At 36.7% G+C, this 72089-nt stretch overlaps 1 pseudogene; it reads right to left on the bottom strand.

The window, feature by feature from the left end:
* Positions 1–11489: 11489 nt before the first annotated feature.
* Positions 11490–42365, bottom strand: LOC118835054 (annotated as a pseudogene).
* Positions 42366–72089: the final 29724 nt, after the last annotated feature.

The following is a 72089-nucleotide window of genomic DNA, read 5'->3' on the forward strand; positions in this document are numbered from 1 at the left end:
AAACCTAGAGTGCAGAAAAGTGGCCATAGAAGCAGCAGCTTCAGGAGCTCTCAGCCCAGAAATGGTAAGGGCATTGGACAACTGGTCAGAAAGGGATTACAGAGGACTTTGCTGGTACTGGATACAGCTGGCACTGGTTGGCAATTCTATTGCCCATATTCAGTACTAGGTCCCAGTTCCAGGGCAGAGAAGAATACTAGTGGGGGCAGTCACAAGGAACAAGGTTCCTGGCTGTAGCTCCAAGGCAGAGTGCAAGCACTTGTGGTTGTAGGGGACCAGGGGTTCCTGGATAAACACCAGAGCACATACCAGGAGAGCAGTGATCATACCTCTCCCAGGATCACACAACCTTTGAAGCACCAAAATCTTGAATACCTCAAGAACTAGCTATGAAAACAAGTGCACAAAAAAGTCTAAAGCTTAGGACATTGCCTCCCTACCTGCAGAGCAGAGTCTAACTTTAACATAATGTTTAAAATTGAGAAATATGCTGGAATAATGAGCAAACAACAAAAATAGAATCTGATCATAAAAGCTAATATAGTGTCAGGGAAAACCAAGACATATTCTCAGAAGAAGACAATAATGTGAAAAGAGCTACAAAGATGCCTCAGAGAAAAGTGCTAACTGGGCCCAAGCAGAACAAGAATTCCCAGAAGAATTAAAGAAAAGTGATAGAGGAAAAATTGGGAAAAGAAATGAGAGTGATTCAAGAAAGTTATGAAAAGAGAATTAACAACATGCTTAAAAAGGCACAAAAAGTATTGTAGGAAAAATAAAATAGAGTTTCCCTAATGATAAAAGACGCATAAAAATCTACTGAAGAGAACTCATTAAAAAGCAGAATTTACTAATGATAAAGGAGGTACAAAAATTCACTGAAGAAAAAAAAAAACTAGGTCTGTATACAAAGGAAATCAAAGGAAAAGGACCTATATGTAATATGCAATAGTAAATAATAGAAATATGTGATATAATATATTGTAATGCATAGTTATATTAATATGTAATACTAATAGTAATATGTAATATAATATACAAAATAATATAATGTAAAATATTTGTAGCTGCTCTATTTGTGGCGACAAAGAATTGGAAATCAAGGGAATGCTAATCAATTGGGGAATGGCTGAACAAGTTGTGATATATGATTGTGTTGGAAGACTATCATGCTATAAGGACTGATAAGGGGGGTGGTTTCAGAAAAAAAAAATGGCAAGACCTATATGAACTGATGTGAAGTGAAGTGAGCAGAACCAAGAGATCATTGTGCAAATTAACAACCGTGCTGTGGTGATGACCAACTGTGAAAGACTTGGCTACTCTGATCAATACTATGATCCAAGACAATTCCAAAGGACTCACCGTGATAAAAATGCTATCCACCATTAGAAAGAGAACTGATGGACTCTGAATGCAAACTGAAGTATGACTTTCTCACTTTATTTTTCTTACTATATTTTTCAAAATATGGTTAACATGGAAATATGTTTTACATGATTTTACATGTACAATTGATATAATATTGCTTGTCTTCCCAGCCAGTCAGGTAGATGGTGGGAGGGAGAGAGAGCATTTGGAACATAAAATTTAAAAAGGAAATACTATCAAAATAAATGAATAATAAATTAAAATGTATTTATTTTTAATATGTAGGGTGCAAGCAGATAAATCAGTAGGAGAGATAGTAAAACAAAAAGGGTAGTAGCCAGGAAGACATCCAAATAAGTCAAAATATTTCTAAATGAATATTACAAGACAAAAGAAAATGAACCAATGCCTTATGAGGCAGAGAATCCTATGGGTTGCAGCAAAAGAATGAAACCACAGAAAGATATTCCCAAATTATTCAATGAATAAATAAGAATCATAAAAGCAGAATAGAAAGAAAATTGACAGAATAGTATATAAATATTAATTTAAAATGACTATTCTCTCCAACAAAACAAAAGAAATAAAATCTTATTGGAATTCAAACATGTGGGAAAAAAAGCATCAGGAAGAAGGGAATCAAAAAACAATACTGTTAAAACAAAACAATTTCTAAACATGAAAAACATATTTATCTCAAAGAAGAATATATAGAAATAAATAAAAAATCACAGGTCTCCCAGAAGAACAAGAAAAACCAAAAAATGTGAAAATAATAAGCTTCAGTGTCTTTCTATCACTTCCAAGATCAAATATAAAATCCTGTTTGACTTTTAAAGTCCTCTGAAAACTAGTCTCTTGACCAGGGGGGAAAAAACTTTCACATATAAAGAAAGGGGAAATTTTAATAACACAAAGCTAATCTGCATCCTAAGGAAAACTTGGAAGGGAATGGAATAATGTTTTATAAAGAACAAAAGAATTCAAGATACAATCCAAGCAGGGTACGCTCGTGCACAACGTACTTTTAGGTTTTTTATTTTAAGTTCTAACATTTTCTTATGCTTTAACTTCTAGACAGTCAGCCCTGTTGTGCTATAAATCAAGCCCTGATTTTTAGTGTTTGCTTATTTCTGAGGCATAAATATACACAATGAAAATTTGACAATTGGATTGCCAAAGCCAGTAAAAGCTTCTTTAGTGTTCTTTTGACAAGGTAACATACTTTGCAAACCTAAGTCTAATCATCAAGGAAAAAATAGGAACATTCAAAAAACCAAAAGGGAGACATTTAAAATATTCCTACAAAAAAGGTTAGTGGATTATTAGATTTACAAATACCCTAGAAAACAGAAATATATAAAAGTCAGATATATGCAGCAACCAAAGAAATAACAAGTAATAAAATAAAATATCTCATCTCTACAGACTATTACAATGGAAAAAAAGAACTCTAAAAAGAGAAAGACACTCATGTGGTTAATGATCACCACCACCACCAAATAATCGTTCTCCTGTTTCACAAAAGAAACAAGATGGCAGACCAGACATTTTCTCTGATCCCCACGACCTTGAAGACCTCTTCAAAACAGAAACTATGCACCAAAGGTAAAGCAACATCAGCTGTTTTTATGGTCTAGGACACTCAGAATCAGAAGGTTAAAAAAAAACAACACACCCAGGAACTGATGCTCACTGACCCTGAGCTCTCTGTAATGCTGCCCCAATTCCTAATAGCAGCAAGGCTGTACTAGTAAACCCAAGGATACAACATAGGCTTACGGACAAACAAACAAAAAAACAACCCTTGCACTCTGTTCCCCTCTTCCTCTTTCCAGTGCTATAGAAACACTGACTCCAGGCCGTGACAATTTGTTCATGCCATGACATCCAGCTTGGCCTTAGCCCTTCATAATGTCCGGGACTGCAACCCAGAAGCACCAGAACTGCAAAGCTCTGAACTGCTGATGCCAGAGAAAATAGATGTTGAACTACTGGTGCAGGACCAGAGAACCAAGGACCTCAGGGAGTGGGACAAGTCGCCAGGACAGGATCACTTGTATGAAGTGGGCTGTGCAGTACTCTACTAAGCCTTAAGGAAAGAGCACAGCATTCAGCTGAGGCCATTTCTGACCAACTGAAAGTCAGTTGAGACAGAGACCTATCCTGGTGAACCATGAATTGCTCAGGGTGGAAGGAGAGACACTTTGAGATCCAGCTCCCAAGAAAACTACAGTCAGAGAAAAGTAGTCAGAAAACAAGTGATAAGGAATATAAGGAAGGAAGGGAGACTGAGTAATACAAATTTCATAATGTGGAAATCTCAAAGACCTTCAGTATAAGCAGATAAATTAAAAGTAAAAAAAAAAGTAACAGAAGGAAATATGGCCTTCAGATCTAGTAAATGAATGTAGGAATCTATGAATAAATATTGTAAATGAAAGAAAATTATCCAACACTTGAGAAGATAGAAGACCTTTTGGAATTTGAAGAGAACATGGATCTACAACATGCTGCTCCTGAGTGGCTTAAAAGAGAAATTAGAATTATGAGAGAAGAATTTTGAGCAAAATGCACAGAAAAAATAATTAGCAGAATAGAAAATCTTAAATCTGCAATGGCAAGTCTCACCAAAGAAACAAACAAAAAAAGAACAATAGATTGGGAATGCAAACACATAGAAGTGAAGGACATCCTAGAAGAAAAACAAAAAGCAAAAACATTAAAAGAAATTATACTTCCTATGCAAGAGAAACATATGAGTCTTGAAGATAGGCTTGATGGATACAGAAAACCTAAGGATCAGGTCTCCTAGGAGAGCATGAAAAGATGAAAAACCTTAACACCATAATTGAAGGAAATAATAAAAAAGAACTTTCCAGAGCTTATGAACATAGAAAATGAAATCCCAATTCAAATAATTCACAAATAACCTCCAGAAAAAAATCCCAAGGTTACAAACTCAGACATGTAGTTGTTAAATTTAACAACTCAATTCAGAAATAAAGTTCTGTAAGCCATCAGGAGAAAGACAATCAAACACAAAGGAAAGGACATTTGAATAACAGAAGACAATTCCACAACCACCAGAAAATGGAGGAAGAAGAGGAATAATGTGTCCTAAAAAGCTTTGGAGTACAAGATGCAGCATAAGGTGACTTATTGTGCAAATCAGAACTTAACCGTATAGGGCAAAGAATGGATGTTCAATAATTTAGATGAGCTTGAAAGTTTTAGAAGGAAAATCTTAAGTGAAGAGATTATTTGCTTCTTGAACACTCTAAATAACAATTGTAGAAGGGAATAAATGTGGATAGCAACAGTAACAGAGTGAAAACAGAAAGATGAGTAAGAGATTTCTTTCTAAATGTACACAAGGAGATGGGGTAAAGGCAAATATTTGGTAGAGGTAACAGTGAAGGGGCAGAAGGGACATTATGGAAGGAATCTGCGGACATTGTGCCTACAGGTTAATGCTTCTTTTGTGGGACTACATTACAACATGAGAGGGGACATGGAAAGGGGGAAGGGGAGCAGGGGGATAGAGAATAGTGATGCACTGGGATCAAATCAAATGCTAGCAATGAGGGGAAGATGATTTCTGTGGTCTAATAAAGAAAAAGAACTTAGAGGGGAGTTGGTAATGAGGAGGAGAAAAGACGAAAAGGGTGGAGAAAAGGGGAAAAAGGCCTTACTTTGGAGGTGGAATCATTTATTCCACTGATGAATGCTATAAAGAGAGATGATAACCTTACATAGACAAAGCCTGGGAGGGAAAAATATGCTTATCCTGGGAAGGGGAGAGGTGGAACCCCTGGGGGCAACAGAATGGGAGAGCATGGATACAAGGAGAGTTCCAGATAAATGTAGAAATAAAAGATCCAATAAAAGAGGCTATAGGTGTGTGTGTGTGTGCACTCGTGTGTGTGTGTGTGCGCGCGCGCGCGCGCGTGCATGCCAAGTGCCTAAGAGTTCTTTGAGGGAAACTATCACATCTTAACAATTCTTTTGTATTCTTTACAGCATCTAGCTTTTCATTCTTTACAGGATCTAGATTTGTGCTGGTCACAGCATAAGCACTTGATAAATATTTGTTGATCGACCTCATAATTGAAGTGACAAGTAGATGTTAGGTTCAAATTTATTCTCTCCATCTCTCAGTCTCCGTCTCTCCCTCTCCCCTTCATTCTCAATCCTTCTGGTCTTGCCTTTACTATTTAACAGCTTAGAATCTATTTGTATAGTGGAGTAGATTAAACCATGAATAGCCTCCAAAGCAAACAGTCCACTCATGGATTAATTGTAATAACCTGACACACATCTTGTCATTTTTTTTTCTTTCTGTGTGTTCACTTGCAATGGTATTTTTCTTTAAACTCAAATTTTCTAGGGAAATTAATAATTTTGAACATATTCAATTTCATCTGAATTATTCAACAGAGTATTAGGTACGAGTGGGTTTTTTTTTTAAATACAAAGACAATACATTTCAACTCTTTGTGTTTAGAAGTATTCATTTATTCCCCAGGAATAAGATAAGAGTGTCTTGCCATGCCCCTCCTTTGGTATCTTGTGTTTTGAGATGTAAGGTCTTTCTCCTAAGAGTTCTGCCACCTCAGCTAAAGACAAAAACAAAACAAAACAAAAACTTGACTTAGATATGAAAATTTTAGTCACTTTATTTGTATAACTCCAAATTGCTTTTCATAATGGTTGTAAAAATTCACAGCTCTACCAGTGATGCAGAAGCTTTTAAATTTTGTGCCATTAAAGTCACATTATACTTACCAAAAAATCTCTTCTATCTTCTGGTTAAATAAGAGTTCATACCCTTCCCAAAGCTTTGAAAGTTATATGATCTGATTCTTTTCTAATTGTTTTATGGTATTGTTGACGTTGATTCCTGGTCAGGGAACAAAAATGTTGAGGACTAGAGATGCTAGGAACCCCAGAATTGGAGGGTAAATGACATGGATCATTCCTTGAATGAATTCAACCCAAGCCATCTTTCAATCAGAGACAAGGTTGGGGTGAGAGAGATTTTAAGAATTCACATTATTGGCCAGATTTCAAAAATCTGAGCATGTATTGCTAATGCAAGCAAGCCAGATCTTAAGGAATCTGAGCATTGGTCAAACTTAAGGAAACTGTGCATTTGCGATGCTTCTATGGACAAGTGGGACAGATTGAATCTGAGCCCTTTAATGGAGGCAAGATGGGAAGATCTGGATGTGATCTAGGAGTGGTCAACTAGTATGGGAACAGAGAAGGGGTCTAGATGGAGTTAAGGAGTGGTGGTCTAGGGTGGGGTCAGGTGCAGACTATGGGGGCCACAACAAAAGTACTAATTGGGAAGGGCCAGATACTCTAGGCAAACAGCAGGGACCTGGGCCACATGGGAAAGTCCAAGGCCTTTTAGAGGTCCATCATTAGAGCCACATTAGTATGATCTTTAATTTTTAGGTTGTGGATACATTTTGAATTTATTGTGGAATGTTATATGTAATATTGGCCTAAAATAAATTTCTGCCAGACTACTTTATCATTTTCTCAGTAGTTCTTATCAAATAGGGAATTAATCCCTATTTTATTTATGCTTTTTGGGGTTTATTGAATGAATTGAGAAGTTCAATTATAGTTGATTTTTCCTTATCTAGTGTGGTACATTGATCTAACTTTGTATTTTTAACTAGTCTCCATTGGTTTTTAGGATTGCTGCATTATGATATTTTGAAGACTGTTATTCCCCTTTAATTGCTGTATTTTAAAAAAACGTTCTGTTCCTTGATTAGATGTTGTTGTTATTTTCATCCAATCCTATAAAGTATTTCTTTAGTAATTTGATTGGGATAACATATTTATAAATTAACTTTGGATGTATTGTCATTTTCATTATATTGAACATGGCCCAGCCCTCTCTAATAATTATTCCTCCAATAATTTAAAAACTGCTCTTCATTTTAAGAGAAACATTTTAAAAATTGAATATATATATATATTGGGTGTGTTTTAGCAGATTCCCAAATATTTTGTGAATTTTATAGTTATTTTCAGTGTAACTTCCTTTTTTATTATTGCTTCCTGGATTTTGTTATATACATTTGTAGACGTATATGTATATGTATGCATATGGATGTGTGCATATACAATTAGGTACGCATGCATATTTATGTCCATAAATCTATATAATCTTGCTCAACATCTATGTCTGTTTATATGACTCCGTGTGTATGTTTATTTATTTTGTAGTCTCAAACAACTCGAATTGTTAATTTTTTCAAATACTTTTTTTACTGATTCTCTACATTTTTTAAACAAAGCATCAAGTTATCAGAAAATAGGCATAGTTTATGGCTCTTGTTTGCCTGTCTTTATGCCTTAATTTCTTTCTCTTCCTTTACCACTCTGGCTAACTTTTCTAGTACTGTATCAAATAATAGTAGGGAATAGGGACACTCTTTGTTTTCTATGGTTTTTATTGAGAAAGTTTCTAAGCTATCATATTTATAACATAAATGAGGTTTGTACATTGTGAAAGGTTTTTTTTTCCTGTATCTATAGAGATACTCATGTATTTTGGATGGTTTTGTTTTAAATATGATTAAGTATGTTGAATATTTTCCCAAGGTTGAATAATCCTTACATCCCTGGAATAAATCTAACTTTGTCACAGTAAACAATATCTCAGACTAATTAATGTAATCTTTTGGCTAGGATTTTATTTAAATTTTTTTATTGCAACCCATTAATAACATTAATTTATCATTTTCTTTGCTCTATCCTTCTTTGCTTTAGTTATTAGAACCATATTTATCTCAGAAAAGGAGTTTAATAAAGGCCTTGCTCAATTTTTTGAATACTTTGTGTAATATAGATATTTATTCTTCCAGAAAAGTTGGATAGAATTCTCTTGTAGCCAGGTGTTTCCCTTCCTTCTTTTTGGTAGTTTGTTTATAGTTAGTTCTATTTCCTTTGCTGAGATTTAATTATTTAATATCTCTATTTGGTGGTTGGATTTTGCTGGTTGCATATTTTATGTTGTTGAAGGGATGCCCCTATCTCTTTCATGTTTTCAGTTTTGGGGAAACATAAAGCTTTGCCCAGTAGATTTTGAGAATTCTTATTTCTTTTGATTCTGGAATTATTTCGTTTAGTTCATTTTACAAGTAATGATTTGATTTTCTGCTCTTTTTAATCAGTTTGGTTAAAGGTTTATAAATTTTGTTAGCTTTTTCAATGACAGCTTTTAGTTTTATCAGTTTATAGCCTTTTTGGTTTTTGATTTTTGTTTATTTCTCCTCGATTTTTAAAGATTTATTCATTTCTGATTATCTTGGATTTATGTTATATTTCTAATTTCTGGTGATTATTTCATTCATCTCTTTTTTTTTGTTTTGTTTACATATTTTAGGGACATAATTTTTCCTTTAAAGATATTTTTTGCTTCATAGCATAAATTTTGCTTTATCTATTTTGATGTAACCCTATTCCAATACTCTTTCTTCCCCAGAAGATTTTTTATTGTGTTCTAAATTACCTTTTACAAAGTATGCATTTAATAAATATTTGTTGAATTAATTTAAATTAATTCCTTACTGAGAAGCCATATTTACTGTCAAATGCTGACTTTAACAGGTCAATTCCTTTACTCAAACTAATCACCTCTTTGATTTGATGATGGTAGACATGAAATCATAGCATATTTAATTTTAATGCTGATTCACATATGTATATTTTCTTATGTGTACATTGATAGGAGCTCTTACTCTTAAAATGTAATATAGTATTATAAGTATGAAGTAAAAGATTTCTCTTTTGATTTTCCTTTACTTCAGTCAGATTTTTTTCTACTTGCCAAAACAGGATTCAAGATCCAAATTAATATGGATTTCTCTTTCTCATCCCATGTTTATTTGCAAAATATGATAACTATAATTTATTGGCAGCTACCTCAAATGTGTATCATCATAACAGAATATATATTTTCATAACTTAGATCTTTGTTATTTTGAGCAAAGATCAGTTTAATCTCTATTTCTTAAAATAAAAAAAAGATGATTAAAATAAATAAAGGTTATATTTACATTGACAGATATTTGATCCAATTCAGTAACTATAAACTATCTACCATGAATAAGGCACTATACTAAGTGCTAGAGATAAAAAAAAAAGTTGTCACTCCCTTCAAGGAGCTTACATTCTATTATAATATATGTCACACAATGGTGTCAGTCATTACATTTTGATTTTGAAGAATAATTTCTCTTATGGAGAAGGGAAAGAGAATAAACATTTATATAACACCTACTCTATGCTAGGCATGGTGCTAAGTGCTTTACAAATATTAACTCATTTGACATTGACTAAATAAACTTCTCTATAATCTTTGTACATAGAGAATATTCTTTGTCAGTGCCAATCTTTGTAATCAGGCATTATAAATGGGTAATTTCAATTTTATAGAGTATAAATAAAATTATAAGTCAATTTAATTTACACAATATATGTTCTTTAAAAATACTCAGGTGTTCTGATTATCTTGACTGTCAAGTATACATAAATATAATCCATATTTATTACAAAAGAGCTTTCACAAAATTGATGCATTTTGTCCGCTACCAAATGTGACTGATTTTAAGGGAAAGAAAAATATAAAATGGCCCCAAGAGAACCCACAGCACATCAGTTTTCTCTCATTCTGAAGTGTCATTACTGACAGTTTAGCAATCAACATGGTGCCCTGGTTCAATCACTAGCCAACCACTGAAATTTCCTGGTATTAATCTCATCTGCATGGAGACATTATCCGCAGTTCAATACAATGCTGGATAATTCTCATAGAATAATCTTGAGTATTTTTCCCAATATAAAACCCAAATATTAGAACTCTCATCACTTGCATAGTGAGATTAGGCCAAAAAATAGGCCATAGAAATTTTAACATGGGGAACAATTCTCTGCCAGCTCAAGGAAATTTCTTAATGGTATAGTACTAATGTGGAAATACGTCATAATATTTAGCCTGGCTTCTTTTTTGACCTTTATCCTATCGCTCCTAGAAGCTTATTCAAGATTGCCACCTCTCTTTGGAGCAGAGACTCTTTAAAAGTTTCCATGATGGCCTGTTATAACCAGAATGGCCTTTGTTTTCTTTGGGTGGATCAGTTTACCTCACTGGGTCTTGCTGGGTCTGCTGCTCCTCTTCTGGGACAGGAAGCCCAGACACCATGCCAGGAAGCAGAGAACTTCCTGTGTGATGAGTCATGGGGCTGGCTGAGGGAAGGTGCTAACTCCAGAGCCATGCCCTGTTGGGTGTTAATCTAGTCTACGCTAGGGGGAGGGGCCAACTCAAGAACCAATCAGCCTTGGTCATTCAGGCGGTGCTTGATGATGTCAAAAACTCTATAAGAGGGGAGAGGACAGCTTGAAGAGCTCTCTTTCCTTTTCCGGTTGGCGTGGGAGCAGTGGGGAGTGTGACTCTGGGCCAGCCCTTGCTCTCGGGCTGAGCCCAGATGTTGGTAACTATGAATTGTATTGGATCTGTCTGTTGATATTTGTAATTTGTTTGTATTTAGTTCTGAAGTTCGGGATGGTTTTGTTTTCCCCCAAACTAAATGGGTGTTCTGAACTTCAGGATGCTGGCTGTTTGTTCCCCTGAACTAGCTGAGTGTGATCTGTATTTGGCCTGTCTGTTGATGCTTGTCTCTTTGCTCCCCTGAACTAACTGAATGCTAACTGAATGCTGGCGTTTTCCCCTGAACTAAATGAATATTGTCTGTATGCGAACTGAATGCTGGATTAAAGTAAGCTGGTCAACCCCTTCACCGTGCTTTCCTTGTTTAAGCAGATATAAAGAACCTGTGCTTTCCTGGCAGCCTCTTGGGTGCTGGCAGCCTCCTGGCAACCCGGCAGCTTCCCGGCATGCCAGCAGCCTCTTGGGTGCTGACTGTGGGGGAATCTTGCACCTCCAGCAGGAGCTGCTAGCCGATTGTTAAAACACCTGTCTATAGAAACTGATGACAATAATAATATCACTTGATACTTCAAAAGATTTATAATTTCACTCTTAGTTATTCATTGATGCTGATTGAGGCTTTTCCAAAATTTAATTCTTAGTTTCACAAGTTACTCTGAGTGTCAACTTCATCATGTGCTGTTTTATGTCCTAAAGTTTGTCCTCTCTGAAAACAGAAAGAATGATCCTAAAGTGACAGATGGGATTTGAGGTGTTTCTAACTTTGTTGGTCCTATTTTTTAAAAAATCATAGATTTAGAGCTAGCAATGACATCAGAGGATATTTACTTCTACCTCTTCCTTTTACAGTTGAGGAAACTGAGGCCCAAGAATGTTACAGGATACAGGGATAACAAGTAGGAGGGGTGATATTTCACCAAGGCCAATAACCTTTCTCCAGGGCCAGGAATTTGACCCTCTCCCCCGCACTGGAACCACTGTATCCTGCTCTTTTTCCACTAGACCACAAGCTTGTATTCCATAGTATAGCCTTAGGGCATTTGGAATCAAGCACCCACCCACCCCAAACCCAGTTGGATTTGCAAAGGAATTTAATGGAAAAATAGTGAAGACAAAGACAACAACAACAACCACCAAATTAGAAAAAATGTGCTAAATTTTGTTGTCAATTCCAGTCAGATTAGTTTTTTTCCCCCCTTCTCCATAGCTTTTTTAGATAAAATGTAAGGTTCCTCTTTTATTAAAGCCTTTACAATCTGGCCCTAACCTATTTTCTCAGCCTAATTGCATACTACTTTTAAACTTGGATGACAACTACCTCCTTCCAGTTTCCTATACACAATTTTTTTGCCTGTTTCTTTGATTTTGCACAAGCTGATATGCATGCCTGGAATTTTCTTCCTCTTTATCTCTGCCATTTGAAATGCCTAGCAACATTCAAGCCTTAGTTCAACTATTACTTCCTTTAAGACATCTCTTCTGACTCCTCTGGTTGCTAGTGACCTCTCTACTACCCAATAATTTTTTCTTTATTTTATGTATATCCTAGATTTACGTACTTAAAAACATGTTGCTTTCCCTCTCCTAAATGTAAGTTCCTTGAGGGCAGGTGCTGTCATTTAAAAAAAATTCTTTTATTTTAATTTATGGAATAAAACAAATATTTCCATCATCTAGTATGTGGCTGCTCAAAATGCAGCCCGCAGTGCGATTTATGCAGCCTGCCAACAAGCATAGAAATTTACATAAATGGTTTAGTAAATGAAACCAAGCTGTCGCAGAGCTCTCATTAAAATGGCAAATCAAAATATATTGTCTATTATTTCAATAAAAACCTAAAGTTGGACAGCCCTAATCTAGCACAATAAAAAGATGATTGCACATGAAACTTCAAATCTACTATGCACATGTTATTCCTTTCAAATATACAATAAAATTTGTCACATAAATTTCTTTTTTTTCTTCCCTTCACCCAAAGAGATGACTACCATTAGATACAAATAGGCATATTATATATGTGTGTGTGTGTGTGTGTGTGTGTGTGTGTACACACATACATATATTTGTAAAATTATTCTATATATACTTCTATTTGTCAGTTCTTTCTCTGGATGTAGATTGTGTATTCATATGTCCTTATAGTTAATTTGAGTATTCATAATAGTCATAATAATTTTTTCATTCAAAGTAGTTGTTAAAACAATATTGGTGTTGTTGTATACAATGTTCTCCTAGTTTTGTTCATTTTGCTCTTCATTATTTCATGCAAGTCTTTCTATGTTTTTCTAAAATCATTGAACATGTTGCTTCTTATAGCACAGTAATATTCCACAGTAGCTATGTCATTTCTGTATTTCTATCCCTGCTTACACATGTAGCTAGGTAGTTAATGACCGTAAAGAATTTCACAAAGATGTTGACTTTTTGGAAGTGATACTGCGTATTTACGTTGGCTGAAACCAGTTACCGTATTTCACATAATTATAACTTTAAATACTACAAATTTGAATGCATGCAGCACTTCATAGGATTCCTTATTTGCCTTAATCAGGGACTAGATGCAGTAGTCACTAAAATTATTTTTGGGTGATTGCTTATCTTGTCTGCAGTGCAATTTCTAGCTTCTAAGACTTAATATGCTGTAGTAAGCTCAATATTTTTACCTATGTTCAGATCCTCAGTGATGAATTTTTGGCTCTTGACTTTGCTATCACATGAACTTAGCAAAATTCTGTTCTTTCAGTAGCCCAAATTAAAGTCTGCTCCTACCATGCACCAAATCAACATTAAGTAAAAGTCAAATATAACCTTGACAAGGGTGAGTACTAGGAGCTGTGAAAAATAGGAAAGATCTGCTGAAGAAGGCAATCTGTGAGACAGGTCTTGAAGGAAACTAGGTACTCAAAGGAGACATGAGAATGAGGGGCATTGTAGGCATGGGGGCCAGCCAGTTTAATGGTACAGAAATAGGAGACAGAATATTATGTTGGAAGGAGAATTTTTCTAGAATGTGAGGTGAGGTTATTAAGTAAGGTTATTATATATAAGAATATGAAGTAAGGTTACTAAAATTGGAAATGTATTAGTAGGCCATGTTGTGAAGAACTTCGAATATCAGAGGGGTGTGTGTGTGTGTGTGTGTGTGTGTGTGTGTGTGTGTGTGAGAGTGTGCGTGCACATGAATGAATAAATGAGTGAACAAAAAATGTATTTAACTTACTATATAAAAGTACTGTAGTAAGTACTAGACATACACATAGAAAAGCAAGGCATTTCCTTATATTCTACAAGTGAAGGCCAGATGAATGAAAGGTTTCATCTGCAAGTCAAATTGAAAAGCTCCATGGCTCTTAGGATGCATCAGCAAAGCAGATGATATTGTACCTTCTTTAATGTCATTTACACTAATGTTGAATCATTTGATAGTGCCAAGGAATTTGGTGGCAAGAACTTTCTTTTCTGGGATATACTTGATTATAGAAATAATAAGGAGCCATTGGAATTTTTTTTTTTTGAGAGATGATGTGACCGAACTGTAAAATCACTTTGGTGACAGCTTGGAGGATAGTTTGGTATGGGAAGAAACTTGAAACAGAGAGACCAATTTGGAGGTTATCTACTGGTCCAGGAAAGAGGTAATGAAGACCTCAACTAGGGTGGTAGTTAGAGATGGTAAGAGGGGGGAGACTTAGATATTCTGATCAATACAATGATCCACAACAATTTCAAAGGACTCATGATGAAAAATTCTATCCAACTCCAAAGATAGAACTGCCATTCTCTGAGTGCAGACTGAATCATATTTTTAACTGTATTTTTCTTGCTTTTCTTGGGAAGCTGGCTAACATGGAAAGATATTTTGCATGACTTCGCATGTATTATGGGTATAATATTGATTGCCTTCTCACTAGGTGGGAAAGGGACTGAAGGGATGGAATAAATTTGAAACTGAAAATAAAAAATGAATGTTAAAAAAATAAAAAAGAATGATTTTTGTTCTTTAAAAAGATGATAATTAAACCCGTGGGAGATGAAAAATTCACTAAGTCAAAAAAAGTATAGGGATAAAAGAGAAGCCCAGGAAAGAGCCTTGGGGTAAATACACATTTTGGCAGCTTGAAATTGTTGATAATCCAGTAAAGGAGATGGAGATGGGATAGTCAGATATGCAGGAGAAACAAGAGAGATCACTGTCAGGAAAAAACAGAGAGGTAAGAAAGTCCAGGAAAGAGTGATCAACAATATCAGATGTTACAGAAATATTAAATAGGATGTGAGTGATATTAGGTACTTAGATTCATCATTTTAGAAATCATTGGTAACTTTTGAGAGAGAAATTTTAGTTGAGTGATGAGATCAGGAGCCAAAGTACAGAGGGTTAGAAGAGAGTGAGAGGAGGCAAAGTTGATACAACAAATGTAGACATATTTTTAAAGGAATCTGGATAAGAAAGGGAAATGATAAATAGGGTGATTGCTTGAGTGAATGCTTGGGTTTAGTGAGGATTTTTGCAGGATGGAAGAAGAACTCTGTGCACTTGTTTTGCAGGCGTCAGAGAAGAAGAGATAAAAGTATACAGGGGGAATAATAGTAGAGAATCAAGAATAGGGAGGGTTTGACATTGGTGAAGGGAAGGATCATCTCTTCTTCAGAAACTAGAATACAGCAAGCAACATTTGTGGAAGGTGTCATGTAGTATTGGGATGAAGAGACAGAGAAAAGACAGAGACCATGGCAAATGGCCTTGATTTTCTCAGTAATTTATTGTAATGGGTAAAATTAACAAAAGGATAAATTGAGGCAATTCTCTGAATGAGATAAAATTTATTAGCAGGGGCATGCTGCCTGTCAATAAATGGGTCAATTTCTTGCCTCCTTTCATGCCAAAGGTGCTGAGCAAAAGCATGATCCCCTTTATATAGATTTTGGAGAGTACAGGACAAAGAACAGAACAGGGTAGATAAAATCATAGGATTGAGGGCAATATGATTGGTTACAGAGCTGAGACACAGGGAGCAATGTGATTGGTTAGAAGTTTGCTAGTGGGGGCTAGCAACAGCCCTCTGCTTCCTTCCTGAAAGTCCAGGCACAAGATCACAAACCAGCTTGGTGTGTAAAGATATTAGACCTAACTTCCTTGTGTTTACACACATCACTCAAGGTCAGTTAAATTCTTTGAGGCAAGAATAGATCAATGATTAGCAGGAGAACTAAATTTTTAAACTTAACCCATTACAGAACAGCTGAATCCTGACCTAAATTTAGAGATAAAGAACCATGACTTAAGCAGTTACAGGACAAAAACAATTAATTGGAAATAGAATAAATAAGAAAATAATACAGGATCAATTCAATCTTGTCAGTATGAGGCAAGTCTTCAAATGAAAGGGTTCAAGGGAGGCACTATGAGAGGATTGAATAGAAAAAGTTTGGAAAAGTCAATCTAAGAAGTGCAAAAAGAATTTATTAGTGGAAAAAAATCCTTGCTAAGGTGAGACCCAGGTAAAATCAGAAAATACAAATTTGTAATGGATCTAACACAGTTGTGTGAACGCCTTTTGTTCCATTCAGGATGTGAGTATGAGATAAGAAAGCTGGCATTTGGTAAGTTGTGAATAGTGACAAACAAGAACAAAGAACATAAGACATTCTGGATTAGAATTGAGCTAGTTGAAATTTGTGACAGCTAGGTGGCACAGTGGATGGAGCATTGGCACTGGATTCAGGAGGACCTGAGTTCAAATCCAGCCTCAGACACCTACTATCTATGTGACCTTGGACAAGTCATTTAACCCGGTTTGCCTCTGTTTCTCATCTGTAAAATTAGCGTGAGAGGGAAATGACAAACCACTCCAGTATCTTTGCCAAGAAAACTCCAAATGGGTTCATGGAGAGTCAGACACAACTGAAATGACTCAACAACAAAGTTGATATGTGAGATTGGGAAGAGCGAAGGTTATATCAAGGATTGCCATTTGAAAGAAGAATTTGACATATTCTTAGCTATCAGAAGGTTATATTAGAACCATTAGGTAGGAGTTACCAGGAAGTAGTTGTCTTTTCCTCATGAGAAAGACTTTTGTAACAAGTGCAGCTTTTCAAAAGAAAATTGGCCATTTCCAACTTCAAAAAGAGATATTAGGTAAGCATTTGTCAAGGAAGCTGTTGTGGGGATTAATGGTCACTACAAACTGGGAATCAGCTAGCAAAGTTGAAATGTTCAGTGGGATGGGAGGAGTTGCTGTCCTGGATTCCCTTCCCACTAGAAATCCATATGAGTCACTGGAAAAGAGTAAGGAAGAATAAGGCAGCAATAGTGAATTTAAAGAGATCTATTGGAAACACCTAGCTTAGACACTTTTAATCATGTAATTAATAAGCATTTATTATGCACCTACTGTGTCTAGACTCTGAGTACTAGTTCATGGGGATACAAAGACAGTCCTTGCCACAAAGGAACTGTCGTTAGGGGGAAAGATTGAATATAACAATCTGTATTATGGTTGATGATCTTCTAGTCTTCCATATGTAACACTATAACATTTATAGAATAGATTATTCAGAAAGTTATAAATCTGAGTTCTTATGCATTAGTTTGTCCTGTACCTTGTGTGTGGATAAAGAATTGTCAGTAACCCTAAATATGTGATTAAAATTGTTACTATCATCTTTAAGTGATTACAAGAATTTAGCTGTATAGATCACAATTCATCCATTCTTTTTATTTTTACTTATGAAATTCCTCTTCATGTCTACTATATATCCTTCACAAGGGCTCTAGCTAACTTGAAAGGTTTCTTCTTCCATGTCTCTTCATATTCTTAGTATATCACTCTATGAGTTGAAAGTATATCAGAGTTAGGGGAAAGGAAATATTTGGAAGATTTGCCAACAGAGTTGAATTATTTAATCAGACAATAAACATTAATAAAGTATCTCCTATGTAATGTCATTGTATTAGTCAATGTATTAATTTTTTAGTCATTGTATTAAGTGCTGAGGACAAAGAAAGGCAAAAGGCAGTCAGTCCCTGCTTTCCAACAGCTCAGTCTAATGGGTGAGACAACATGCAAACAAATATGTACAAACAACATAAATACAGGAAATGTTGGGGATAATTAACAGAGAGAAGGTATAAGAAATAAGGGATATTAGGAAAAGGCTTTTTTTTCTAGAAGATGAGACTTTAGTTAGGACTTTAAGGAAGCCAGGGAAGACAATAGCTGGAGATGAGGAGGGAGCACATTCTAGACATTGAGAACAGACAATTAAAATGAATTGACTCAGGAGACATAGTGTCTAGTAAAAGAACAGCAACAAGACAATGTCAATGGATTACAGAGTATTTTCGTGGGGATGAACAAGTAAATTTGAGAATCATCAGCAGAGAGATGATAATTGAAACCATATGAGCTAATGAGATCAGTAAGTGAAATTATATAAGAAGAGAAAAAGAAGAGGGACTAGAACAGAGCCCTACGGGACACTCATAGCTAGAGGATATGCCCCAGGTGAACATCCAGAAAAGGTGATTGAGAAGGAATGGTCAGATAGGTAGGAAGAGAATGAGGAGAGAGTAGTACCATGAATACCTAAAGAGAAGAGAATATCAAGAAGAAGAAAGTGATAAGCAATACCAAAGGTGGCAGAGAGATAAGGAAGGATGAGGATTGAAAAAAGACCAGTAGATTTGGCAATTAATAGATCATTAGTGAATTTGTAGATGACAATGTTGGTTGAATGAGGAAGTTGGAAGCTAGACTGTCGAGTGCTAAAAAGAAATTAAAAGGAAAGGGAATGGAGGCACCTATTGTAGATCTCCTCAAGAAGTTTAACCACAAAACAAGGGAAGAAATATGGGGCAATATCCAGGATGGATAGATCAAGTTAGTATTTTTGCGAGGATAGTGGAGACATGGCTTTTTGTGTAGGCAGTAGGGAAGCAGCTAGTAGATAGGAAGAGATTGAAGATAAGTAACAAAATAGGGAAGATAAAGGGGAAAATCTGCTAAAGAAGATGACATGGGTAGGGATCACTTGTGCATATAGAAGGGTTTGTCTTAGCAAGGAAAAGAACCACCTTATTATGTGAGAAAGGGTTGATGGTAGAGACAGGAGCAGAAGGCATCTGGAAATTGTGAGTTGAAGTGGAGGTGAAATTCAATGAATGGCCTCTCCCCCTTTTATTTTCAGTGAATTACAAAGCAGAATTCTGAGCTGAGAGGGCCAGTGGAAAGAGGACTATGGGACTTTTAGGTAGGGATGAAATTTAATAAGATAGAAGCAAAAGTCTACATAGGTAGTCCCACTTTATCTTTTATCTCTCATCTAGATCCTATGATTCTTGATTCTAAGGTAAGTAGAGTCTCCTCAATAATCAACATGAAAATACTACATCTTTTTGAGCTAACCATCATCTGTCCATTTGTTGCAACAATCTGGCTAGCAGGTGCTGTGGGGGTGTAAAACCAACAACAACCAGCTCACGCAACACTGCAAGCCCAAGTTCTTTTGATTTGCTTTACCAAGGAAAGCAACATTAAGGTGTTAACAATCTTACTTTAATCCAGCATACAAATACCATTCACATAGTTCAGGGGAAAAAGCCAGCACCCTGAACTTCAGAGCAAATCTAAACAAATTACAAACATCAACAGACAGACCTAATACAATTCATAGTTACGAACATTCGAGTTCAGCTGGGGAGCTCATTACAACGGCTGGCCCAGAGTCATGAGCACCACCACTGCTGTGGGTCAGAGCTCCAGAAAAGGAAAACCAACCCCTGGTTTTATATCTTTTTCAGGGTCAAGGGTGAGTCACACATGCAACTCATCCATGTGACCTAAAATCGTCACAAAATATATGACTTAAACCCACATGGTCTAAAAGCCTCTGATGTCACAAACATGGCACTCAAACCCATGTAAGCTAGGCTTTCCCTTGAGGCAAGGAGGTCGTCAGGGACTCCTAATTTAATCAAGGAAATAAAGACCAAACTCTTCAAGGGCAATTGGTTGAATTGAGTGCTAAGAGCCCATTTTGATTGCCAATACATCATTCTTATCTTTCTGAAAAGGGAATAGGTGCTTATGAGGCTATTATCAATAATTGTGGCTGTGATTAATGAAAATCTAAAGGGTGTCCTAGTTCTGAGTGATATGCCTTTGCCATAATTCCACATTCAATCATTATTCTTGCTTTCAAAACCTCTCTATCAATAGATCAAAGGACTCTAGCCACTGTTTTGGGAAGTCTATATTTGTCACTAGCTTGTACAGAATAATGTGATATGTACCTATAAAATCACCATGTAATATAAAAGCTAGCTATATATCAGATGCCTAACTGTGTATAAGAACCTTAGCTATAAAGATGGGGCAGATAGGTTTCACAATAGATAGAGCACTAAACTTGGAATCAAGAAAGCATCTTCATGAGTTCAAATAGGGCTTCAGACACTCATTAGTTGTGTGACCCCAAACAAGTTACCTAAGCCTGTTTGCCTCAGTTCTGTATCTGTAAAAATGAGCTGGAGAAGAAAATGGGAAACCACTCTAGTATCTTTGCCAAGAAAATCCAAAAATGGGGTCACAAAGAGTCAGACAGGATTGAAATGACCTAACAATAAGCAGATAAAGACATAGCTGTAGATACCATGTATTATACAAACAAATTATGGAACAGAAAACATGCATGAGAATAAGCTGTTGGTTTAAAATAGGATTTAAGAGTAAGGGCTATTATGCCATTCATCATTCCAGTGAAAGATTCATTGTTCGTACCTTCATCAATTTCATAGATGCCAATAGGTCTACATCTCCACCTCCCCATACTTATGAATTTTGCAAAATTCCTTGATTCAAATACAAGTCCAGCTACTTAATCTCTCATATAACTTCAATGAGCTTTGATTTTTCATCTGTAACATACAAGGATTAGACTAGACAATATTTAAGTTTTCTTCCAGCTATACCTCTATTATTTTGGGATCCAGATGATTTTTAGACTAATTTTATATTACCCGCTTCCTCCCTTCAAACACCAAATCACTCCCCTTTTCAGCTCTGGCCAACTTGCTGCTCCCTACCTTCCCTCTCCTACTTCTATGTCTTTTCGAAACATCTCTCAAGCCTAGAATGCTCTCCTAATCTATACTTGTAATTCTTTGCTCCAGTTAAGGTTCAGTTTAAGTGCCACCTTCCTCATAAAGTCTCTCCTGATCCTTCTAATCATTAGTCCCCAAATTACTTTGGATTTACTAATTATATTTATTTATCTCTTTATATGTTGTATCCATCCAGTGGAATTTAAATTTCTTTTTTAAAATGTTTAATTTTTGTCTTGATATTTCCAATACCAAGTATAGTCCTGAAATATGATAAATAATAAATGTAACACATTATATATTGATATCATATCTCTGTAGTTCCCCTGAGTACTACATTTTTATGTGCCTCCAAATGAATCCACATTTTCCTCCCTGCTGTGCCTAAAAAGCAGTGCTATTCATCCACAAAAAGCTAAATTCAATAATTCCGTTTAATTTTTGGCTTGGAAGAATTAATAGAAAAGTCAGATATTAAACACACACACACAAATAAACAAACTAAGAAGTGAGTAGTTGGTCCAGCTATTCTCTGTCCAGATAATTCCTCTAAGGAGTGTAATGCATGCTCACTCCAGGACGAATGTTGGTTTTCTGTTGTCACATTAGTAAACTGCAAATTTGATCAATAATTAAAACTGCTTTATTGAGAGCTGACTATATGTTGAGTATTGTATTAAGTCCCACAAGAAATTTTAAAATATATAGAATATTCTTTCCCTACCCTTGAGGATTTTCTAATCTAGATATAAAACAAATAACTAGCACAGAGGACATGTGACAATTAAAGTAGGACAAAATTAAGACATTGAATTCCTGAAGATCCCTGTGTACTGGTATGTAGAGGATGAGGTTAGGGAAAATTATGGAAAGATTCTTACAGGTGGTGAATTTTTAGATGCATTTAGATGTGGTGTGAGATGTATTGATAAAAGCCAGGCTAACGTGGAGCTATATCAGAGGCCAAAATAAAGCAATTCAACCTTCTTCTGCCTCAAAAAGCAACACAAGTGAAATAATTAATCTTGCTCATGGAAAAGAATTTAAGGACTCTCAACAGAGCAGACTTTAAATCTTTTTCTAGCCTTAATATATAAAAGTTGATTACAGTGAGTAATTTTATTTTTTCATTGTATAAATTGTGTATTCACTTATCTGTATATAAGTTGTTGCACTTCAGTAGAATGCAAGGTGTTTGAGGGTAGAGGCTCTATTCCCAGGTGGTAGTTGAGTGCTTAGCACATATATTGTAGTAGATGCTAAATAATAAATTGAACAAATGGGACCTTTATTCCATTATTCTCTTTTCTGAGATAGTTCTCATTTCTTGGTTGGCTGTTCTCCATACTTTAGAAAATAAAGTTTGCTTGAAATAATAGAAGGGAAACTCAAGAGAGGAAACAATTGCTCTACAAGCATATAATAATTAAGGGTCTACTTTATGTTATACACTGGGGATACAAAAAACAAACCCAAAACAGTTTAAGAAGAAAGGTAACTGGGTGGTAGAGAAGAATCCTACTGTGATTGTAAAGGTTGGAGGATGGAAGAATGACATAGAGAAAGAGATGAAAGACTAAATGTATGGAGATAAGGCATAGGCATGGGGGTAGTAACAGTTTTAAAATTAGAAATAGTTTCTTGTGCTCCAAAGAAGGATGATATGGATCCAGAACTGCTATTAAGGGAGAGGTCACTTAGTAATGGTCAGAGGAAGAAGATATGAATAGTGTGAGTGAACCTTGGCCAAAGGCGAAAAAAAGTGTCTATTTGTCAAAATGACAAATGATCGAGAGTTCTACTGTTTTCCTAGGATGTGTGTGTGTGTGTGTGTGTGTGTGTGTGTGTGTGTGTGTAATGACTACCCAACTGCAGTGATACACAGGAAGGAAATTTTTTAAAAAGCCTTAAAAGATTAGGGAGTACCTGGAAACAAACAAACAAACAAAACCACCTTGAAGAATTTAGGGACTTAGGTGGTGTTTTCTGTGACCACTGATGATTGTTGAAGGTAGAAGCTTCAGAAGAGAAAACATTTGGGAAGTAAACAGAATATATATGAGAATGGAATGTGGATTTATGGACCTGACTTAAAATGCAGAAATGATGGACTTCTGGCCAGAAATTAACTGTCCTAAATAATGGCTGATAAAAAAGTATATTTTATAAATATTGTGTGGGGGCTCTCAAACTGAAAAAGGAGGATAGAAGGAGGAATATACCAAAGTTAATCTACCAAAAAGTAGCATAGATGCTAGCATGTATTATACACGAAGAAAAATATCAACAGAAGACCAATAATTAATTGAAAGGCAAGAGCTAGCCATAAAGCCCATTGTGAGAAATAGTGGAAACAGTTTAGTTTCCACAGAATTGAAAGTATCTCTCCCCTCCCTCCCCACCCCCCCCCCCAGCTTTAGCAGAATATAAGTCAGGTGACTGATTAGAACCAGTTCTATTCGGAGCTGTGATCTAGCAGAGACCAGGCTTCTGGTCGGGTGAAAAGGTTAGGAGGCTTGTATGCATACTTAAACCAGCCATTTGAGGAGGGCATGACATAGGCAGTCAGGGGGTTGCATCTGACCAATAAAGGGCCAGGTGGGAGATTTGAATTAGGAGTCAATAAAAGGACTGGTGTTAGTCTGAGTCCTGGTACTCCCTTCTACTCTGTTCAGGGGATGTACCCATTTATGCAGAGTGAATATATGTAAAATATAATTAAAACCTTCCTGGCTTCCCAATGAGTACTGTTTATTCCTAGACAACATGAGTATATTTATAACACCATGACCTCAGATGCCTATATAAAACTTTGCAACAAATGAGCAATCATCATGATAAACTACAAATCTTAATGCAATGCACTTGGTGGAAGGAACTAGTAACTTGAACCTCTTTCTGGAAGAAGAGACTTTATACCAAAGGGATAGAGCTGATAAAGAGCTACTCAGAGTACCAATGTTTGCTAAAATATGTGCACATGAAGTACCCAAGTAGGGGTTGAGGGGAGAGGAATTATGGTCAGAAGGATTTGGTAAGTATCAAAAGAAGGTGAAAGAAAAGCCTTATTGTCATAGAAGTATATTAAAGAACAATAGGACAGAAGGAGGAATCTTATAAGACTGAGAAAGAAATAACAGACTTGGCACAGAAGCATGATATTGTAATGTTGGGGAACTTCAATTATCTGGACATCTGTTGGTGGCCTTTTTCTGCCCAAAACATAATAGATTAGAAATTCTTGGTTTCAATTCAACATGATTGAATCCATCAAAAAGTAGAGGAAGAGACAAAATGATCTATTCTTTCGGACATAATTCTGACCTGTATGGAACAAGTGGTTACTGAAGTAGTAATAATAGGAAAACTATTTAGAATGGAAAAGGAAAGTAAGACATATTCTCACATTCAACCTAGACATGGGGAAAGGACATATTAAAAAGTTGAGAAAGGTAGGAATCAACAATCTCATATTACGCAGAGAATTTTAACCAAGAGGGATCTGAACTTGTCGAAATTGAAATTCTGAAAATCCAAATATAAATTATTCAGATTTAGAGGAAACAGAGGAGCCTCCTAAGAGAACAATATGATTACATGAGAACTCCTTGACTAGATAGTTTGATGTTTTTTTAGTGTATAGAAAAGGGAAGCAAGGACAAATAAGTGAGAGTGAGTACAAAAATGTAGCTTGATCCTGTAAGAATAATTTCTGGAGTACTCAAGCACAAAATGAGCTGATGACAAGATGAAGACCAAACAAGGAATAAGATCCTTGTTTGATATAGGAAAAAGAGTGTTAAATTAGTTCACATGATTGAAAAAGAAGATGAAAAATGCTGGTGGGGATGTGGAAAAATTGAGACACTAATGCACTGCTGGTGGGGTTATGAACTGGTCCAGCCATTCTGGAGAAAAATTTGGAACTATGCCCAAAGAGTTATAAAATTCTGTCTACCCTTTGACCCAGCAATACCAATATTAGATCTCTATCCCAAAGCAATTAAAGGAAAAGGAAAAGGATCTATATGTACAAAAAAATTTATATCAGCTCTTTGTGTGGTGTCAAAGAATTGGAAATTCCTCCATGTACTGATGCAAAATGAAGTGAGCAGAACCAGGAGGATACTGTACATAGTAATGGCAATATTGTAATGATGATCAACTGTGAAACATTTAGCTATTCTTATCAATACAATGATCCAAGACAGTTCTGGAGGGCTTCTGGAGAGAAAACTGATGAACTCTGAGTGAAGATTGAAATATAATTTTTCATTTTATTATACTTGCTTTTTTGGCAACATGGCTAATATTATGTTTTGCATAATCTCACATATAAAATTGACATATTGCTTGACTTCTAAATGGGTGGGGGAAGAAGAAAAGAATTCAGAACTCAACAATTTTTAAAAGGTGAATGCTAAACATAAATAATAAAAATTTTAAAAGGATTCTTTGTAATAATAATTTATGATTGCTTATAGTACAACATTACTCTGTTACATTTAGGTACCATAATTTGTTTAGGCATTCCCCAATTGGTGTACATTTACTTTGCTTCTGGGTCTTTGCTAAAGCGAAAATTGCTTTGACGTATTTCTGATAAAATTCTAGAACATATTATTGTTTTTATTTTTCTATTTGTTAGTTTGTTTAGACTGGGTCTGCTATCTGGCCAAAATGAAAGTACAGCTGCTATTTTTAAGTCAACAAATTCCACTTGTGATTGGTTTGGGGCTTGGCCTTCAATATTTCCCACCTGTGCCAGTTCATCTCTCCTTAAGGAGCTCTGTGACCCTCTGCTCTTGGAAGCCTACCATACTGATACTGGGCTTAGTGTGAAAACTAATTCATGTTAGCACACTGAAGCTCTGAACTCCTGAGCTCAAGCAGTCCATTACACTCAGCTTCTTCAGTAGATTACAGATATGACCTCTAACACATTATATTCAAGGTGTATTTCATGAACATTTGGGAAGGAAGTCATTGATTACTATAATCCACTATGGATTCATCAAGGACAGTTGGTGATATAATTTCATTTTGTTTTTGATGTAATAAGGAAATCAGGAGATTTGTAGATGAAATATACCTAGATTTTAGCAGAGCATTTAACTAAGTCTTTCCTACGCTTCTGGGCAAGATAGAGATACAGGCTGGAGTGCTAGACAATAGTATATTTAGGTGCATTTGTATCTAGTTGAATGAATAGTCCCAAAGAATATTTATTAATGAGTTCAGCTGAGAAGGAAAAGTCTAATGGATTGCTTTGCTTTAAGTATGTGTCCTTGACCCATTCTGTTCATCCTTTTTATCAGTAACTTGAATGAAGCATACTTATAAAAATTTATAGATGGGACTCTTGGAGGGTTAGTGAAGGAAGATATCTTCAAATGGAAACAAATAATTAAAAAATTGACAAGAGGAAGTAAATTATCAAGATTGGGATAGTGAATTGGTCAGCACCTACTCTGCAAGTTATACTCTTAGAGAGTTGCTGAAACGACTTAGAGGTTAAATGAATTATTCGAAGTAACAACTGATATGTATCAGAGGCAAGAATTGGATTCTTTTTGGACTACCCTTCTATGCACTAAACCATGCCACCTCTATACATAAGGTAAATGATAGTGATAGAGCACCTAGCTGCCACTGATGAGTTCAAATAAGTTGATGCAGATAAGCTACCTCCTTGAGAATTGAAATAATTGGCAGATGTGATTGTAGAACCAATGTCAATTATTCTTTTTTAAAAATTTAGAGATGAACAGAAGTACTATTTTCAAAGAATAAATGAAAATTTACAAGATAAAGGAATGTTAGAAATCATTGAAACTTCTGATTTTATAGATGAGGAAAGTGAGGGATTGTTCCATTTATTCTAATCCCAGAACTGAGCATAGTACCTGGCACAGAAATAGGAAACTAGACCAGCAGAAACTACTGACAGCTATACCCCAGAGCTCCTTCTGTTTGGCTTTTCTAATTTTCATACAGACTCATATTACAGATTATCTAGAACTATTTCCTTCCTTCACTCTTTATAGAAACCTTCTACCTCCTTTCTTCTCTTTTTGACAGCCAGTATATGTTTTCCTTTTTTCTGGCCCTATCAAACACATTTGAGCATTTGGAATGTGCAAAGAAAGAAGCAGGAACAAATCTACAGGAGATGTGAGAATGTGAAGAGTTTATTTTTTTTTTTCCCCACCACATGTCAGGTGGAGCCATCTTTCAGCACAATAAAAGATGAAAACCTTTCCAGTATTATAGTTTCACTTTTTTTTTGTATTGCTTGACAAATAGAGCAAAACTGATATCTCCAATGTCAACAAGAAGATTAATTGAAGTAATTTCCTTGAAAACTATTTAAACATCCCCAGGGCATTATTTTACAATACCAAGTAAAATTTCATTTAAGTGTGTAATATGTAATTTCAGTATAATATATTTTTTTTAAATCAAAGATGGGAATCTTCAGCTGTAGATGGGATGATTACTGATTGAGTCTGTTGTAATAAATATTCTTTTCTGGGTATTGGTTAGAGTCTAACCAATAATAAAAAATAATAAAAAAATAATAAAAAAATCCTTATAATCAAAGGATTTATTCTGTAAAGTTTGGGTTCAATCAAAGAGCCACACTTGCAGATCTACAGGGCCACATACGGTCTCAAGGCCACAGATTCCCCACCCCTGGGTTACACTACATGACTTTGAGGTCCCATCTAACTCTGAAATCCTGTGATTCTGTGAATAAAGCATTGCTGTTACAAACTAACAAAAGCCTACCATTAAGAAGCAACTAGGAGGCAAAGGTGGACCAAACACTGGACATGGAATTAGAAAGATGAGTTCAAAATTGTCCTCCACCACTTAAGAGTTATGTGACACTGAGTAAGCCACTTTACCTGTCTGCTGTACTTCAGTTTCTTTACTTGTAAAATGAAGGTAATAGTAATATCTGCCACATGGGTTTGTTGTGAGGATAAGAGGAGATAATATCTTTAAAGGGCTTTACAAACTTTAAAGCATTAGGCAAATGACAACTATTAATAAAGCCAATATTTTTAAAATGTTGGATTGTTTTTTTTTTTTATTCCACAAGAAAAGGGCTATTCAGGGAGATCATGGGAATTGTTCTCTTTTGAAGTTGTTTTAAACTATCTCTTCCATGGTATACCCTACCCACTCTGTAAATACATAGCATTACAGAATAATCTAACTCACCCTATTTAGGTCCACATCATGTTTCAGATGGCCTATTCCATTGCCTTATAATTGGTCTCTAGGCCTAAGTCTAGCCTGCTTCCAATTCATCTTTCACATTGCTGCTAAATGACCGTCCTAAAATTATATTCCTCCACTACTCAATACACTTCAAAGGCTCCCTTCTACTTCTGGAATCAATTACAACCACTTTTTTTTTTTGACATTTATAGCTCTTCACAACATGACTCCAAATTGCCTTTCTAGGCAGCTCCCTTAAAGCATTGTGCAGTCCAGCTCAGTGGGCCTTCTTGCAGTTTCTTATAGAGCACATTTAGCTCACCATGCCAGTGTCTTCACAGGGACCATGTTTCATACCTAGAATGAGCTTCCTTCCCTTCCTCTGATGCTTAGAAATAATAGTTTCTGGAGGGGACACAGCCAAGATGTCAGCTGGAAAGGAGGGACTTGCTTAAGCTCTCCCCCAGGTTCCACCAAACACCTGTAAAAAATGGCTCTGAACAAATTCTAGACCTGCAGAACCCACAAAGTAGCAGAAGGAAGCAGAGCTCCAGCCCAGGAAAGCCAGGATGGTTTCTGGGAAGGGCCTATCACACAGAGCTGGGAGTGGAGTGGAGCACAGCCCAGCAAGGGCCAAGCCAGGACCAACCAGACTGGGAGCCAAGCAGAACAGGTGGTAGAACCCTGTAGGACCCTGAATTATTGACCTGTGGCAGTTACCAGACTTCCCAACACACAAATGCCAAAGACAACAGAGAAGGTTAGTGGGAAAAGCTGCGGGGGACAGAGTGAAAGGAGTTTGCAGTTCAGCCAACGCCCCTGGGGCAGCAGAAGCGGTGCAGCTGTGGGGCTGTTTCCAGAGCTCCAGCTATGGTTGCTTCTGGCACCAGGCTCACCTGGTGGGAGGAATGAAGCAGTGAATCAGAGCGGGAGCCTGCTTAAATCTGGGTCATGGTCCTGGTTGGTGGTTCTTGGGGAGGAGTAGCACTGGTGTGGCAGAGCTTGCTGTGTAGAAATAGCTCTGAAAGCAGCAGCATAACCCCTCAAGCTTGGGACAAAGTACTCTCTACTCTACAAGCAGTCATACCCTGACAAAAAGCTCAAGGGTCAAGTAGTTGGCTTGGAACATGGCCAAGCAGCAAAAATGGACTCAGATTCAGACTCAGGCTTTAGAATCTTTTTTTGGTGACAAAGAAGATCAAAACATACAGCCAGAAGGAGTCAACAAAGTCAAAGAAGCTACATCAAAAGCCTCCAAGAAAAATATGAATTGGTCTCAGGCCATGGAAGAGCTCAAAAAGCATTTGGAAAAGCAAGTTAGAAAAGTAGAGGAAAAAATTGGGAAGAGAAATGAGAGTGATGTGAGAAAACCATGAAAAACAAGTCAATGACTTGCTAAAGGAGATGCCCAAAAAAATGAAGAAAACAACACCTTAAAAAATAGACTAAATCAAATGGCAAAAGAGCTCCAAAAAGCCAATGAGGAGAAGAATGCCTTGAAAGGCAGAATTAGCCAAATGGAAAAGGAAGTCCGAAAGACCACTGAAGAAAATATTACCTTAAAAGTTAGATTGGAGCAAGTGGCGGCTGGTGACTTTATAAGAAATCAAGATATTATAAACCAGAACCAAAGGAATGAAAAAATGGAAGACAATGTGAAATATCTCATTGGAAAAACCACTGACCTAGAAAATCCATCCAGGAAAGATAATTTAAAAATTATTGGACTACCTGAAAGTCATGATCAAAAAAAGAGCCTAGATATCATCTTTCAAGAAGTTATCAAGGAGAACTGCCCTGATATTCTAGAGCCAGAGGGTAAAATAGAAATTGAAAGAATCCACAGATCGCCTCCTCAAAAAGATCCCAAAAAGATAACTCCTAGGAATATTGTCACCAAATTCCAGAGCTCCCAGATCAAGGAGAAAATGCTGCAAGCAGCCAGAAAGAAGCAATTTGAGTATATACATATATATATATATATATATATATATATATATATATATATATATATATATATATATATATATATGGAGAGAGAGAGAGCGGGAGAGAGAGAGAGAGAGAGAGAGAGAGAGAGAGAGAGAGAGTGAGAGAGAGGGCACAGGGTGAGTTGAATATGAAGGAATGATATCTAAAACTCCTTCATATTCAACTCACCCTGTGCCCTCTGTCTATATATATTTGTATTCCCTTCAACTACCCTCATACTTAGAAAGTTCTCGTGAATTACACACATCATCTTTCCATGTTTTATAATATCTTGATTTCTCATAAGTTACTAGGTTCTACTTGCTCCAATTTTCTTCAGTGGTCTTTTGGACCTCCTTTTCCATTTGGCTAATTCTGCCTTTCAATGCATTCTTCTCCTCATTGGCTTTTTGGAGCTCTTTTGCCATTTGAGTTAGTCTATTTTTTAAGGTGTTGTTTTCTTCATTTTTTTTGCGTGTCTCCTTTAGCAAGTCATTGACTTGTTTTTCATGATTTTCTCACATCATTCTCATTTATCTTCCCAATTTTTACTCTACTTCTCTAACTTGCTTTTCCAAATCCTTTTTGAGCTCTTCCATGCTCTGAGACCAGTTCATGTTTTTCTTGGAGGCTTTTGATGTAGGCTCTTTGACTTTGTTGACTTCTTCTGGCTGTATGTTTTGGTCTTCTTTGTCACCAAAGAAAGATTCCAAAGTCTGAGACTGAATATGAGTCTATTTTTGCTGCCTGGCCATGTTCCCAGCCAACTTACTTGACCCTTGAGTTTTTCATCAAGGTATGACTGCTTGTAGAGTAAAGAGTACTATGTTCCAAGCTTGGGGGGATGTGCTGTTGTTATCAGAGCTATTTCTATACAGCCATCTCTGCCACACCAGCACTCCTCCTTTCCCAAGAACCGCCAACCAGGACTTGACTCAGATCTTAAGCAGTCTCTGCGCTCCAGCTCTGATCTCCCCCTTAATTCCTCCCACCAAGTAGGCCTGGGGCCAGAAGCAACTGCAGCTGTAGTTCTGTCCTCAGAGATGCACCACCTCTGCTGCCCCCCAGGTGGTGGCTGAACCATGAACTCCTTTCACTCTGTTCCCAGCAGCTTTTCCCATTAACCTTCTCTGTTGTCTTTGGTGTTTGTGGGTTGAAAAGTTTGGTAACTGCCACAGCTCACTGACTCAGGGTGCTTGGGCCTGTTCTTCCCGGCTCCTGGTCTGGTTGGTCCTACCGCCGCCCATGCTGGGCTCTGCTCCCCTCCGCTTCCAGCTCGGTGCATGATAGACCTCACCCAGCAACCATCCAGGTTGTCCTGGCCTGGAGCCCTGCCTCCCTCTGCTATTTTGTGGGTTCTGCAGTTCTAGAATTTGTTCAGAGCCATTTTTTAGGTTTTTGGAGGGACCTGGCAGGGAGCTCATGCAAGTCCCTGCTTTCCAGCCACCATCTTGGCTCCACCTCCAGAACTCAAAGTTTTAAAAGCAGATGCTGAAAAAAAGTTGTTTTTGCATGCAACTGGGAAACAAGATATACAGGCAATGGGGTCTAAAAATCTATCTTTCCCTACAAGAAAGTAAGGGGAAAAGGGATGGGGAGGAGGGAGTTGGTGGCAGAAGGGAAGGCTGACTGGGGATCCACACAATCAGAATACATACCATCTTGGAGTGAGGGGGAGGGTAGAGATGGGGAGAAAATTTGTAATTCAAAATCTTGTGGAAATCAGTGCTGAAAACTAAAAAAAACTATTAAGCAGTAAATTATGGAATTTAAAAAAAAAGAAATAATAGTTTCTTTCAAAAGTTAGCTCAGGTCATACCTCCTACTTGAGGCCTTTCATAATATGCCTTTTGGTAGGCCTTCCTTGGCTAGATTATCTTGTAATATATGTGCTCATGTTGTTTTCCCTTCTTTTCTCTGTAGAATACAAACTCCGTTATTTCAGTGATTGTTCTATTCCTTCTAATTCCAGCAATGGTCACACTGCCTCATGCAGAAACAGGCAGGTATTATATATTCATTAACTGATTTGTTGATTGACTTAGAGCTGGAAGGGAATTTCGAGTCAACTAGTCTAACTCCCCTCATTTTATGGCTGAGGAAACTGTGTCTTAGAGAAGTGATGTCAGGAGACAGTAAAGAACAAGGATGGTGGTTACATTACAAATTCAATGACCCTGAAACACAACACAGCTTTCTCTGTGTTTGCAGTGATATTTTGTGTCAGCTACTTTGCAGCCATGATATCTTTGAATGCAGATTTCAGTAGAGTAAGACTCATTTCTTATTGCGCAGATGGGGAAATGGAAGCTCAGACAGATGAAATGACTTATCCACTGTCACATAATTTATGTTTTGGGAGACATTTTTAGCAAGCACCCATTTTATTCTATAGGTAATTCAGTCTTATCCTGATACTCTGATTAGAAGCATAAGATATCTAACAATGTGCTCCTACTTAAAAAAAATCCATCATCATTAATAAATGAGTAGCCATACTTTCTTTTCTACTCTGTTAAACTTCCTGTTTGAAATTATTTTAGATTAATCTGATGCACATATTATAGAATAATAAAATGCCCCTTGAGTATTCTGACTATCAACTAACTGGCTTTGAATCAGAGGGAACTGAAATGCTATGTAACTCTAATTTAAATACCTCCAGGCAGTCTGCAGTACAATCAATGGCATGGCAAGGTGGCAGGCACTGGACTTGTTTTAAAGAATAAAATAAACCACTTCCTGTTCAGGTTCCCTTTTTTTAATTTAGTTTGGTTAAGGTTGTCAAGTTGGATTGATAGACCATTGAGCTCGTCCACCAGAATGTACATCTTGGACCATACAATTACAAAATGAAGAAGGCTAGTCATGTGGTAAGAACAAGGACAACCTGAGTTCTATATTAGTATTTTTTTTTATTAAATGACCTACAAGAAAGTCCCTGAATTTTAAATAAACCCCTTTGTAGGATTCATAGGAGGTCAGAGATAAGAGTTGCTTAAGTTGATAAAGCTCACATCAGCTATGGCCTTCAAAGTTGCAGTATGTACATACATTTATATTACTGCCAATCAAAGAATTAGAATAATTCTTTTGCATAATTAAAATAAATTTTCTCTGTTCTTTATAATGTAAATGACCCTATGTAACTTTAGTATATCTCTAGATATAATCAAAACCCTTATGAGATACCAAATGGCTAATCCTATCTTACCTCCTTGTAGCCATAATGGCTTTTGTTTTCTTTGAATGGCTCAGCTTGCCTCATTGAGCCTCTGGACACTGTGGCTTGCTCTTCCGGGGCAGGAGGCCCGGGGAGCATGCCGGGAGGCAGACGGCTTCCTGTGTGGGGAGTCATGGGGCTGGCTGAGGGGAGGTGTTAGCTCCAGAACCTGGTCTACCCTAGGGGGAGGAGCCAACTCAGGAACCAATCGGCCCTGGTCATTTGGGCGGAGCTTAATGATGTCAGAGACCCTATAAGAGGGGAGAGGACAGCTCGGAGAGTTCTCTCTCTTCCTCTCTTTCCTTTTCCGGTTGGAGCCAGAGGCAGTTACAACGACCGTTACAGAGGCAGTTACGACCGTTACATCGTCAGTTTCAGTTGCAGCTTCAGTTTCAGAAACAGACACAGCTGAGGCAGGAGCTGCCAGCAGCAGAGCTGATCTACGGGAGGAAGCTGAACAAAGACTTCAGTCCAGTGGGTAATCTTATTACCATCAAGGGGGAAACATGATTTTGCTTTACGCAATCATGTTTCTCTGTAGCCTCCTGGTTACTCTTTCAAGGCGTACTTATTGGGCCTGGAAGATTATGACCAACATATCAAAATGGGGTTGCTGGTTCATGGGTTGGTTACTGTTGAGCCTAAATAAATGTTTTGATTCTTCTGCCTTCTACTATGAGAGTTTCTTCTATCCGGCGATTCCGAACCTTTCAGACATGTTTATGATCTTCTTTGAGATTATAAACTCGGCCCTCCTGATACATTTGGCGTCACGAACAGGATCGCTAGGTATAAGATCTCTATTTAGAAGCAGAACAATTCCAGAGGAAGAGATAAATATCCCAGGATGGGAGGATCCATTTTATTCCTCCCTAGCAAAAGAATTGGCTAAAAAAGCTGGACCCTGTGAAAACTGGGAACCAAGGCTACGGAGAGGAGATCCTAGGGATTTGGAAAAGTGTTTACGAGAAGTTGGGATTCAGTCAGGGGCATCACTATCTAGGCAAAGCTGGATAGTGTTATCAGCCTACCGGCTAGTATACGAAAGATTGAGATTAAGTGAAAGACATAGGGGCACTCCTACCCCACAGGAAGAAGAGGAATCTCAGATAGCAGGAGACCAAACTGACTCAAATGAGAACTTTTCTATTAATGTGGCTAAGAGCAACAGGAGACCAAAAAAGCCCAGAGTGCATTTCAACCCAGCCCAGAAAGAGCCGGCTGAGGCACAAAACACTACTGGGGTTCAGGATGTGCCTCACACAGAGAATAGGAGATGGTTAAATGATCAGACAAGGGCTCGACCCATACAAAGGAGGAAGACAGAAACCCGAGGTGAAGATTCAGTTACAAGGGAAATTCAGGAAGATTTCTCACCGCAAGAGGTCACAGATATTTTGAGTAGATTCAGCCAAAGAATAGGAGAACCATTGATATCTTGGATGGTAAGACTCAGTGATCAAGGGGCCGGTGGAATATCAGTAGATGGGACAGACTGCATGAGATTCATAGGTATCAGCCATGATCCTCTAGTTCAACAAGCTTTTAGGGAACATCATCAGCAAGGAGATGGTGATAGCAGGACTACTCTGTTGGCATTAGCCGCTGTGGGATGCAATAAGAGATATGATACTGATTCTATGTGGCCCACTGAGCACAGACCCTGGTATTCACTTAGAGATTGTATCATGAGACTAAAGGAGGAGGTAATGAAGACTGCCATTATGACAGGAACTGCAGACAAATATTACAATGATCCAATGGGACTGTCTCATAGGAATTTAATAATTAGGACAGCTCCCCCTGCTTATAAACAACTAATTTTGAATTTATTGCTTGGAGAAGTAGGGAGCCGTCTTACAACAGTGATAAATAAGATTTTACAGTTATATGACTTAGGTGACTGGGGAAGGGATAGATCTCCTCGAGAGAGAAGAGTGTATAACCAGCAAACTTGGCGCCAAAGGAGAGTAACAAGGAAAGAAATGTTTACTACTTTATTGAGAGCAGGGGTAGGTTTTGAAATGATAGATGGAATTCCAACCAACGAATTATATAGAATGTACAGAGATAGAGGACTTGATAACACGAGAAATAGGGAAATAAGAACTGCTCCTGCAAGCCCACAAGCCACTCAGAGTGAAGGTGACCTTGTGTGATCAACGGATGAAAACTTGTACATTTGGGGAAAGGCTGGGAGGACAATCTTAGTCTATATCTAGGGTGGGATCCTCTTGGCTTCCTCATTATGTTCCTTTTGAAAAGAAACATTTCCCACCTGAGTTTGGCTCTGATGTTGGATCTTTGCATAACTGAAATCTCAACCAAACTTGAGATGATTTTATTTGAAGAATTATAGTCCATACTTGTCTATTCTTTTTGTCCTTTGTTTTGGCTAACCTTGTTGCTAGTTTTGTTTCCTTCAGGCTTAAGCACCCTGCACTTTCCGGTGACTGCCTAAGCATGTAGCATTCTTGGAATCCCTGCCAGCTTGTTAAAGAAATGACCTCTGGAATGGGACTTTTTGGGGGCAGGGCCATCTCTACATCCAATTTCAGCATGAAGAAGCTATGGAAAATGAGACCTTCACCCCTCACCCCAAGATTTTGAGCCCCAATCGTTCAAGGGGGGGGGTGGAAATGATGATAGTGTTCTGTTTACTTATTTTGTGTTATCCTTGCTGTGTTGTTTTATTGTTATGATATTATTGATCCTATGTAATGGATACAAGGATTTAGGGGTGGACATTTGAATTATTAATAATTATTTTGGGGATGATTGATTGAAGAGATTATCTTGCTGGGACCTAGGGGTGGATCGCATTTGAATCGTTAAACCAATGTTTAGGAATGTCACCAAATGATATGTTTTGCTTTATAATGAATGATATGTTTTAGTTTCCTTTGTAATTGAATCACAATGTATGTTCTAGGATACATGGCTGATTAGATTATGTATCCTATAACAAGGGGTGGAATGTAGCCATAATGGCTTTTGTTTTCTTTGAATGGCTCAGCTTGCCTCATTGAGCCTCTGGACACTGTGGCTTGCTCTTCCGGGGCAGGAGGCCCGGGGAGCATGCCGGGAGGCAGACGGCTTCCTGTGTGGGGAGTCATGGGGCTGGCTGAGGGGAGGTGTTAGCTCCAGAACCTGGTCTACCCTAGGGGGAGGAGCCAACTCAGGAACCAATCGGCCCTGGTCATTTGGGCGGAGCTTAATGATGTCAGAGACCCTATAAGAGGGGAGAGGACAGCTCGGAGAGTTCTCTCTCTTCCTCTCTTTCCTTTTCCGGTTGGAGCCAGAGGCAGTTACAACGACCGTTACAGAGGCAGTTACGACCGTTACATCGTCAGTTTCAGTTGCAGCTTCAGTTTCAGAAACAGACACAGCTGAGGCAGGAGCTGCCAGCAGCAGAGCTGATCTACGGGAGGAAGCTGAACAAAGACTTCAGTCCAGTGGGTAATCTTATTACCATCAAGGGGGAAACATGATTTTGCTTTACGCAATCATGTTTCTCTGTAGCCTCCTGGTTACTCTTTCAAGGCGTACTTATTGGGCCTGGAAGATTATGACCAACATATCAAAATGGGGTTGCTGGTTCATGGGTTGGTTACTGTTGAGCCTAAATAAATGTTTTGATTCTTCTGCCTTCTACTATGAGAGTTTCTTCTATCCGGCGATTCCGAACCTTTCAGACATGTTTATGATCTTCTTTGAGATTATAAACTCGGCCCTCCTGATACACTCCTCTAAAGTCCTATCCCAATGACTAATTACAGCATAAATAACCACCTTGGGCTCTTGAATAACATGATAAAAGTATGTAAGTGCTTGGCAATGAGTTCTATGTCTGATCTCTGAGAAACAAACTAGAAACATGTAAAGCCCTTCCAAGCCTAGCTTCAGACTTTTAGGTTTAGAATTCATTATTCCCCTTCCTGTACCTTATGATCTGACTGAGCTGGAAGTCTATGGTGCCAATTTAAATAGATTTTATTCTCCAAGACAAGATTTGCATTTGCAGTTGTTTACAGTACTGATAAAGTGCAATGTTGTTGAGTTCTCTCCCTCTGCACACATTCAAGTATTCAGAATGCCCAGATTTACAGAGTATTTTAAATATTACTTTTAAACTGCTACTGCCTTGGCTACAAATTTGAGTCCTTCACTTTTTGGAAAGCTGTGTGGCATGCTCTTTCTTCTTTTTTTTTTTTTGTTGTTTTTTGTTTTTAAATTTTATTTATTTAATTTATTTAATATATATAGTTTTCAGCACTGATTTTCACAAGAGTTTGAATTACAAATTTTCTCCCCATTTCTACTCTCCCACCCACTCCAAGGTGGCATATATTCTGGTTGCCCCATTCCCCAGTCAGCCCTTCCTTCTGTCACCCTACTCCCCCCATCCCCTTTTCCCTTACTTTCTTGTAGGGCAAGATAGATTTCTGTGCACCATTGCCTGTATATCTTATTTCCTAGTTGCATGCAAAAACATGTTTTTGAACATCTGCTTTTAAAACTTTGAGTTCCAAATTCTCTCCCCTCTTCCCTCCCCACCCACCCTCCCTAAGAAGGCAAGCAATTCAACATAGGCCACATGTGTATCATTACGTAAAATGCTTCCAGAGTACTCATGTTGCAAAAGGCTCACTATATTTTGCTCCTTCCTAACCTATCCCCCTTTGTTCAATTTTCTCCCTTTTCAAAAGTGTTTGTTTTTGATTACCTCCTCTCCCTATCTGCCATCTCTTCTATCATCCCTACTTTTTTATCTTCTTCCTCCTTCATTCCAGTGGGGTAAGATACCCAATTGAATGTGTATGTTATTCCCTCTTCAGGTCAAATCCAATGAGAGCAAGATTCACTCATTCCCCTCACTTGCCCCCTCTTCCCTTCCTACATAACTGCTTTTTCTTGCCACTTTTATGTGAGGTAATTTACCCCATTCTATCTCTCCCTTTCTCCCTCTCTCAATATATTCCTCTCTCATACCTTAATTTAGTTTAATTTTTTAGATATCATGCCTTCACATCCACCTCACCCTGTGCCCTCTGTCTATATATGTGTGTGTGTGTGTGTGTGTGTGTGTGTGTGTATGTATATATGTATATGTATATGTATGTATGTATGTACATTCCCTTCAGTTGCCCTAATGCTGAGGTCTCATGAATCATACACATCATCTTTTCATGTAGGAATGTAAACAAAACAGTTCAAATTTGGTAAGTCCCTTGTGATTTCTCTTTCTTGTTTACCTTTTCATGCTTCTCTTGATTCTTGTGTTTGAAAGTCAAATTTTCTGTTCAGCCCTGGTGTTTTCACTGAGAAAGATTGAAAGTCCTCTCTTTTATTGAAAATTCATATTTTGCCTTGGAGCATGATACTCAGCTTTGCTGGGTAGGTGATTCTTGGTTTTAATCCTAGTTCCATTGACCTCTGGAATATTGTATTCCAGGCCTTTTGATCCCTTAATGTAGAGGCTGCTAGATCTTGTATTATTCTGATTGTGTTTGCACAATACTCAAATTGTTTCTTTCTGGATGCTTGCGGTATTTTCTCCTTGATCTGGGAGCTCTGGAATTTGGAGACAATATTCCTAGGAGTTTTCTTTTAGGGATCTTTTTCAGGAGGCGACTGGTGAATTCTATCAATTTCTATTTTACCCTCTGGTTCTAGAATATCAGGGCAGTTCTTGATAATTTCTTGAAAGATGATATCTAGGCCCTTTTTTTGATCATGGCTTTCAGGTAGTCCAATAATTTTTAAATTATTTCTCCTGGATCTATTTTCCAGGGTCAGTGGTTTTTCCAATGAGATATTTCACATTGTCTTCCATTTTTTCATTCCTTTGGTTCTGTTTTATATTATCTTGATTTCTCATCAAGTCACTAGCTTCCACTTGCTCCAATCTAATTTTTAAGGTAGTATTTTCTTCAGTGGTCTTTTGGACCTCCTTTTCCATTTGACTAATTCTGCCTTTTAAGGCATTTTTCTCCTCATTGGCTTTTTGGAGCTCTTTTGCCATTTGAGTTAGTCTATTTTTTAAGGTGTTGTTTTCTTCAGTATTTTATGGGGTCTCTTTTAGGAAGCCATTGACTTGTTTTTCATGGTTTTCTTGCATCCTTCTCATTTCTCTTCCCAATTTTTACTCTACTTCTCTAACTTGCTTTTCCAAATCCTTTTTGAGCTCTTCCATGGCCTGAGACCAGTTCATGTTTTTCTTGGAGGCTTTTGATGTAGGCTCTTTGACTTTGTTGACTTCTTCTGGCTGTGTGTTTTGGTCTTCTTTGTCACCAAAGAAAGATTCTAAAGTCTGAGTATGAATCTGAGTCCATTTTTGCTGCCTGGCCATGTTCCAAGCCAACTTACTTGACCCTTGAGTTTTTCATCAAGGTATGACTGCTTGTAGAGTAGAGAATACTTTGTCCCAAGCTTGAGGGGTTGCACTGTTGTTTTCAGAGCTATTTCTACACAGCAAGCCACAGCTGCCACGCCAGCGCTACTCCTCCCCCAAGAACCACCAACCCGGACCAGACTCAGATCTCAAGCAGTGTCTGCACTCCATCTCTGCTCTGCCACTTAAGTCTTCCCACCAGGTAGGCCTGGGGCCAGAAGCAACCGCAGCTGTAGTTTTGTAGCTGCACCACCCACCCCCTGTCCCCAGGGTGGTGGCCGAACTGCAAACTCCTTTCACTCTGTTCCCAGCAGCTTTTCCCATTAACCTTCTCTTATGTCTTTGGTGTTTGTGGGTTGAGAAGTCTGGTAACTGCCACAGCTCACTGATTCAGGGTGATAGGGCTTGTTCTGCCCAGCTCCCGGTCTGGTTGGTCCAGGCGTGGCTCATGCTGGGATCTGCTCCACTCTGCTCCCAGTTCTGTGTGATTGACCTTACCCAGTGATCAATCAGGCTCTCCTGGGCTGGAGCCCAGCTTCCATCTGCTATTTTGTGGGTTCTGCAGTTCTATAATTTGTTCAGAGCCATTTTTATAGGTTTTTGGAGGGACCTGGAGGGGAGCTCAAGCAAGTCCCTGCTTTCTAGCTGCCATCTTGGCTGGATCCCAATGCTCTTTCTTCTGATGTGTTAAGTCGACCTCTTCTATGGTGGGTCCAGAAGAAGCACCTCCAGATGGGGCTGCTCCACACCCTGGGAAGCCACCAGGAATGCCCCCTGGCATGCCCCCTCCACTCTGGTACAGATTATTTATGATGGGGTTGCAGACCTTCTCCAGTTCTTTCTGCTGATTCTCAACTTTTTCCTTCTCAGCAGTCTGGTTCTTATCCAGCCAGTTGAGTATTTCATTACATTTGCTAAGGATCTTCTGTTTGTCCTCTTCACCGATTTTCCTTTTCAGTTTTTCATCCTCTATGATGACCTTCATGTTGAAAGCATCAGATTCCAGAGAATTCTTGGAAGACATCTTATCTTTCTGCTTCTCATCCCCAGCCATGTATTTCTCAGCCTTTCTGGACCATATGCTCAATGTCTTCTTTGATCAGACATCCTTTGTCATTGGCAATGGTGATCTTGTTCTCCTTGCTTCTGCTGTTATCCACAGCAGAAACAATGAGGATTCTATTTCCATCAATGTCAGATGTTACTTCAATCTGAGGAACACCCCTGGGTGCTGGAGGAATTCCTGTGAGCTCAAATTTGCCAAGCAGATTGTCATCCTTTGACATTGCTCTCTCACCTTCACAAATCTGAATAAGCACACTTGGCTGGTTGTCCACATAGGTGATGGTGATACTATGTTTGATCAGAATGGTCATAATTCCACCAGCAGTCTCAATTCCAAAGGAAAGAGCAGTGATATCCAACAGCAGCAAATCTTGCACATTCTCAGATTTATATCCAGACAAAATGGCAGACTGGAAAGCTGCACCATAAGCAACAGACTCATCAGAATTGTTGAGTTCTTTGCCATTGAAGAAATCTTGCAGAAGGTTCTGGATTTTGGGGATTCAAGTAGAACCACCCACCAGGATGATGTCATGAATCTGTGATTTTTCTAGCTTGGCATCTCTTGAGGCTTTTTCCACAGGTCCAGCGTGCCATGAAAGAGATCAGCATTCAACTCCTTGAAAGGGGCTCGGGTGATTGATGTATAGAAGTCAATACCTTCATAGAGGGAATTAATCTCAATACTGGCCTGGGTCCTGGAAGAGAGGGTACGCCTAGCCCATTCACAAGCAGTGCAAAGATGGCGAATGTCACTCTTGTTCTCACTGATGTCCTTCTTGTGTTTTCACTTGAACTCAGCAGTGAAATTGTTGACCATTCTGTTGTCAAAGTCCCCTCCACCCAAGTGAGTGTCCCTAGCTGTGGACTTGACCTCAAAGATGCCATCTTCAATGGTAACAATGGAGACATCAAAAGTATCACCTCCAAGGTCAAAGATCAACACATTTCTCTCGGCACCAACTTTTTGTCCAAGCCATAAGCAATAGCAACAGCAGTTGGCTCATTGATGATTCAGAGCACATTGAGATCAGTAATGGTTCCAGCATCTTTGGTGGCCTGGCATTGGGAATCTTTGAAATAGGCTGGTACTGTGACCACGGCATTTGTGAGAGTCTTCCCAAGGTAAGCTTCAGCAATTTCTTTCATCCTGGTCAAGACCATTAGAAGATACTTCTTCTGGATAGAAACTTTTGGTCTCCCCTTTGTACTCCACTTGGACCTTAAGCCTGCCTGCATCATTCACCACTGTAAAAGGCCAATGCTTCATGTCTGACTGTACAACTGCATTATCAAATCTGCGACCAATCAGACGTTTAGCGTCAAAAATTGTGTTGGTAGGGTTCATTGCAACTTGATTCTTTGCAACATCACCAATTAAATGTTCAGTGTCGGTGAAGGTGACTTAGCTTGGGGTGGTCCTGTTTCCTTGGTCATTAGCAATGATCTCCACTTTCCTGTGTTGGAAGACTCCCACACAGTAGCATGTAGTGCCAAGATCAATGACAACTGTGGGTCCCTTTGACATGGTTGCTGGGGAATCGGGGGTCGTAGCTGACCACTGTGGAGGAAGAAGGGCTGTTGCTACACTGAGTAGACCCTGAGTTGGACGTCTGATCTTATCAAACACCATTCCATTTTCTGTTTCCATCCCTGCCTCCATGCCTTTTCTCAGACTTTACTGCAGGCCTGGAATACCCTCCCTCCTCATATCCACTTCCTAGAATCTTTCCCTCGAGTCTTAACTGAAGTGCCATCTTTTATATTAGGCCTTTCCTCATTCCCCAGTTACTAGTACCTCTTTCCCCCAAATTACCTCTTAAATGGCTTATATATACATATACACATATATACTCACACATATACATATATACATATGCATATGTATATGTATACATGTATACATGAATATATATATGTATACACACACACACACATATATGTTAACTCCCCATAAAGAATAGTAACTCTTTGAGGGTATGGATTATATATTTTTTATTGATCATTTTCCCCTAAGTTACAATTATTATCATTTTTATTAATCTGTTCCTCCTACTACGCCCAGCCCAGTGAGCAAACTTCGAAACAAACCAAAAACCAATCCCTCAATATATACCTACATACTCCAGTGAAACACATCTGAGAGGTAAGTCTCATCTTTATTCTTTTTTCAATGTTTTGATCAGTGCTTATCATTTTTCAGAGTCTTTTTAAAATAATATTTTTATTATTGTGTAAATTATTCTCCTAGTTCTCATTTTCCTTTGCATCAGTTGTGAAAGTTTTTAGTTTCCTCTAAAAATGTCCATTTCATCATATCTTATGGCATAATAATATACCATTACATTCATATATCACAATTTGTTTAACCATTAACTGAATAAGATAAGACATTAGTTTCTATTATTTGGGTTTCACAAAAAATCTGCTATACATATTTTTGTACACATAAATTCTTTTTATTTTCCTGTGATTTCTAGTAGTGGTATAGCTGGGTCAAAGGGTATTCACAACTGGCAGTAACTTTCTGAACATTTTTCAAAATTGTTTTTCAGAATGGCTGTACCAATTCAGAATTCCATCAAGAGTATACTAGTGTACCATTTTACCCCCTACTGTCCCTCCAGCATTTGTCATTTTACTCTTTTTTGTGCTAGATGAGAGATAGAACTTCAAAGTTATTTGCATTTCTCTAACATTAATGTTTTGAAACTTTTTTGATATTTTTATTGATAGCTCAGATTATACCCTTTGAATGCTTCCTATTTATATCCTTTCACCATTTATCTATTGGGAAACAGTTCCTAGTTTTATAAATCTGAAAGAGTTTTCTGTATCTTGTAAATGAGACTTTCATCAGAAACACTTGTTGCAAAGATTCTTTTGAGTTATTTCTCTTCTAATTTTTGTTACATTAGATTTGATTTTGCAAAAGACTTTAAATTTTACATAGCCAGAAATTTCCATTTTCTCTTGTATGCTCCTCTTTAGCATTTGATTAATCATGAACTTCTATCTATAGATGCAAAGGGGAATTTCTTCCTAACTCCTCAAATTTGTTTATGATATGACTTTTTATATCTAAATTAGGTATCCATATTGAGTGTATGTTCTTGCATGGTATGATACCTTCTTCTAAGTCTAATTTATGACACACTGCTGTCCATTTTCCCAGTAGCTTTTTTTAATCAAATAGTGAGTCTTTCACCCAGTAATGAGGGGCTTCATGTTTATCAAACATTATGTTACTTTGTTTATTTCTATATGCTATGTATGTACCTAGTCTGTTTCACTGACTATTTGATACCAAGAAGAACTGGATTCAAGTTCTGTCTCTGACATATACTATGTGACCTTGGGCAACTCACTCAGTATCTCTATGTACTAAGAAACTGTAACTCTGTGAGTGGCTGATAAGGTGCTGCATTGGAAAAAGGAATTTTCTCATGTATGAGTTTAACGTGACTGTCTAATACTTACTCCATATTTTATTTTGTTTTATTAGAAATGGTATTTTTTTCCATGTAAAGATAATTTTCACCATTTGTTTTTGTAAGATTTTGACTTCTAATTTTTTTCTCTCTTCCTGGTTCCCCACCCCCCCCCCCCACCAAGATAGCAAGCAATTTGATATAGGTTATACATGTGCAGTCATGTTAAACATATTTCCACATTAGTCATGTTGTGAAAGAACAATCAGAACAAAAAGGAAAAATCACAAGAAAGAAATTTTTTAAAAAGTGAAAATAATACGCTTTGATCTGCATTCAGACTCCATAGTTCTATATCTGGAAGTGGAGAGCATTTTTCCATCATGAGTCTTTTGGAATTGTCTTGGATCAACGTATTGCTGAGAAGAGCTAAATCTATCATAGTTGATCATCACACAATGTTGCTGTTATTGTGTACAATATTCTTTTGGTTCTGCTCACTTCACTTAACATCAGTTCATATAAATCTTTCCAGGTTTTTTTCTGCCCTGAAATCTGCCTGTCCATCATTTCTTATAGAACAATAGTATTCTATTACATTCATATATCACAGCATCTTCAGCAATTCCCCATTTTTGCCACCACGAAAAGAGCTGCTATAAATATTTTTTACATGTAGGTCCTTTTCCCTTTTTATGATCTCTTTGGGGTAGCGCTCCAGTAGTAGTACTGCAGGATCAAAGGGTATGTGAGTTTGATTGCCCTTTGGGTATAGTTCCGAATTCCTCTCCAGAATGGTTTGATCAGTTCACAACTCCACCAACAAAGCATTAGTGTTCTAATTTTCCCACATCTTCTCCAACATATATAATTTTCCTTTTCTGTCATATTAGCCAATCTATAGGTGTGATGTGGTACCCCAGAGTTGTTTTGATTTGAATTTCTCTAATCAATAGTGATTTATAGCATTTTTTCATATGACTATAGATTGCTTTAATATCTTCATCTGAAAACTGCCTATTCATATCCTTTGACCATGTATTAATTGTGGAATGACTTCTATTCTTACAAATTTGAATCTCTATATATTTTAGAAATGAGGCCTTTATCAGAAACACTGGCTATAAAAGTTGTTTCCCAGCTTTCTGCTTTCCTTCTAATCGTGGTTACATTGGTTTTATTTGTGCAAAAACTTTTTTAATTTAATGAAATCAGAATTATCCATTTTGTATTTCATAACATTCACTATCTCTTGTTTGGTCATAAATTCTTCCCTTCTGAGATCTGACAGGTAAACTATTACTTGATCTTCTAATTTGTTTATTATATCACCCTTTACGTCTACATCATGTAAACATTCTGGCCTTATCTTGATATATGATGTGAGCTGTTGGTGTATACTTAGTTTCTGCCATGCTATTTTCTAGTTTTCCCAGCATTTTCTATCAAATAGTGTGCTCTTATCCCAGAAGCTGGAGTCTTTGGGTTTATCAAACAGTAGATCATTATAATCATTTACTTCTGTCTTGTGTACCTAGTCTATTCCACTGATTCATCATTTTTCCCCCTTAGGCAGTGCCAAATAATTTTGGTGATTGCTACTTTATAATCTGATATGGCTAGGTCACTTTCTTTTGCATTTTTTTTATTAATTCCCTTAATGTTCTTGACCTTTTATTTTCCAGGTGAATTTTGTTATCATTTTTTGGCTCTACAGAATGATTTTTTTTGATAGTTTGATTGATATGGCACTGAAGTAAGTTAATTTAGCTAGAATTGTCATTTTTATTATATTATCTTGGCCTACCCATGAGCAATTGATATTTTTCTAATTGTTTAGATCTCACTGTATTTGTGTGAAAAGTGTTTTGTAATTGTGTTCATATATTTCTTGGGATTGTCTTGGCAGGCAGACACTCAAATATTTAAATTGCCTACATTTATTTTAAATGGAATTTTTGTTTCTATTTCTTGCTGGTGGGCTTTTTTGGTAACATGTCAAATTGCCAATGATTTATGTGGGTTTATTTTATATCCTGCAACTTTGCTAAAGTTGTTAATTATTTAAAGTAGTTTTTTTAGTTGATTCTCTAGGATTCTCTAAGTGTACTATCATATCCTCCGCAAAAGGTGATAATTTTGTTTCTTCTTTGCCTATTCTAATTCCTTCAATTTCTTTTTCTTCTCTCATTGCTAAAGTTAACATTCCTAGTACAATATTGAATAGTAGTAGAGACAATGGATATCTTTGTTTCACCCTTGATTTTATTGGGAAGGCTTCTAGCTTATCCTCATCACTAATAATGCTTGCTTATGGTTTTAGATAGATACTGCTTATCATTTTAAGGAAAACAATTTATTCTTATGCTATCCACTGTTTTTAATAGGAATGGGTACTGTATTTCGTCCAAAGCTTTTTCTACATCTATTGAGACAATCATATAATTTCTGCTAGTTTTGTTATCAACATGGTCAATTATGCTGATACTTTTCCTAATAATGAACCAGCCTGCTTGGTATAAATACTACCCAGTCATAGTGTATTATCCTTGTGATAAATTGCTATAATCCCTTTGCTAAAATTTTATTCAAAAATTTTGCTTCAATATTCATTAGAGATATTGGCCTATAATTTTTTTCCTCTGTTTTGACTCTCCCTTGTTTAGGTATCAGCACCATATTTGTGTCATAAAAGGAATTTCATAGGACTTCTTGGCCTATATTTCCAAATAGTTTATATGGTATTAGAATTAATTGTTCTTTAAATGGTTGGTAGAATTCACTTGTAAACCCATGTGGCTCATTTGGTTTTTTCTTATGGAGTTCATTTATATCTTGTTCAATTTCTTTTCCTAAATTGGGCTTATTTAAGAATTTTATTTCTTTGTCTTTTAACCTGGAAAATTTATATTTTTGTAATTATCAATCCATTCCACTTAGATTGTCAGATTTACTAGCATGATGTTGGTCAAAATAGCTCCTAATTATTGCTTTCTCTTCATTGGTGATTTTTTGATACAGATAATTTGGTTTTCTTCTTTTTAAAAAAATCAAATTAGCCAAAGTTTTATCTCTTTTATTGTTTTTTTTCTGTAAAATAGCTCTTAATTTTATCTTTTTATTTCAATTATTTTCTTTCAATTTTATTAATCTGTCCTTTGACTTTCAGAATTACTAGTTTTGTGCTTAATTGGTTATTTTTAATTTTTTTCTAGCTTTTTTAGTTCCACGCCCAATTCATTGATCTACTCTTTTTGTAGTTTAGTCATGTAAGAGTTATGAAATTTCCCCTAAGTATTTCTTTGTCTGATTCCCATAAATTTTGGTATTTGGTCTTACTATTGTCATTCTCTTTGATGAAATTATTAATTGTTTCTTTGACTTGTTGTTTGACATTCTTTAAGATTAGATTACTTAGTTTCTAATTAATTTTTTAGTGTATTCCAAACCCTCTAATCCTTTAATGTAGAACCTTCTAAATCTTGTGTAATCCTGACTGTATCTCCTTGATATTTGATTTGTTTCTTTCTGGCTGCATGCAGTATTTTCTCCTTGACTTGATTTTTCTGGAATTGGGCTACAATATTTCTTGGAGTTTTCCTTTTGGGATCTCTTTCAGGAGATGATTCATTCAATGACTATTTTACCCTCTGGTCCTAAGATATCAAGACAGATTTCCTTGATAATTTTTTGCTCTTTTTTGATCATGGCTTTCCAGTAGTCCAATAATTCTTAAATTAGCTCTCCTAGATCTATTTTACAAATTAGTTATATTTCCAATGAGATATTTTACAATTTCTTCTATTTTACATGTGGTTGTGACTGTCATCTACCCTGATTTCACAGACCTTCCTGCTGACCTCTTAAGCTGTCAGACTGGAAAAATGTCTCTCTTTGATTTTTTGTTGGTTCTGCTACTCCAGACTTTAATTTGAGGCATTTTTCCAAATTTGTTTGAAGGGAAGCATTGGGAAAGTTCACTTGTGTTGCTGGTGTACTCTATCATCTTTCAAGAAATTATCAGGGAGAACTGTCCTGATATTCTAGTGCCAGAAGAAATAGAAATTGAAAGAATTCACATATCACCTCCTCAAAAAAATCCCAAAAAGAAAACTCTAGGAATATTGTCGCCAAATTCCAGAGCTCCCAGATCAAGGAGAAAATATTGCAAACATCCAGAAAGAAACAATTTGAGTATTGTGGAAACACAATTAGAATAACATAAGATCTGGCAGCTTCTACATTAAGGGATCGAAGGGCTTGCAATATGACATTCCAGAGGTCAATGGAGCTAGGATTAAAACCAAGAATCACCTACCCAGCAAAACTGAGTATCATGCTCCAAGGCAAAATATGGATTTTCAATAAAATAGAGGATGTTCAAGCTTTCTCAGTGAAAAGACCAGAGCTGAATAGAAGATTTGACCTTCAAACACAAGAATGAAGAGAAGCATAAAAAGGTAAACAAGAAAGAGAAATCACAAGGGACTTACCAAAGTTGAACTGTTTTGTTTACATTCCTACATGGAAAGATGATGCATATAATTCATGAGACCTAAGTATTAGGATAGCTGAAGGTAATATACATACATACACACACACACACACACACACACACACATATAGACAAAGGGCACAGGGTGAGTTGCATATGCAGGGATGATATCTAAAATAAAAATAAAAGGGATGAGAGAGGAATATATTGAGAGAGGAAGAAAGGGAGAGATAGAATGGGTTAAATTATCTCTCATAAAAGCGGCAAGAAATAGCAGTTCTGTTTGGAGGGAAGAGGGGGCAGGTGAGGGGGAATGAGTGAATCTTGCTCTCATCAGATTTGACCTGAGGAGGGAATAACATACACACTCAATTGGGTATCTTACCCCACAGGAAAGAAGGAGGAAGAAGATAAAAAGGGGGGATGATAGAAGGGAGGGCAGATGGGTGGAGGAGGTAATCAAAGGCAAACACTTTTGAAAAGGGACAGGGTCAAGGGAGAAAACTGGATAAAGGGGGACAGGATAGGAAGGAGAAAAATATAGTTAGTCTTTCACAACATGAGTATTGTGGAAGGGTTTTGCATAATGATACACATGTGGCCTATGCTGAATTGCTTGCCTTCTTAGGGAAGGTGTGTGGGGAATGAAAAGGGGAGAGAATTTGGTACTCGAAATTTTAAAAGAAGATGTTAAAAAAAAGCTTCTGCATGCAACTAGGAAATAAGACATACAGGCAATGGGGCATAGAAATTTATCTTGCTCTAAACGAAAGTAAGGGAAAAGGGGATGGGGGGGAGTGGGGTGACAGAAGGGAGGGCTGACTGGGGAATGGGACAATCAGAATATATGCTATCTTGGAGTGGGGGGTAGGGTAGAATTGGGGAGAAAATTTGTGATTCAAACTCTTGTGAAAATTAATGCTGAAAACTAAAAATATTCAAAAAATAAATAAATAAACAAACAAACAAACAAACAAATAAATAAATGAATAAATAAATAGATGAAACTCTCTGGTAACCTCTTAGTGAATCTCAGTTTCAATTCTTTGGAATCTCATGGCTCATAAACATATAACCTTGGTGATAAAGAGTAGTAAGGGGTTATTAAAATAACTTTTCAATTCCTCAAATGTAATTCCACTCACTTTCTTCTCCTCTTTGACATTGGGTCCAATTGATTTTGTAGTGTCTGTTAAAGAGATGTACGTATACATACATACACAAGCAAATATCCTCACACATATGCATACCTATACAAGTACAGAGATAATATAATTTTACATATAATGACCTTGTTTAATATCCCTTTGATCTCTTATATCTAACAAAGCATAAAGCCAAGATGTATGTTTGCCATGGATTTTGACAACTGCACAAAATCTAAGAGGGATTCACTATTAATGATGAGGTCTTCCGGCTATATCTACTTTATATGACATGATGCTGACTACATCAATTACTAGAACCTTGTAGAGGCTCTTAAATGAGATCTATAATCACTCAAAAGAAAAGAGCCTATACACAGGGTCGGGGGGGACCAAACCAAATCAAACCAAAATGCATGAAGACTATGGGTGATTGTTGGACAACAAAAAGAGCTCATTCATCCATTAGTGTATATACTGATTTTAAAAGGAAAAAAATTTTAAACTATACTATTTAATTTTTTATGATTTAAAAAATGTTTTTGAAGGAGATCAGAGATATTAGAGATTTAGTTTTCCAAAGACTTTACAAAGATAGCATATATTTTATATACATATATATGCACAAAAATACGCATATTAACACACATGTGATACATACATGGATTTCTGTTCATTCATATATATATATGTTAATATTTACACATATTGTTGTATAAAATGGATGAGAACTATAGGTTATACATTCACATAGTTTAGACGAGGGGTGGGCAAACTCCAACTTACTGGCCAAATATGGTAAGTCTGCTGTTTTTCTATTTGTTGTAAGCTAAGAATGTTATTTTACATTTAAAAGTAAAGTTTTATTATATTTAGGAATGTATATATATGTGTATGTGTATATATAATATAAATGTATATGTATATGTATATGTGTGTGTGTGTGTATGCATATATATATATAAACTCACAGTATATAGAAACATGTGACTGTCCAGATTTGGACTGTGGGGCTGGGGCCTAATTTAATGATCCCTGGTCTAATCAATGGATCATTGGAAAAATGCACTTTTTTTCTCTGTGTGGATGGTTAGGTTAAGGTCATTTAGGAGCACCTACAATTTGATCTTGATGTAATCAGCATGATGTCAGCTGCAAACAAAAGCATTTGCAAGGCCTCTTTGTTTATAGCTCTGGTTCTTAATCTTTTTGTCTCACAGCCTCCTTTGGCAGTCTAGTAAAGCCTATGGACCTCTTCCAAGAATAATGTTCTGAATTCATAAAATACAAGCTTTATTATCATTATGCCCGTTTTGTTTTGTTTGAACGTAGTATTAGTGTGAATGAATATCTTTCCCACACATTCAATAGGCCTCAGGTGGGCCTAGATAAGAAAGCTTGATTATATCTTTGTAAGTAGGCCTAAAGCCCTTACTTACTAGGTGCCAAATCAATGTGGACGTGAAGCCTTCAGGACCCTAAAGAGAGTTGCTAAAACCAGTACCAATAATATGTACACTGAGTTCTGGTCAATCATGAATTCAGCTAATCAGAGTCCTGAGTTCTAGCCAATCAGATGCTGGTTAGGATTGTATAAAAGGAGAGCCCAGAATTGAAGAGGAGCAAAATTGAAGGGAAACAGAGTTGAAGAGGAACAGAACTGAGAGAAACAGGACTAAGAGCAGCAGAACTGAGAGGAAGACATTAGGCAGCAGACATCAAGAGGGTGCTGAAGAACAGACACTGAGAGAAGCAGCAACTGCAGAGGTGCAGAAGAGAGTGCTGTGCAGAGAATTAGGATTCATGAGTGATTGTTTACAGGAAGGCCCTAGCAGGTGGGAAGGTTACAGGATGACATGGTTCCTTGCTATAATACTGTGTTATAATTTCCTTGTCCCTACATTGAGGTGGGCTTACTGGCTTTGGAATATTATTGCTACTATGTGGAATAGGAATTACTGGTCCTGGGATTGGAATCTCTTGTGTCTAAATAAATGTTATATTTCCTCTGCCTTCTACATAGAGAGTTTTTCATACTTCGCAGTTCTGAACCACTCAGGCATATTCATGGTCATCCTCAAGGTCAAGAATCTTACCTTAATGATATACTGAATCACATTGATCTTCTCACTATAAAGGAAGCTATAGTTAAATGGAAGGATAGTCGAAAAGTTTTTAGAAAGATAAATTAAGTAGTTGCCAGAGCTGGTTTAATTTTTCATCCCAATATAACAGAAACATTTCATGGGAAATTCAATCATCTCATATTGCGATGCTCATGAAAAGTATTTGCAAAAAGATTACCATGAAAATGATTACAGCTTATGTGCCAAAATATGTTACACAGGATTAAGAGATAGAGACATTCTACAAATTACTCAATAAGACTCTCCACATTAGAACCCGAGCTATAAACAAAGAGGTCCTACAGATGCTTTTGTTTGCAGCTGACATGCTGATTACATCAAGATCAAGTATTGTGGGTGCTCTTAAATGACACTAGGAGTAGTCTGTTCCCTCACTGGTTATTAGAAAAGGATCTCACATATAGCATCCAGGTAGTGATGTGACTGCTGATAGATGGTCTAAAAATTGTACCTCTTAACACCATCAACTCTTTTTTTCTGGCATTGTACTACACCTGCAAATGCTTAAGTGGCTGCAAATGAATGAGGGTGATTTTTTGTTTGTTTTTACATTTTGTTTTTAATTTGTATTTTTATTTGAGATGGTTAAGGACTTCTTCTTAAACTAGCTACTCTCTATATGTAGGAAAGCAAATATAATCTATTGTCAAGACCATTCTCAAAATCTTTCTAGACCTTATGTTCTGTTGTCATAGACTTTTGGAGCACAGGTTAATGTCCACACTATAACACACCAAAGACATTGATATTATGGAAGGCATTGTATTGAAAGCCGATAGATTTAGAAAAAAAAATCCACCTCAAAACACTATGTTTTTTTTTCTTCTTTTATTTTTCACTTAAATGATGTATATTTCATTAAATAGTTCCTAATTACTTATACATTTTTAACATTTTTCTAAAATTTTGAGTTCCAAATTTTCTTCCTTTTTGGCTCTCCCTCTGTACCCTGAGAAGCTAACCAATTTTATATTGATTACACATGTGAAGGTCTGCAAAACATAGTTCAATATTAGCCATGTTGCAAAAGAAAATACAGACAAAATAAAACAAAAATAAAAGTTAAAAAAGATATTCTTCAATCTACATTCAGAGTCTGTCAGAGTTCTGTCTCTTGAGGCTGACAGCATTTTTCGTCATAGGTCCTCTGGAATTGTCTTGGTCATTGTCTTGATCATAATAACTAAATCTTTCACAATTGAAAATCCTTACAATATTGTTGTTACTGTGTGCAATGTTTTCCTGGTTCTACATAATTTTGCATGAGTTCATGTAAATCTTGCCAGGTGTTTCTGAACCCATCCCCCCCTCATTATTTCTTATAGCACAATAATATTCCATCACAATCATATACCACAACTTGTTCAGCAGTTCCTGAAATGAAGATTCTTTTCCCTCTCTATTTGATCTCTTTGGGATAAGGACCTAGTAGTGGTATTACTGGGTCAAAGGGTAAACACAGTTTTATAGGCCTTTAGGCATAGTTCCAAATTGCTCTCCAGAATGGTTGAATCACTTTACAATTCCACCAAAAGGGCATTAGTGTCCAAATTTTTCTACGTCCTCTCCAGCATTTGTCATTTTCCTTTTTTATCACGTTAGCCAATCTTATAGGTGTGAGGTAGTATTTTGCAGTTTTAATTTGCACTTCTCTAATAAATAGTGCTGTAGAGAATTTTTCCATATGACTATGGATACTTTGATTTTTTTGTTCTGAGAAATGCCTGTTCACATCTGTGACCATTTATCAATAGGAAAATGACTCTTATTTTTATAAATTTGGTTCAGTTTCCTATATATTTAAGAAATGTAGTCTTTATCAGAGAAACTTACTGTAAAAACTTTCCCATTTTCCTGTTTTCTGTCTCATTTTGGCTTTATTAATTTTATTTGTGCAAAATCTTTTTAACTTCATGTCACCAAAATTATCCATTTTACTTCTCCTGAACATCTCTATCTCTTGCATAGCCATAAACCTTTCCCATATTCATAGATGTGACAGATACATTTTCCCATATTCCCTTAATTTACTTATGATGTCATTCTTTATGCCTAAATCATTTATTCATGTTGGCCTTATCTTGGTATACAATGTGAAATATTGGTCTATGCCTAGTTTCTGCCAAACTGCTTTCCACTTTTCCCAGGAATTTTTGTGAAATAGTGAGTTTTGACTGCAAAAGTTTAGATCTTTAGGCTTGTCAAATAATATATTACTATGCTGATTTACTGCTGTGAATTATGTATCTAATCTACTCCACTGATCTACCACTCTATCTCTTATGTTAGCCAGTACCATATTGTTTTCATAATTACCACTTTCCACAATCTGGAACTGCTGGATCATTTTCATTGTTTTTTTTTTTAATTTTCATTGATTCTTTTACTGTTCTTGACCTTTTGTTCTTCCAGATGAATATTGTTACTATTTTTATTAGCTATAAAAATATTTTTTTGACATTTTGATTGCTATGTCATTGAATAAGTAAATTAACTGAGGTGGAATTGTCATTTAAAAAAATTGGTTCTCCCTGCACACAAGAACCTTGTATTTTTCAAATTGTTTAGATCAGTCCTTATTTGTGTGAAAAGTGTTTTGTAGTTATATTCATATAATTTCTGGGTTTGCTTTTGAAGGTAGTCTCACAATTTTTCTTATGTCTGAAATTATTTTAAATAGAATTTCTCTATCTGTTGTTGCTGGGTTTTGTTGGTAATATATAGAGATGCTGATGATTTATATGGGTTTATTTTATATCCTATAACTTTGCTGAAGTTATTAATTGTTTCAACTAGATTTTAATCAAGTTTCTAGGGCTCTCTAAGTATGACATTATATCATCTGCAAAGAGTGATAGTTTTGTTTCCTTCTTGCCTACTGTTGTTCCTTCAGTTTATTTTTCTTATCTTATTGCTATAGCTAGCATTTCTAGTATAAAATTCAGTAATAACAGTGACAATGTCCTTCCTTTACTACCAATCTTATTATGATGGCTTCAAGTTCATCCTCATTACAGATAATGCTCGCTCTTTATTTTGGTAGATAGTATTTATCTTAAGGAAGGTTCCTTTGATTCCCATGCTTTCTAGTATTTTTGTTGTTGTTTTGTTATTGATATGGTCAATTATGCTGATAGTTTTCATAATATTAAACCAGCCCTGCATTCCTGGTATGAATCCCACCTGGAATAGTGTATGATCTTTCTGATATATTTCTGTAATAACCTTGGTAGCATTTTATTTTTTAAAAATCTGCATCTATATTCAACAAGGAAATTGGTCTATAGTTTTCTTTCTCGGTTTTTGCCCTTCCTGGTTTAGGTATTAAAATAATATTTGTGTCATAAAGGAATTTGGTAGGAATCTTTCTTTCCCTATTTTTTCAAGTAGTTTAAATATAGTATTGGAATTAATTTTTCCTTTAATGTTTGGTAGAATTCACTTGTAAATCTATCTGGTCCTAGGGATTGTTTTTTTGGGGGGGGTAGAACTCATTTATAGCTTGTTAAATTTCTTTTTCTAAGACAGTTATTTATGTATTCCATGTGCCCAGTTTCCAAAACATTATGTTTCAATGAGTCCATTATCTCCAGGCATTTTCTCTGGCAATAACTCCTCTCTGGAGCACTCTCCTTTCTTTCCAATCCAGCTACTTACTTTGCTGGCATCCTTCAGGTCCTAACTAAAATCCCACCTTTTATAGGAAGCCTTCTCTAATCTCTCTTAATTTTAGTGCTTTCCCTCTTTTAATCATTTCATATTTATCCTATATATAGCTTGCTTTGTATATGTTTGTTTGCATGTTGTCTGCCCCATTGGATTTTAGGCTCTTTAAGTGCAGAGACTGTCCTTTGCCACTCTTTGCATCCCCAGAGCTTACCACAGTGCCTGGTACCTGGCACAGAGTATGCAATTAGTGAATGTTTATTTAATAAATGAATGAATATGATGTGGCTAATGGTACTAATAATATACAATACAACCCTTTCACTATATCTTCTCAGCCTATCAGGTTTTTGTTGTTGTTTGGTTGGTTTTTGTCCATATACCACTATAAATCGTCCATATATTGTCTTCTAGGAGTTGCAGTGCATAGAATACTGGGCCCAGAGTCAGCAAGACCTAAGTTAAATTCAGCCTCAGAAACTTATTCACCATGTGACTTGGGGCAAGTCAATCACTCTATGCTACAGTTTCCTTATCTGTAAAATAGACATAATAATAGTACTTTCCTTATAGGACTGTTGTGATCACCAAATGATTTAATGTACAGTATGTAAAGCATTTTTCAAATATTAAAGTGCTATCTTACCCAAAACACCTCTCTCCCATAATAGTGGAACATACAGGCTCATCTGTGGATTACTCCCTTCTCTCTTAGGAAGAAAGCATGAACAACCAGTCTCCTTTACCTGGATGATTGTTTAACACCATTCCTCATGAGGACAATATTAATAGAAATGCTTTCTAACATACTTACACATACCATGCATGTATTCATTAGCCCTTTGGGTCATACGGAATTTTCATTCTTCTAAGATTATGCTATTTTATAATTCCTTACCATATAATAACATCTCCAACTTGCTTTTTTCAGCTTGCTGTCTAGCTTCTGACCATAGTACTTGACCCAAGCTATTTTCTAAAAGTAGCTTTATAATTCTTTTAACTGTTAAATTCTGTGGGCATGTCTCAGTTTTCATCTCTCTTGACCTCCTTACACCTTTTAATACCATCAGATACTTCCTATTCCAGGATTTTCTGTCTTCTCTTGGCTTCACTGGCACTGCCTTCTCTTGTTTCATTTCTTACCTGATTTCTCTCTTTCCCATTACTTAGTCATCATCTATCTTTTATTGGGTTATTGTGTGTATGCCCCGAAACTCTGTCCTTAGCCTTGTTTTCTTCTCTTTCTACATTCTCTCTCTCAGTCTCACTCATTCCATGGAGAAGAATTATGATCTTTACACAGATGAGTCTTAGTTTACATCTCAGATCTGATTTCTCTCATGCACTCCAATCTAAAACTGCCAACCACCTACTAGACATTTCTACCTGAATGCACCAATTGGCATGTCAAACTCTACATGACCAAATAAGAACTCATTATCTTCCTCCCTAAAGCCATGCTCCCTCCCTATAATTTCCCTATTTTTGTTGCCCCATGTTTATCTAATCAATTATCAAGGCACAACAATTTTATCATAACATTTTTCATATTTGTCTACTTCTTTCCTCTAACATAGCCATCACTTCTTACTTGGGCTATTTAAAAAGATATTTAATTGACCCTGTTTCTAGTCTTTCCTTCTCTTCAATCCATTCCCCCCACACACACACATCTGTTAAATTAACTTCTTATGGCACAAGTCTGTCCATTCCATTTTCCTGATGAAAATTTTTCATGGCTTTCCTATTGCCTTAAGGATAAAAGATAACATTATTTGTTTATAATTGGAGCCCTCCATAACCTGTATACACTTTATTTTCCAGTGATTTTTTCATATTATCTTCTTCACACATTCTGTTTTTTAGCAAAATCCAATACATTCTCTCAAATTGTGATGCCTTCACTTGCCTCTGTGTTTTCTACAAGGCTGTTTTCCCATTTCTGAACTATGCTATTTCCTCTCAAAATTCATGTCTTCCTTCCAGGGGCAATTCAGATACCACTTCCATGAAGACTTCCTTAGACATTTCCCCACCACTCCAACCTGTTACTCCAAGTTGCTCTCCTATCACAAATTATCTTATATTGTATATTTGTGTATATGTTGTGTCCTTTAGTAGAACACCAGCTCTATGAAAGCAGACATTGTCTCATTTTTGTCTATACATTGCCACTTAAATGCATAGTAGTAGATTTTTAAAAATAACATTAATTGAATCATTAGAAGAATATTGCTGTTTAAAATCTGTTTTTATATTAGATAGTTGCTTGAGATCTTTAAAAGTGCCATAAAATTTTTAAAATGAAATCCACCTTGTTCTTTCTTGTATTCACTTCTGGGCCCAAATCATTATCTATCTTACAGATACATGCATGTATATGTATATGTGTATGTGTATGTACATATGCACATACAAACACACATACCAATAGTATAACTAAATAGACTGTAGAACTGAATGCTACAGACTGGACATGAAACACTTTTTAAAGTTTGTGTGTGGGTGTAGGTGTGTAGTGGGGGGTGCTGATCTCTCTTGAGCAGTTGAGTTGCTGATCTTATTGAGAAGGCACTGCACTATCAAGACAATTCTATGTGCAAAAAAGACTGTGGAAACTTTGCCATCTAAATTAAGTCTTCTTATATAGAAACTCTACTTAGGATATTCTCCACTTGAATGACAAAAGTTTTTTATGAGTATCTATTTGCTTAATTTATACCTTGCTTTGTCTTGACTATCAGAGGACCCAGAACAAAGTCATGTATGCAGTTGCATCTACCAAGAAATTTTGTTAGGTGTGTGTGACATCTTATTGGAGGAAGAAATTTAAGCTTGTTTTGTTCTATGAAGTTTTGTTTTTAGTAAATACACAATAAATGCAAAAGGACCTTTTTTTCTCTTTAACTTTAACTAGATTGTTTGCCTAAGATGTGTTCTGTTGTAGAAAATTCTTTGTAAAATCTTGTCTATCTTCATCTCATATTTTCATCAGACACTCTCAGTCTCAACACACTTTTTTTTGCAGTAGTGGTATAAGAAACAACTTCCTCTATTCATACATACATCTAATAAGTTTCTGATCCATACCTCTTAGTACTCTCAAAGAGTTTCATGGGAAACTAAATTGACTTCCCTGTATTCATACAGTCTCAGTATATATCAAAATTGGGACTCGAACTTTGATTTTTCTTTTTTCAAGGAAAGCTCTCCATCTATTATACTATATTGCCTCTCTGCCACAGATTATCACATAACACACTTGGGAGTCACATGTCCTTGAGATGTTCTTCTAAAATTAGTCTTACCTTAAAATGAGAACTATTAATACATGAGTGTATATATGGCTCAGGGGAGAGATTTCACCAAAGAGACAGTAAATAATGAAGATTTCTCTGAATCTGTTCATTTTTTCCATGGTGATATATGGGCTATACCACCATGTCATAGAAGAACCACCAAAGGATTAAAAGGTTAACAGAAAAGTATGGTCATTCATTGTCCATGAGTCATAAGCCTCAGATCTAGCCACCTGGAATTTGTTCTAAGTTATCCAACATGACACTAACCTCAAGATCTATTAGAGTGGCTGTCAAAGGTTTGCCACAGTGAGTAACTGCACTATTAGAGTCTACAGAAAATGACAGTGATTTATTTGTAGGGAAGCAACCTGGGAAATCTACCCTCTCTAAATTCCGTGTTCCCTGATTGTCAAGGTTTTGTTAACCTCCCAAGCCTTCTCTTATTATATGTCACTGCAGTTTACCTATCCATCTAATTTGTAAAATGCCACCCTTTAGCTCTAGATGCCTGATTTTAATATCCTAATTCTTTCAAAATATTAGCTCAACATTTACGTGGGGTTTAAATTTTTGAGGGTCCTTTTTTGTTTTGGTTTGCATTTACTCTGTAAATTGCAAGACTGCTAGAGCTAGACTTGTTTTTTTCCCTAATGTCATTACCTACAGACAACACTCTAGGTTCGAGTAATTACTGATTGTCCATGTAATTGCCATGGAGCCTGTTCTCCTAGTGCACTTCAGAAAAGATTAAGAAAATTAAAGGTACAAATGGAAATTGGTCACAAGTGGGAATGAAGAAATTCTGGGGCTTATTATTTCCATTCTGTGAAAAAAGTTCCCAGAGAGATCCAAATAATGAGACTTCTCACAACAATCTACCAGATGAGACAATGACTATTAAATAACACCAAAGTATAGCAAATTTTTATGGTTAGCAATACCCTCCAGAGATCTAAAAAGAAATATTGTCTTACTAAGAATACTTAGTTCTATTATCCATCCTTATTCCTTGGGGTATGATACTATCTCTCTATTCTTCCAATGAAGCCAATGTGCTACTCTTGTAGAACAGTCACGGTTTTCCTTCCCCCATAAAACCCCTAGTTGCCTACCCACTGATGAGAAAATTGGGCTTCATTAAAATAACATTGAACATTCCAGAACTGTTTTTGCGTTACTGAAATGGATGTGTAGCTAGCAAGGGATTTAGAGATCATTGAGTTCAACTCTCATTTAAGAGGTGAGGAAGGTGAGGCCCAGAAAGTTTAAGTCTCTTGTTCAAGGTCTCACAATAATTGGTTGTCAGAGTTAATACTAAATCTCAGGTCTCCTGACTCAGTCTGGTTGGTATTCTTCCACATGACAGAGCCTTTCCTCTTTGTTTTCATTTCTAAGTGATAAAAGTTCACATGTGAATCCCATGAAAGTATTCATTTAGAAAAGCAAATGGTTTCTTGGCTCTACATCAAGGCACAATAACCCATGAAAAGTGATTATTATTTTTTTAATGTAGTTCCTGCTGATATAAGGTTTCTCAACATATGCTTTGGGTAAGTTCTCAGTTGATATCATGCTAGAAAACTATTTTCTTTTCTTTCTTTTTTCTCTTTTGTGGGGTGGTGGTAGGAGAGGATAGGTGAGAAGAAGCACCATCAATAGGGCAATGAATTTAGAGATAGACCTTGAATATTTCCTTCCAAACATGTATCCTGATTTCATCTCATAGAATTCATTGGTTTCCGCTGTGTGCTTTGTCTTCATTGCTTTGAACTGGCCCGATTTCTGTAGTGCATAAATTACTCTTTAACCATTTAGAAAATTGCTGCTTCAGTATATTCAGCATATTTGATGATACTGTAGTGGCTGGTGTACTAAGTCAGAAAATACCCCATAGAATCTAAGTGGTGCTATCTTCAAAGAAACTCAAAGAGTAGATGAAGTTTCTAAAGGTGCTGAGCAACAACAATGGAATAATATAGGGAAGAAGCCCATAAAAGTAGGTTAGACAGAATGATGAAGGGCATTGAAACCACTATTTAAAGTAATTAAATATATTTAGCTAGGAGAAGACTCAAATGTTGACCATGATAGCGATCTTCAAAGATATCAAAGTCTCTCATGCAGAAGATGAATTTGAGTTATGTTAGGCCAAAGAAGGGAAAACTAAGAACAATGGAAGGAACCTACAAAGCTGCAAATTTAAGTTCCATGTAAAGAAACATTTCTTAACAATTAGAGTGATACAAAAGCGTGATAGAATACCACAGGGGCTATTGGGTTCCCCTTCTATCATAGGTGAGATGACCATTTGTTCATAGTAGGAAAACTTTTTATTTTTTCAAATATGGACCACAGAGGGCCTCTGAGGTCCCCAGCAATTCTGAGATTTAGTGCTTCTGATTTTGAACCAGGCTATCTGATACACGATTGATTCAACCAAAGCTTTGTAAAAATGTAAGGAAAAGGCAAAGTGTGCCAAAAATGCTAGCATCTTGCTTTGAAGTGGACCTAATGATCCTGGAAATGCTACCCATGTGGTTAGATTCAAAGAAAGCAATCAAATCAGTCCAACTCTTGAGTGAACTGATTAAGGGCTCACCCTCGAGTGTGTCCTGTATAGCCCATGTTCATTATGTTGCCCAGTTCTCAAATCATACTTGATTCTGGGGAGGTTGTATTTCTGGAGTTAGGACTTAGAGAAAACTTTATACAGAGACTGCCAGCAAGGCTGGCAAATACCATTTGTAAAAATGACAATCTGCCCACTTGGGCCTAGACTCAGTTCCCTAACTTCATTTTACAGAAACTGTCACAGAGACATCAGGTAATTTTTAAAAGAAGAAAAAAATAAAAAACAAAAAACAAAGAAAATCTTTCAGGCATAATGATAATAGATTTGAACCAGCAACTTTGAGATAAAAGATTCCATATCACATTAGTAATACCATGGGCCATTTCATCTTCAATCCCATCATATATGATGTACATTTCTACAGGAGAAACTTAAGATAAAAAAACATTGCCGTAAAATATAGTTATTATCATAAATCCAAGAAAAATTACATTATATTTATTACTGTAAAACTTGAATATGTTGACCCCAGTGATTTTACTATTTCCTTGGCTTTAGTTACATGTAAAGGATGCCTGCAGCATCAACATCTCTGTGCTGCCCAACTACAAGAAAGATAGGATCTTTTCATCTCTTTAGGTGTTAATATTTTACTTCATAGTTTCAAACATAGTATCATATAAAATATGGTTTTAAGACATATTTTTGATTTAATACGTATAGCTAAAAAGCACTTAGGATTATTTCCTATGAACAAAGAGTTAGTGTTGCATATTAAAACTATTTTCTTAAATGAGGAAATCTAGGAAATTGAGGGGTAAAAGAGTAATCACTAGGTTAAGATTAATGGAAGAATTAAAAGCAATACTGTCCTTATAATATGCTATAGACCACCTGGACAAAAGATAAAATAGAAGTTAAGAGAACCAATCACAAGATTGTCACAGAGGACTGGTATATTTAGGGATAGGAGACTTCAATATCCAGACACCAGCTGAATGTAAGCAGGAGAGAATGAACTTCTGAAGAAACAAACAGGAATAAATCTGATGAAGAGGAAAAGAAATTGAAGTAAGTGAAAAAGGAATAACATTACTTGCCTAAATTTTAAAAGACATATCCAGTAGGTAGAAGCTAAAATAGACAACATATGATGAATATAAAACATGATATGGTCCTATAAGACTAGTATCACTAGTATCACCTGAGATTGATAAGAGAAGCTGAGGAAAATGAAAAAATAATTATGCATAGCTATGTTGTTTAAAAGAAAAAAAAAAATCAAAGAAGAAAAGAATTCATTCAGGATCACAAAACAATTCAGTTCCCAGGCACTGATTAAGTCCTGTTACATGGCAGATGCATTTCCAGGAGCTGGGGATACAGAGGCAAATAGAGAACAACTTCTTTCTTCATGTGCCTTACACTCCATCGGGGGAAGAAAACATACAAGTGAGTAAATATAACATATACAAACTATATTACATAGAAACTAATTTCCAAGTAGGAAGGCACTTGTAAGAGAGAATGCTTCAACTTAATCAATCAATAAACATTTGGTAAGGGCTTACTATGTGCCAGACACTGTGGATACAGCTAAGCACTGGGGATACAGAAAAAGGCAAAGAGATAAAAGATAGTCACTGCCTTCAGGGAGCTTACATACTAATGGGGGAGACAACACATACACAAATATATAAAAATAATATATAGGATAAAAAGGAAATGATTTTAAAAAGTGAAGCACTAGAATGTAAATGTGCTTAGGGAAGGATTCCCGTAAAAAATGGGAAGCAAGCTAGAAAGTTTATGAAATGAAAGAATGGAGAGAGTCCATCCCAGGAATGAGGTACAAGCCATGCAAAGTCACAAAAATAGGGGATGGAATGATGTGGGTGGGAAAAATCAAGCAGACCATTTTGGTTGGAATTTATAGTGCATGAAGGAAAATAATGTGATATGATCCTGTGAAGCTAGGTTGCATCCAGTTTGCGAAGGGCTTTCAAAAACAAACTGAGTGTATTTAAATTTTGTCCTAAAGACAAAAGTTACCTTCTGGAGCAAGGGAATAGAATGGTCAACCCGGTGTGTTGGTTATATTAATTTGGCAACTCTACTGAAGATGGATTATACAGAAAAGAGATCAGAAGCAGGGAAATTAATTAAGAAGTTTTTGCAAAAGTTCCAAAAAGAAGTGATCAGGGCCTGAATGCAGTTGATGGCCCTGTGAGTGGAGAGGAGGGAACAAATGTGAAATGCAGGAATATAAAATCTATAAGACTTGGTAGCTAATTGAATGTGAGTGTTGAAGGAATTAAAGTTAGAAGGAAGTTTCAAAGGCTATAATTCCAAAGTCATGAACTTGGCAGGTGAAATGACAGTGATGTCCTCAACAGAAATGGGGTTTGCTTGTTGCTTCACTCAAAACAATTTCATTTCCAAGGGATAAATCATTCAATTGCCAACAAGTGATTAAAGAGCTTACTTGGTGTCTGACACTGTTAGGCACAAATACAAAAAGGAGACATCCTCTGCCCTCAAGAAACTTATTTCTGCTTGGAGGATGATTGAAATAAGTAGTTGTTCAACATTCTTTTCTTCCTTGCTTCTGCTTTTTCAGTTTTATGCCAAGGACAATGATCATTATAATGAAAAGGACAGAGAAAATAAGAGGAAGTTAGTACTCAAATCAGGATCAAATACAAAAATCTCTTATTGTCATGTAATGCTTTTCATGAATTGGATCTTTTCTATCATTCCAGTCTTCTTAAACCTTCTTCCTCTCTATTCACTCTGAAATCCAACTACATTGGTCTCCTTGACTTTGTGGTTGTAATCCATTCCTAGAATGCTCTGCTTCCTCTTATTTTCCCAAAACCTCACCTTCTAAAGAAAGCTTTTCTTGGGTTCCCTGCAGCCCCTCCATCCACCATCTTGTAGGTACCTAACTATTTGGACGCTGTTTTCCCGGTAAAAGGTAAACTCTTTGAAATCAAGGGTTGTTTTGGCATTCCCTTTTATTCTTAGTACTTAACACATTGTCTGTCCATTGTATGTCCTATTGGTTCCCTGACTGGAAGTCTAAATGATTGATCAAAAGGAGAACATTTCAGATTCTAAAGGAACAAGTTGATATGTTGACCAAGCCACTGTCAATGATCTTTAAACATCATGGAGAATTGTTGAGGAATCACTGGATTGGAAAAAAGTCAAATGTCCCAGTTTAAAAAAAATAAAGGTAGCCAGTAAATTCTAGGCTGGAGAACCTAATTTCAATTCCTGACAAAATTCTTGAAGATATTATTAAAAGGAGAGTTAAAGACCAGCCAAAAGTGGAAATGATCTTCAAAAAGAGCCAGCAAAGCTTCGTCTAGAATAGGTCATACCAGACTAACATAGTTTTATTTTTTCTTTTTTTAGTAAAGTTTCTATATATTAAGATTAGGGAAATGCTAAGGTTATAGTATGCCTGGATTTTAACAAATTCTTTGAAAACATCTCCTATGTTATTCTGAAAGAAAAGATGGAGACATGAGATAAATGCTAATGAAGTTACAAAACTGGATTTGGAACTGGTCACATACCTGGGCCTAAAGAGAAGTCTTTAATGTCTGATGTCAGGTTAGAAGGGGGTCTCCATTAGAGTGCCACAAGGATCTGTGTTTAATCAAGTGTTATTGAATACTTTTATCAATGATTTTTATATCGATAACAATTTTATCAATAACAATGAGTAAAGGCATAAATGGCATTCTTATCAAATTTGTAGTTGACTCAAAGGTGGCAGGGATAGTCAGAACACTGTATCATAGACACAGGATCCAAAAATTAGAACCTTTGGCTGAATTTAATTTTGAAATAATAATAGATATAAAGTCTTACACTTGGTCTCAAAAAATCAACTTCACAAGTGATTTTTAAAATCACAACAGCACAAGCAGCAATAATAATGTGTCACACTTGATTTCAAAAAAGTAATTTTTACAAGTATAAAATTGGAAAGAGACATCTAGGTGGCACTTCCTCTGAAGAAGATCTGGAGATTTAGAGTGCTGTAAGCTCAATTCAGCAGCCTGCTATGCTAGCCAAAAACAAATGTGGTGTCAAACGCAAATAGAAATGGTGGCCACTAAAGTGTACATAAGAAACCCTGCAGGCTGCACATTGACTTCAAAAACCACATATCAACTTCTCCTTGTTCTATTGTGGTTTTATTTATTTTGCTAATATTTCCCAATTACATTTTAATCTGGTTTGGCTAGCACTCGGGAATGTTGAAGGAGGTATGTTTGGCACTTCTGGTACACAAGACTCTGGATTGGTTCTATCCATCTGAAGTGTAGTGGCCAATTCTCAGTGTAATGTTTGATGGAGTACATTGATGTGTTGAGTAGTGCCTAGATGAGGGCAATCGAAATGGTCAAACAATCAGTCATCAATCATTAACACCATCTGCCAGTCACTGCACTAAGCACTGGGGATACAAAGCAGACAAAAACAATCCCTGTTCCCAAGGATCTCAATGTCCACTGGGGGAGACAACATACAAACAACCATGTAGAATAAAGTACATTCAAGATAAGTTGGAGGCAGTCTTAGAGAGTAGGCATTAACATTAAAAGAAGATTACAAAAGGCTTCTTATAGAGAGTGTGATTTTAGCTGAGATTTTAAAGAAGCTAGGGAAGACAAGAAGTAGAGGTGAAAGGGGAAAATATTCTAGGCGAGGGAGTCAGCCAGCAAAAATACACAGTATGAAGTTCTTATGCAGGAAATAGCAAGGAAATCAATGTCAAAGTATTACAGAGTAGGTAGAAGGGAATAAAGTAGAGTTTGTGGAGAAGGATAAAGTGTATGAAACTGAAAAAAGTAGGAAAGAACAAGGTTATGAAGGGATTTAAAAGCCAAACAGAAGGTTTTATATTTGATCCTGTAGATAAAAGGGAAACAGTTAAGTTTATTGAGTAGGGGAATGATATGGTCAGATCTGCACCTTAGGAAGATCACTTTAGCAGCTGAATGGAGGCAGGGTGGAATGGAAAAAGACTTTAGTCAGGGAGACTAATCATCAGGCTGTTGAAATAGTTCAGATGTGAGTTGATGAGGGCTTGAAACAGGGTGGTAGCTAGAGAAGAGGAGAAAAGGGTCCTGTGCAAGAAATTATGAAGGTAAAATTGACAGGACTTCTCAGCAGATAGGAAATGGTGATAGTGGGAGGTTGAGTACGACACCTGTGTTGCTAACCTAGGTGACTGGTAGGATGATGGTAGCCTCAATAGTAATAGAGGACCTAGAAAGAAGATAGGATTTAGAGTGAAAGATAATGTATTCAGTTTTGATAGGCTGAATTTAAGATGTTGTATTGGTAATTAAGATGGCCCTGTAACACTTATTCAATCAAATGCCCTTGAAGAGTTTGGCCTTTGTTTCCTTGATTAAATTAAGAGTCCTTAATGACCTTCTTGCCTCAAGGGAAAGCCTAGTGTACATGCATTTGAGTGACATGTTTGTGACATCAGAGGCTTTTAGACCTTGTGGGTTTGTTATATTTTTGTGACACTTTTAGGTCACATGGGTGAGTCACATGTGTGACTCACCTTTGACCCTGAACAAGATATATAAACCCAGAGGTTGACAGTCTCCCTTGGGCCTCTGAGCCACAGGATGAGTGGCACATGACTCTGGGCCAGCCATTGTTATGAACTCCCCAGGTCCTGAACTCAGATGTTGATGGTTTCTTGGTAACTATGAATTGTATTTGGTCTGTTTATAATGCATGTTTGTAGTTTGTTTGTATTTGCTCTGAAGCTCAGGGTGCTGGCTTTTTCTCCTGAACTAAGTGAATGATGTTTGTATGTTGGATTGAAATAAGATTGTTAACCCCCTAATGTTACTTTCCTTAGTAAAGCAGATCAAAAGAACCTGTGCTGGCAGCACTCTTGTTGTTGGGCTTGTGTTGGTCTTTCAACCCCACAGCAGCTGCTAGCCGAATTGTTGCACCAGATGTCTACCGGACATCCCTTTGTGATCTCACACAAGCAATTAGAGATGCCAAACTACAGGTAATAGATTGATAAATAGATGAGAAAATCATTGGTATAAAGATGGTATTTGAATCAATGGAACTTAATGAGATCTCTATACAAAATATCGTAGTGGGAGAAGATGGCGGAGAAGATAGCCTTGGGGAACACCTGCAGTTCTAAGAACTAGGGTCGTTTAGCCCAGAGCAGAGAAAAATTAAGTGGAACATTATAGATGTCTTCAAGCATTTGAAGGGTTGGTTTGTGAAGGAAGGATTTGGCAAGAGCATCACTCAAAGCTTGTGGTTGGATAGAATTTGTTTTTTTTTTGCTCTTCCTGCAGTCTTTGTATCCTGGAAGTGTCCCTGGAACAACCGTGGCTGGTGGCAGTATCTGGAGAAAGGCAGCTTCAAGACTCCACAAAGATCTCAGTAGAAAAATAGTACCATGCCTAAGGGAAATTTCATGAATACTCCACAAAATGGAGGAAAGGATTTCCAGCCTCTAGGAGTTGTGAGTTACTTTGTTGCAATATATGCTTGAGTCTATCTTACCTAGATACTGTATATATGCTTGTATACAACGGCGGGAGATTGCATTGCAGAATTTTAGCAGATGTTTTAAACCAACTGTTTTTACAACATAACTTTAGCATATACTCCTTTCTAGAAGCTAATTAAGTCTGTCTGAATAATCAATATCAACTGATATTCCCATGGGGAAAGATACTGGTAGAGCCTTTTGACTATAGTAACAAGAAAGAAACCTTGAACCCCTTGAGGTTTCCTATGTAACCCTGAAGAAAGAAGTTGTAGCTGAGCTTTGGGCACCCAGCCTGGGGGACCCAATTTGAGCAGGTATTAGGAGAATAGCTCTACAACACATGCTACATGAAAACAGAATTCTTGGTCAGGCATTGCTAGGACTATATGGCTTTGAAGATGCCTTCTAGCTATGCAAGACTGTGTGCATCTAGAGGAAGTTATCTAACATTGCAGCTACCTTTGCCTTGTTACTAGAATTTATCACTAGAATGGATCATTTGGGGAAAACACCTTGAATTAAAAAAAATGATCAGCACATTTCATGTTAGTTCAATTCAATGCATGTATAATTACTACCCTCTTCCAACCCTTAGGATATCATTTCCTATTTATCTGAATGAATGTGAAGGCTAAAATGCAATTTCTGGGCAAGACAGATCTAGACTATGTGGAATAATATTATAGATTTAAAATTGATCTTTCTAGTGGCTAAACTAGCAAATAAAAAGGAAAATCGACTATATGGCATAATTTTAATACAAACTCTGAAATAGGTCTCACAGAGATATCTACTAGAACCTAAGCAATAAACTGAACCAAGACTAAATAAAATTGGATATTTAACTCTACTTTGGCAGAGTCACTCTGATTTTAAAACTTGTCTCATTAAATGCTGTAAAAAGGGACACAAATAATCTATAGCAGCTGTTGCATGGACCTTACATTTCTACTCTAACCTCCCCTTCTAACACTAAGCTTTTTGTCTAAATAGTTTAAAAAAGACTGAGAATAGAAGGGGCCACATTCATCCTCACATTGTGTAAGAATCCTTTGCTCATCTAGGATTTGTCACTCATCTCCAAGTTTTCTAGGATTGAAGAACCAAGCATCAAGTACTCTGGAATTCCAAAAAGCCTCTTCTCTGAGCCCCAACAGAGTAACTTCTCCTCATAATTTCCTTTCTACTTCAATTTCTGTGACTGAGTATCTGGGTACTAAAGTTGATAAGTGACATGGAACACACAAATAGATTTATTATCAGTAGTAGTGTATTAAATGTAGCCTAAGTCAAAGCAATTCCGGTTCTAACTGAAATGTTCCAGCCAATTAATTTTACTATAAAATATTTTGGCAAAAAGTAAATTCAAAGGACCATTTATCAGTAAGAGCCAATGTCATTTTACCACTCTGAGCTGGTCTTCGCTGAGAAATTGGGTTTTCATTCCTTGCAACATAGGGACTATAGAATACATTTTTTGGGAACACTAAAGTTCTATAGACATGTGGCTGAGTCTGCCAATGGGAAAATTCCATGCTCAGGAGTCCTTATTTCAGGTAGGGGTATGGGAAAGGGTGAACTCATTTTATTTCTTCTCCACTGATTTTCATAATGGCCATTTTGTGGTCTTTATATTTATTCTGCATGTACAAATGCACACACACAGACATATACATATTCACATATGTATACATATATACCTATGTGTATGTTCTCCCCCCCCCCTTTGGAAGGAGTGATTATCTCATTCTTTGTTTTTGTATCTAGTATGGTGCCTAACACATAGTAGTTGCTTAATAAATGTTTATCGACTGGATAATTGGCAGATTGAAGAGTGATAGGGTAAACTCTAGTGAAATATTTAGGGAAGGATGTCCAATTTTACCGATTTGGAAATAGCTTTACTATTACTAAGATAATTCCCTACTAACATGCTTTTCCTATGTTCCCTGAAAAAGGCTCATAGCTCAATTGTTTTGAAAATATTTATGCAAGGGTGTTCTAGACTTTAGCAGGACAAAAATAGGGGAGACATCTTTTTTGGAGAGGAATAGAACAAGGGTTTCTTCAGTTTTGGGAAAAGTTGTTCTTCCTTTTCTCAGCATGGCAGTGGACTTTTTAATCCAATAGCAAATGATGGGTCCCTCCTTCCCTCCAGGTGGGAAATAAGAGGATGCCAGTGTGCTAGAAAACAAGAGACCTCCAAACAAAGTATTTACTTCTGTCCTCTCTTGGTTGGGGAGCTAGGGAGAAGATGACAAATTCCATAAGCATGTTAAAACAGTGATATGTCAAAAAACAAACAAACAAAAAACAAAGATAGGCCAGCTGGAGAGATTATATTAAACATGGAAGAGGGGGCTATGCCTATCTTTATTTTTTTTCATAGACTTTAGAATAGATAATTTGCACATAATTTCATAAAAGCCATTTAGCATTGTCCTGACTAATATTGTTTTGCAATAATGTGATTTAATATATAAAAAATCAAACTCCATTGTAATGTAGCACATGTAGTATACCAAATATGTATATGTATATGTATATACATATCTATATCTGCCTATCTACCTGTGTACACTGGGAGTGCTTATCACAACTCCCACTTGCAGCAATGAGTTGGGTCCCCAGAGAGAGTTTACTGTGTCTCCTCACTGGATTCTAAAGGTGAGGGCTCAGGGCATATCTTTCTTAGTGATATATAGCTCTTAATTTCCCATCAGGGTGCTTTCTTTATTACCATCAGTTACTATTGGTCAGTCAAATTGAATTATCTTTCAAAAATAGTATTTACTGGTAAGAACAGTTAATAGAAAACACCTCACCCCGACATCCTAAAGTCCCTGGAAAAGAGGATTCAAGATGAGAAAGAACATATGGCTTTTACTAAAAAGCTGAACGTACTCAGATATGGCATAATTCCTCCTGTCCTCACCTGACCAGGGGTCTTTGAGGGGCCCAGAATATACTTTTATCATCTTATCCAGTTTCTCCTTAGTTTCCAATACAGACAATGCCTTAAGCCATTTGTGATATGCTGCTGACATAAGGGGAGACATATAGGAAGGTGGTAAGTCCAAAATCTTTCCCTCCTCCAAAGGTCTTGAGGCCCATCTTTGAGTAATAGAAGCTTTCTCAGGGTTTTATCAGAAATGTTTTCTCCTCTCCACTTCCAGGCCCTCAAATCTGCTTCCAACTAGCTCAGTGATTTTATACAAATTCCAGAAGGCATGACAGTCCCTCAGATAATCCACAGTGACTGTCAAAAGGGAGCTCTCTATAGCTTGTTCACACCTAGTGAACAAATGAAAAAATTTATCAGGACATAGCATCTTACCACTTACTTTAAGTGGAGTGGGATAATTTTATTGACAGACTCAATGGCCCCAGCCCTTAAAATAACATTGCAAAGCCTCACTTCAGTCATTTGACTTGAAGTCTAAAATGCAAACCAGATGAATAGCAATGAGTCAGCTCTGGGACTCACAAAGTGTTAGCAGTACCATGCATTTTCTTGGTTACTATTACATAGTATATATAGTTATACTATTACATAGACTATGTGGATAACCATTATTCCTATGGAATAATCTTCTAATAACAATGCTTTAAGTAATATCTTGTTTTCACAAAACTAATGACCAAATATAGGCAGGGCATACTTGTACATAATGAAATTAGAAACTTATAGGGTATTATTCCATAGAATACAAGTTCTACATTAAAATGTACATGATGATCAAACTATCATAGGAACACAAATTTTAGAGCAGGAAAGGACTTTAAAGGTCATCAAAGTAACACCTCATTTCATGGGTATAATGAAATAATATAGTATAGTATAATGAAATTACTTGTCCAGCATGACACAATCAGGATTAAGGGTGATCATGAAAATTTTAGAAGATTGGAAAGGTAGAAGAGGG

The sequence above is a fragment of the Trichosurus vulpecula genome, chromosome 1 (assembly GCF_011100635.1).
Source record: "Trichosurus vulpecula isolate mTriVul1 chromosome 1, mTriVul1.pri, whole genome shotgun sequence".
In the NCBI taxonomy this organism is placed as follows: Eukaryota; Metazoa; Chordata; class Mammalia; order Diprotodontia; family Phalangeridae; genus Trichosurus; species Trichosurus vulpecula.